This window comes from Cyclopterus lumpus, chromosome 25 (genome assembly GCF_009769545.1).
Source record: "Cyclopterus lumpus isolate fCycLum1 chromosome 25, fCycLum1.pri, whole genome shotgun sequence".
NCBI classification, from domain to species: domain Eukaryota; kingdom Metazoa; phylum Chordata; class Actinopteri; order Perciformes; family Cyclopteridae; genus Cyclopterus; species Cyclopterus lumpus.
In genome coordinates, this window is record NC_046990.1 from 1,381,887 (window position 1) to 1,453,975 (window position 72,089).

At 43.2% G+C, this 72,089-nt stretch overlaps 1 protein-coding gene across 1 annotated transcript; it reads right to left on the reverse strand.

Moving 5' to 3' along the window:
• Positions 1–476: 476 nt before the first annotated feature.
• pipox (pipecolic acid oxidase) lies at positions 477–22,411 on the reverse strand. The gene is made up of 8 exons (XM_034528947.1): positions 22,063–22,411; positions 19,459–19,607; positions 17,058–17,271; positions 11,016–11,198; positions 8,498–8,650; positions 5,204–5,353; positions 4,315–4,390; positions 477–1,553 (listed from the first exon to the last, which is right to left on the reverse strand). Exons 1-8 carry the CDS (start codon positions 22,171–22,173, stop codon positions 1,423–1,425), a joined length of 1,167 nt encoding a protein of 388 aa, XP_034384838.1. The 5' UTR covers positions 22,174–22,411; the 3' UTR covers positions 477–1,422.
• Between the last annotated feature and the right edge of the window lie 49,678 nt (positions 22,412–72,089).

Here is a 72,089-nt window from a genome sequence, read left to right on the forward strand (position 1 = left end):
AAGGGGAAATGGATCCAGGCAATAGGCCACCTCTGAAGCCGAAGCACGTAGCTGGCTTCAGAGACAAATTGCTCGACGGCTGATGTCTTTTTAACCATGTACTTAGTTGGCAAAATGGGGAATGCTGGGAAGGCAGCTAGAGGGAAATTTACTGATGCATGAAATCATAAAAGCCAATAAGATTGAAGATAGATGGCTTTTTTTTTTTAAACTACCATTCATCATAGATTGGTGCATTTACAATTGTACAAAGTTGCTAGACTCTAGTTGTCGATGTTGGTTCTTTAGTCAAATAAGGCAGTATTAGTTTGTTCCTGGTTCACTGCACATGGTTCTTGTTGCTGTGGAGCTCCGTATGCAGCTCAGGTACACGGTTCTTCACACCCATGTTCATATGTTCATATGTTTCACCACTATTAAGGAAAGGTGTCCGCCCAGTAATTCAGGGGGTGTAAATGAACACAAGAAACCAGGTTACTCTGAGAACTCATTTAAGCAGGATATCATCGTTCATAACATTTTCATGCACTAAGAGAGAAGATGTCGAAATAGCACAGCTTTTTCTTGTGAACATATTTATATATTGTGTGAAATTTGCTGTACCACTTACAGAAACCAGGTTTCATTTTGGCAGATGCACTTATTTGTTGTCTTGCCCAGAGATGTGAAGATGTATACCACTCTCTTGTATGGTAAATACTGTATGAAGATACAGAGTGAAACAAAGGACCTGAACAAGTTGGGTTAGTGGTCCCAGTGCGAGCCGAGCACCTCACGGATATGCAAAAAAGCACCAGGACTCATAACAAATTAATATTGGGGGAAAGCGTATGGGCAGGTCGGCTGCGCTAGGCCCAGTTACATTACTGAGTCCATAGAGGACTTTGTTACCTGGCGATGTCGTCAGTGGTGGAGGAGCCCGGCTGTCAACAGATGATTCTTAACTGAGCCGATGTGAGAGAAACAGCTTGGTGCTCACTTGCTTTGTTCATGTTGCTTTTAAAGTGAGCCGCCGTAATAAGAAACAATTAAAAAATGCTCGTAGGCAGATACAAAATAAAAATAAACTTTGCACAGAGACAAGCTATTGTCTTCCAAGCTTAAGCTAAGCTAATCGCCTCCTGGCTGTAGCTTTACATTCACAATATAGACATCAACCTAGTTCCCAAAATGTTGAACTATTCCTTTAAGAAATCAGACAACTGCATAGAGTGATGCTAAGCTGGTGATGTATCTGCAGGTACACTGACTTAAACAGCTGCCGTACAACGACTACATCAAATAAAGCAGCAGACAAAACCTTGGTTACATGATTGTGTGATTATGATGAACATCATAGGGTTAAATTACCAAATCATACTACAGCCACAATTAGAAAAGACTTCTGGTGACGGTTGATGCCCTTAGCCTCCAGCCACAGCCCTATAAAGCTGATTTGGTCTTATCCAGGAAGCGTCTGATTCGAAAAGGTGAAAGGTCATAGGAGGGCACTTCTCCCAGGGTGAGTTCACACAGGAGCTTTCCAATGATTGGTCCAAACTTGAAGCCATGACCTGGAGGAGAGAAGTCATTACATGGAGCACACAGGTGGATCATCAAACCAGATGAATCAACATCCTAATGCAAATCCAAGCCCCGTACCTTGTATACCCTATAAATAGTCTGCATCTCTGGGCCTTTGTCTGAGTCAGGCAATGGGTTTGAGCCCCACATGAGTTCATACATAAAAGAAGAGTAAAGCTGTTGCGATGCCTGTCACTGAGCATCTATTCACTTTAGTGAACCGGGACCAAATGCTAAATTAAGGGGGATTTGTTCTTCCTCTGCGTAATGGCTTCGTGTGCTCAAGCCCAGGAGTGAGAGGAGAGTGTGTGTGTTTCCAACATGCAGCAGTCTGATTGTCCTTGTTGCTCAGGTCTGGAAGGCAAATTGTGAATGTCAACAGGGCTCGAGGAATGCAGCACATTGCCATCTGACAAAGGTCTCGGAGCTCCCGTGGATCCCGCCTGTCTTTGAAGTCATAAAAGCTTGGCTCCGACAGTTTGGCCACGTGAATTTTCATCTCGCCAGAGAAGGAAAATGGAAAACCTCAATCGATGGCCAAGCCCACAGGGTGACTTTGTAGCTATGGCAACCCCCCAGTACTTGCTTTAAAGCACTTGTGTCTGGCTTTGATGACAAATGCACGTAGTGAAGGAGGCCGAGGAAGGCAACGCAGTTCCAGTAGAAGAAGCCCTTTGAACCTCTCAGGCTCTGAGCATCTTTACTGGAGAATGAGTACAAAGAGTAAAGTAATAATTAACTGTGACTAATAAACATAATGAGCAAAAAAGATCAGAAAGTCCCCGGAGACAACACTTTAGTCATGTGAGAGTTATCCTAATTACCAGATTCAGAACTCAAAGCCTTTTAATGTCATCATCCAAGTCATAATTAAGACTGGAAAACTTGGAGCGTCATAATATGGTGGTATCTTTGAAAGAAAAAGACAACATGGATGTTGAGTGGACTGGTTATAGTGGGACAGAAGATGAGTGGACTGGTTATAGTGGGACAGAAGATGAGTGGACTGGTTATAGTGGGACAGAAGATGAGTGGACTGGTTATAGTGGGACAGAAGACTGGTTATAGTGGGACAGTAGATGAGTAGACTGGTTATAGTGGGACAGAAGATGAGTGGACTGGTTATAGTGGGACAGAAGATGAGTGGACTGGTTATAGTGGGACAGAAGATGAGTAGACTGGTTATAGTGGGACAGTAGACTGGTTATAGTGGGACAGTAGATGAGTGGACTGGTTATAGTGGGACAGAAGATGAGTGGACTGGTTATAGTGGGACAGAAGATGAGTGGACTGGTTATAGTGGGACAGAAGATGAGTAGACTGGTTATAGTGGGACAGTAGATGAGTAGACTGGTTATAGTGGGACAGTAGACTGGTTATAGTGGGACAGTAGATGAGTAGACTGGTTATAGTGGGACAGTAGATGAGTAGACTGGTTATAGTGGGACAGAAGATGAGTAGACTGGTTATAGTGGGACAGTAGACTGGTTATAGTGGGACAGTAGATGAGTAGACTGGTTATAGTGGGACAGAAGACTGGTTATAGTGGGACAGTAGATGAGTAGACTGGTTATAGTGGGACAGAAGATGAGTAGACTGGTTATAGTGGGACAGTAGACTGGTTATAGTGGGACAGAAGATGAGTAGACTGGTTATAGTGGGACAGTAGACTGGTTATAGTGGGACAGTAGACTGGTTATAGTGGGACAGTAGACTGGTTATAGTGGGACAGAAGATGAGTAGACTGGTTATAGTGGGACAGTAGACTGGTTATAGTGGGACAGTAGATGAGTAGACTGGTTATAGTGGGACAGTAGATGAGTAGACTGGTTATAGTGGGACAGTAGACTGGTTATAGTGGGACAGTAGATGAGTAGACTGGTTATAGTGGGACAGCGTCTCCAGCAAATTAAAAAGGGAGCGCTTTAGTTCATGGTGCCAGACATGGTACATCGTGGACTTACTACAATTAAAATATAATAATATAACGGGTAAAAGCTTCTAAATAAAGGTCTGGTTCTCTCTGGTCATTTGTGTTTTCTTTCTTCCTTGTTAGACCGTGACTTCTTTCTAACCTTTGACCTTTGAGCTGTTTGCATTGTTCATTTCAACAGCAATTATTTCTAGTTGACTCCATTTGCTCAAAAACAGAGATGTTTTTTGTTGTTGTTTTTAAGCATTTCAAATGCAATAAATGATTGTAGACAGAAGTGTGACGTGTCAATAATGTTTGGTGGACATGTTCAAATGTTCCAACCAGCCATTAGTCCAACTGCTGCTGCTTTTAAGACCAAGTGCCTGAACAAACGTGAACATTTCCATCAGCCGCCACAAACTCTGTTTTGTACTAATTTGCAGATGTTGGATGCTAATGCACTAAACTACAATAATGTACATGTAAACGTGACCTGTTAGACAGCAGCATGTATGTAGTGCACCACAATGGCCAAGTACAGCCTCCAGAGCTGTAGATTCTTATAGAACTGTACAGCTTCCTAATAGACTCAATACATCGTCACAGCTGGACGGCTGCAGGCTAAAGATGCCACTATTAGCTGGGGAAGTAAAGGAAGCTTAATTCCAATGCTGCAACTATAAGTTTGACATTTCTACTTCCGCCTTCTACAAACTATAGTTCTGTCACGTGGATATGTTAACAGTGGGATGATGCCTCCTAACACTTATCAATGATGATCCCTGACATACATCTTCTTTGATTTGGTTCACGATGTTTGGTGTATTGTGACGTACCGGAGAAGCCTGCTCCCAACACAATGTTGCTGTGGGCCGGGTGGCGGTCCAGCACAAAATGATGGTCAGGCGTTAGCTGCAAAGAACACAAGGAGCCAGATACAAATGAGAGGGTTTGGAACCACAGGCCAGAGTTGGGATCTCACAGCTTCCACTTCGATAAAAGCACCATAGTTCATGCATATTTAGTCTTAATTCTACCATGAATAGCAAACTGACAGAGCAATTGTAGATTGTCCACAGTACCATTAGAACACTCCTTCTCCATCAAAGTCATTGCAGAAAATGTATTTAACTGGATGAAAGAGTGAACTCTGACAAAGGGGAACATTTGACCACAACTGAAGAGACGCATGTCATTTAACTCTCTGGAGAGTCGCTGGTAATGGAACAAAACACAGTTAATAAGAAAAGAGCAGGACTGTCAGGACTGTCAGGGGCATTGGACAAGGTCACAGAAATGATGTTTTCCTACAGCTTCAGTATGTGGTCGTGGTAAAGGACGGAGCAGCTGTACAAGCCCCACACACACACACACACAGCCACACACACACACACACACAGCCACACACACACACACACACACACACACACAGCCACACAGCCACACAGCCACACACACACTCTCTCCGATTGATTGTACTGGAACTATTTCCTAGATAAATGGAAAGCAGTATTAGGCTCCGACCGGGCTGAAGTTCCACTTTAATTAACAAAATAGAAGCATTTGAAGTGTGAATATCTTTTTAGGCCTTTAAATGAGTATCATTCAATAAGCCTGGCCAGTTTGTTGAATCATGTGATGTTTTCTGATGACCCGTAGATGTCATCAAACTGAAGCTGAACCGTCAACTCTCTGATGTGCGTGGAGTGGAGTGTGTCTACTGACCGTGTACATGCAGCTCTCCACCACAGCAGGTTCAGGGACCAGGCCAGGAAAACAGCGGGCAATGCAGCGCTGGAGGATGTCAATATCAGACCTGTCTGTCTGCTTGTCTCGCTGGTCTGGGTCTGTCTCACTGCCCATATGGTGGCATATCTGCACACAGAATGACATCATCTATATTAGTTTGATATGAAACGCTAACAGCTTGGCAGCCCTGCGTACTACGTTGTTCATAATAGAACACCATCCAACCCTGACTGTGTTTGGTCAGGTGCATTGGCATTTATTGAATTTCTATAGTTTCATGTTTATAAATTCAGCATTTCTTAATTTAGTATTCAGTTCTCACGGGTCTTTGGGTCATTTATGCCAGCACCATTACCATTTGAATCCATCACGGCAAAGAGACTCTGTGGCGCTCCTGAAGCACCTTGAGCTCGAGAGCATTCAGCATCCCACGCCGAGGACGATCATATCATGCAGGGAAGAGACGTCTGTATCACTTTATTAAATGGTAAACATGGAACCAAATGAGCCTCTATTTTACGAGGATCCAAGACACACACACAATTTAGATTCAAATTTCAGAAGTCAACCTGTAGGAATACAGAATATATATCTGTAATTTGGTCAATAATAATTAGATTGTATAGTTGTGTGTGACAAAGTTGAATATCATATCTCCTTTTGGTCCATAACGTGATCAAATCGATGATGCATCCCCAATACGAGGTCTACTTGCAATATATCTTCACAACTTGTGCAGGAGAGTAGCAATACACACAACTAAATACACACCACTCAATACACACAACTCAATACACACAACACATGCCATCTTCAAGTCAAATAATATAATTACATACAAAATAAAAATAGAAAATAAAATTATGAAAGAAGAAAGTTGCTCTTTTAATGATCCCCGTGGGTAAATTCTTCTCTGCATTTGACCCATCCTTAGTTATTAAGGAACAACTGGGGGTTCAGTGCCTTGCTCAAGGACACAACTCTGGGGAGAGCGGGGATGGAACCGGGGACCTTGAGGTTACGGGACAACCACTCCCCCCATGAGCTACAGCCGACCCCCAAAGCATATTCCTAAAGCTATATAAACAATAATCACACAAATTATGAAGGATTTTATAATGAGTACAATAAAACAACTAATAGCATTAGAGTCATCAGGTAATGTAAAACTTAGTAATAAGGAAAGAAAGACATGTTTTATATCTATGTTACTTATTTCGGCTCCTGTACAACAGTGACTCATATACACACAGCAAACTTGCAAAGCTGCTTCAATGTTGTGCTCCTGTCAGCCAGGTCTGACACTTCCAGTCTCACCGGAGACCACAGGCACCGCGAGAAGGAATTAGGAGCTGCAGTAGACAAGTCGATGCTGGAAATTACAATATTCTTCTTGCATCATCGCTTGATTTTTGTCACTCTATGCTTAACGGTCCACATACTGGATCTCAGAATATGACATCAGCATCTGTCCACTCTCTTCTATGCGTCTGCTATTGGGCTGTGAGCTCCTGCAGAGATGTGCCACCAGATGACTTCAACACCACTAATCTGATGCTGAGCTGGGACCAATCACATTTCACACTTTGCAGCAGTATCTTCTTTGAAAGTTGACTGCAATAGTCAAGCCTTCCAGCTCTTCTACCTATCATTATTTTATAATGTTTAACATTATAGATTCTCCATACCATATACAGAGCGTTAATATAGCAGCAAACTACTATTATCAGCACCTTGGGGGGAGTTGTCAGGTGGGGTCAAAACACACGTCACATCTTGTGTGTACTGTATATATATACACATATATACACATATATATACACATATATATATGTATATGTATATATATATATATATATGTATATACGTATACATATATATATATATATGTATATATATACATATATATATATATATATATGTATATATATATATGTGTATATATAGATATATATATATATATATATATATATATGTGTATGTATATATATATATATACATATATATATATATATATATATATATGTGTATATACGTATACATATATATGTATATATATATATATATATATACATATATATATGTATATATATGTATATATATATATATGTGTATGTATATGTATATATATATATATATATATATATATATATATATATATATATATTTAGGTGTGTGAGATGACTGAGATATGAGATATGACTGTTTGTTCTAAACAACAATGGCTGTTTGTGTAGATGATGCAATAACTTCCATTTGAGAACTGGAAAGTATTTATTTATTTAAAAAGACTACAGCACAACACTGAAGACTTCTCTTGATGTAAAAAATGGATATAGCTCTTCTCCCAACTCGCTTTGCTTTGAGTTTGATTGGCAGTCAGATTTGTTTATTTATTCCTAATAATTCCGACTAGTCAGTGATTGGCTGGAATAGTGTTGTGTCGCTCAGTACGATTCATCGGTTTCATTGACTGAGTTTAAGTTTAGCTCAACACTTAACACACACACGTACAAACTCTAACTAACTCATGAATAACGTGCTCATAACTGGTTTCATATGACAACGTTTTATGAGCAACCTTTGTGAGCTGCATAAGATTGGACCGCTCCATCTTCCTCCTGCATGATGGGCAGTGTTTCTGATTGTTATCATTTCTTTATTCTTTTCTAAGTGTTTTTGATACTAACTGTCTTAGTTAATATTAGATAGTGATATGCACAAGTCTTTTTGTAGTTATTCTATAATCAGTTATGTATATGATCCCCGTGTCTCAGTTAAGGAGGTTTTGCTTCACTTCTGTTCTGTTCATTCATCCCTTTAGTTCTCTTGTGTTGACGTTCAGGGACAAAGCATTATGAGCAGCTCGGTCCAGCTAACACTATCTAACCTAACGAGGAAGTCAGACGCAGCAACCCCCTGAATCAAGTGAATGGAGCAGACGTGATAACTGGATACATTAAAGGTTTCATAGTGTTTTTCAGTCAAAGCTACATAAATTACATAAAGTCACGTTCCTGCATTTGAAAAAGTTTTCTGTATGCTGTTAGCAAAATGATTTAATGGGTGTAAGATGACAAATGCTTTGGTGTTCTATATGAAGTCACTTCATTGGTTCCCCAGTGTGTGTCTGTATCTATGTTTACTGGTTTAGAATAATAAAGAAGTCACATTCAAATATAAATGATCAGGAATATATGACATTGTTACCAGAGATTGAGGGTTCTGTACAGAATCAAGAGTGTTCTTCTTGGGGGTTCAGTACTGTACCTTCATCAGGCCCGGGTACTCATTGGACGGGAGGCCGTAGATGTGATCTTTGGATTCCTTGCTCTCAGTCACCAAGACGCAGGGAAAGCGCTGCTTCACGTCATATGATCCTGGAACCTTCTCTTTCCAGTAGCACACGTTGATCTTCACCACCTACAGTAGTGAAACCAGGAAACCATCAGTTCCAGGTCCCAGAGGTCTAGCTGTCACTGAAGACCTTGTGATGGGCCATATGGGTCGAGGGTTTCCCAAGAACTAGCTGCTGTTAAACAGCACACTACTCCAACATATCCTCCAAACAAAAAGAATAAGAAGTAGGCTCCTACACCAACTTACAACCATAGCTGGTTGTCACTATGTTAAAGATCCCTTCCTAATGGATACACTTTGGAATATATTTGAGCCCAGAATGAGGACTGTATTGTTTGTTCCACCTGCCCTGTGTGAGTAGAAAGGATATCCTAAGGCCACGATGACCGGGAGGATTGATCACAACAGGCTAAAGCAGTGTTGCCCGTTCTTTCAAGGTAAACCTTAAAAAATGTGAACTTATCACATTATCCCCGTCCTCCAGAACCTCCACTGGCTCCCCGTCCCACAACGCATTCACTTTAAATGTCATTGAATTATAAAATATTCAAATAACATGCAAAATCACATAACAAACTTCTACCCATATTGGAAGAAAACCAACCTGCTGAGCCACCAAGCAGATGTAAGAGCAGCACACATTTCTCTTTCACTATTTACTGGTTAATGGTTGTGCTACATTCTGGAAAACCGACCTATTTCTTTAGGTTTCTGGTCGAAATAACACCCAAACTAAAAAGGGTGTATCTCTGCAACCACAAAGGCTATTTGAATAATGTTGGTGTTATAATAAAGGCAAACCATGTGTGCTTTTGTTCAGATGTGTAAATATTAATATATTTGTTACTGGTTAAGAGTAAATAAATACTTTCAGGATGAATATTGTTGGCCATGGTATTTAAAAGGTTAATGGTTGTGTTACATTCTTTTACATGAAAGTGATGAGACCAATCAAATCATCACTTGATCTCCTAGTTGAGAACTGTAGATGTCCAATGTGCAAAGACCATAGATTATTTTCATGAATGATATAGTTATTGTACAACTCAATCCTACACTTCTCTGCATGAAGCCGTAACATTAATGAATGCACTGGCACAGAAAAAGCACCTCCAATAAATCCTCCTCATCACTTTTTTTCTGTCTACTCGAAGTGCAATTACCAAAGTAGCTCTGCGGTGGTGAAGGGAGAATTGGGATTTAATGAAATGTGTTACACATGGCTGTACAAATGACGTCCATCTGAGAGGCGATAATAAGGACACATTGTTCAGGAGCTTTCAATGCAATGCACTCATTCCCAGGGACCATAAGAAGTGTTCCGGCCAGTCAATGAGCTCAGAGCCTGTGCTTATGCTACCGGTTCACTCAGGCATGATGTTCTCCAGCCCCCAGCCTGCTGCTAGCCTGAATAATGCAATTCCAATATCAACTCCAATTCTCCACTTTAACAGCTGTCTGCTTGTTTCCCATCACCTTCTCTTTTCAGCCCGTGTGGCATATTGCGAGATGGAAAAGACGGCCTTGCTGACGAAGGCCTCTGCGCCCTTTAAATATGGAGGAGTAATGCTTTTGTTTCTGTGGCACGTTCAGGTGGGCATTTTAATCAGAAACAAGTAGGTTTACACCTACAAGGAACTTAGCGTGGTGGGTGGTGCAACATAGGACGTCAGACATAACAAACAACAACAAGCAACAACAGGAGACAACAAATAAACAATCAACAAAGTGCAGACGAGGCAATACAAAATAAAATGTAAAATGTACAGTGTAAAGAGAGGAAAGCAGGATTAGAGATGGACAACTCTGAGTTGAGTCTGATGTGAAATGTGTGGCTGATTGTGTATCTCGGGCCTTATGTATACACATAGACAGACACACACACACACACACACATACAGATGCACACACCCACACACACACGTAAATCATTTTTTATAAACACATGCCATACTCCATACTGTGGATCATGCTTACACATGTTGTTCTCTAGGGAGCCACATGTGATGAATGGAGTGATCCGTGAGTCATGAATCTAGTTGTAGAACCCGTTTTGGGTCGTTAAACAGCTGATTGAGAGAAGCCTTGATGCAGCCTTAACAACAGCAAATCTACATCAAAACATTCGTTTACAAACTCATGCCGTATAATGCATCATTGAACAAAAATGTGTCTACTCGAACAGCCGCAATTTGGTGCTCACGAACCACGTATTACCATGTTGATTACATTCAGCACATCCCATCCTATAGTTTTGATATGCAGTAAAACAACCACATGCCAACAAAACCAAGCTGTTGGTATCATAACATAAATGTTAACTTCTTGAATGTCTTGAATCCTCTGGAAATTCACGCCTGAGTACAATATTGATATTTACACAGCTATACAAACATGACTTTACGTGGGACACCACAACATTGATTACCTTGAGTGGCAACTGTAGGCCAGTGTGGGCCAGCAGTCTATTAGCCCAGGGGCCAGCGGTGATCACCAGGCTCTTGGCTCGATAAACAGCAGCAGAGGTTGCCACTGTCACCACAGGGCCAGGCTTGATGTCAGTTACCTTCTCGTTGTCTCTGATGACCCCGCCCAGCTTCTCAAACTGCCCCTGGGAAAACAGGACACAACACGGGTCACTGAAAGTGTTCCTGTCAATGTATTTGACCAAATTCACTCATCCGATCAAGAACATTGTGGTGGTCATCAAACTGTTTAGAGCCCCAAACAGACCTGAGGACAGACCTGCATACAGTCATGAGGGAAAAGGTTGTTTTGAAAGAGAGAAGCAAAAAAAGGCATTAAGAACCGGGCCACTCTGAGATACTGAAATAAGACGGATCCATTGTGATATAATACTAAAGACAAGAGTGTATTAAAGAGTCACGGCATGAGCATGCACAATCTATCTGTCACCACAAGCTTTGATTCATAATTGACTGCTGCTTCACAAACAAGTGCCTGAACAATTGAAAATGGCACCTCACTGAAATAACAGAGCAGTGTTTTGTGCCTGACCTGGTGGCCATGACCTGTTCCCTTCCATGACCTGTTCCCTTCCATGACCTGTTCCCTTCCATGACCTGTTCCCTTCCATGACCTGTTCCCTTCCATGACCTGTTCCCTTCCATGGCCTGTTCTCTTCCATGACCTGTTCCCTTCCATGACCTGTTCCCTTCCATGACCTGTTCCCTTCCATGGCCTGTTCTCTTCCATGGCCTGTTCCCTTCCATGACCTGTTCTCTTCCATGACCTGTTCCCTTCCATGACCTGTTCCCTTCCATGGCCTGTTCTCTTCCATGGCCTGTTCCCTTCCATGACCTGTTCTCTTCCATGACCTGTTCCCTTCCATGACCTGTTCTCTTCCATGACCTGTTCCCTTCCATGACCTGTTCTCTTCCATGACCTGTTCCCTTCCATGACCTGTTCTCTTTCATGGCCTGTTCCCTTCCATGACCTGTTCCCTTCCATGGCCTGTTCTCTTCCATGGCCTGTTCCCTTCCATGACCTGTTCCCTTCCATGACCTGTTCCCTTCCATGACCTGTTCTCTTCCATGACCTGTTCCCTTCCATGACCTGTTCCCTTCCATGACCTGTTCTCTTCCATGACCTGTTCTCTTCCATGACCTGTTCCCTTCCATGACCTGTTCCCTTCCATGACCTGTTCCCTTCCATGGCTTGTTCTCTTCCATGACCTGTTCTCTTCCATGACCTGTTCCCTTCCATGACCTGTTCCCTTCCATGACCTGTTCTCTTCCATGACCTGTTCCCTTCCATGACCTGTTCCCTTCCATGACCTGTTCTCTTCCATGACCTGTTCTCTTCCATGGCCTTTTCTCTTCCATGGCCTGTTCTCTTCTGTTCCCTTCCATGGCCTGTTCTCTTCTGTTCTCTTCCATGGCCTGTTCTCTTCCATGGCCTGTTCCCTTCTGTTCTCTTCCATGGCCTGTTCCCTTCCATGACCTGTTCTCTTCCATGGCCTTTTCTCTTCCATGACCTGTTCTCTTCCATGACCTGTTCTCTTCTGTTCCCTTCCATGGCCTGTTCTCTTCTGTTCTCTTCCATGGCCTGTTCTCTTCCATGGCCTGTTCCCTTCTGTTCTCTTCCATGGCCTGTTCCCTTCCATGACCTGTTCTCTTCCATGGCCTTTTCTCTTCCATGACCTGTTCTCTTCCATGACCTGTTCTCTTCTGTTCCCTTCCATGGCCTGTTCTCTTCTGTTCTCTTCCATGGCCTGTTCTCTTCCATGGCCTGTTCCCTTCTGTTCTCTTCCATGGCCTGTTCTCTTCCATGGCCTGTTCCCTTCTGTTCTCTTCCATGGCCTGTTCCCTTCCATGACCTGTTCTCTTCCATGGCCTTTTCTCTTCCATGACCTGTTCTCTTCCATGACCTGTTCTCTTCTGTTCCCTTCCATGGCCTGTTCTCTTCTGTTCTCTTCCATGGCCTGTTCTCTTCCATGGCCTGTTCCCTTCTGTTCTCTTCCATGGCCTGTTCCCTTCTGTTCTCTTCCATGGCCTGTTCTCTTCCATGACCTGTTCTCTTCCATGACCTGTTCTCTTCTGTTCTCTTCCATGGCCTGTTCCCTTCCATGGCCTGTTCTCTTCCATGGCCTGTTCCCTTCCATGACCTGTTCCCTTCCATGACCTGTTCCCTTCCATGACCCGTTCCCTTCCATGACCCGTTCCCTTCCATGACCTGTTCCCTTCCATGACCTGTTCTCTTCCATGACCTGTTCTCTTCCATGGCCTGTTCTCTTCCATGACCTGTTCTCTTCTGTTCTCTTCCATGACCTGTTCTCTTCTGTTCTCTTCCATGACCTGTTCTCTTCTGTTCTCTTCCATGGCCTGTTCTCTTCTGTTCTCTTCCATGGCCTGTTCTCTTCTGTTCTCTTCCATGACCTGTTCTCTTCTGTTCTCTTCCATGGCCTGTTCTCTTCTGTTCTCTTCCATGGCCTGTTCTCTTCTGTTCTCTTCCATGGCCTGTTCTCTTCCATGACCTGTTCTCTTCTGTTCTCTTCCATGGCCTGTTCTCTTCTGTTCTCTTCCATGGCCTGTTCTCTTCTGTTCTCTTCCATGGCCTGTTCTCTTCCATGACCTGTTCCCTTCCATGGCCTGTTCGCTTCCATGACCTGTTCCCTTCTGTTCTCTTCCATGACCTGTTCCCTTCCATGACCTGTTCCCTTCCATGACCTGTTCCCTTCCATGACCTGTTCCCTTCCATGGCCTGTTCCCTTCCATGACCTGTTCCCTTCCATGACCTGTTCTCTTCCATGACCTGTTCCCTTCCATGACCTGTTCCCTTCCATGGCCTGTTCCCTTCCATGACCTGTTCCCTTCCATGACCTGTTCCCTTCCATGACCTGTTCCCTTCCATGGCCTGTTCGCTTCCATGGCCTGTTCTCTTCTGTTCGCTTCCATGGCCTGTTCTCTTCTGTTCCCTTCCATGGCCTGTTCTCTTCTGTTCTCTTCCATGGCCTGTTCCCTTCTGTTCCCTTCCATGGCCTGTTCTCTTCTGTTCTCTTCCATGGCCTGTTCCCTTCCATGGCCTGTTCCCTTCCATGACCTGTTCTCTTCCATGGCCTTTTCTCTTCCATGGCCTGTTCTCTTCTGTTCTCTTCCATGGCCTGTTCTCTTCTGTTCCCTTCCATGACCTGTTCTCTTCCATGGCCTTTTCTCTTCCATGACCTGTTCTCTTCCATGGCCTGTTCTCTTCTGTTCGCTTCCATGGCCTGTTCTCTTCTGTTCCCTTCCATGGCCTGTTCTCTTCTGTTCTCTTCCATGGCCTGTTCCCTTCTGTTCCCTTCCATGGCCTGTTCTCTTCTGTTCTCTTCCATGGCCTGTTCCCTTCCATGGCCTGTTCCCTTCCATGACCTGTTCTCTTCCATGGCCTTTTCTCTTCCATGGCCTGTTCTCTTCTGTTCCCTTCCATGGCCTGTTCTCTTCTGTTCTCTTCCATGGCCTGTTCTCTTCCATGGCCTGTTCCCTTCTGTTCTCTTCCATGGCCTGTTCCCTTCCATGACCTGTTCTCTTCCATGGCCTTTTCTCTTCCATGACCTGTTCTCTTCCATGACCTGTTCTCTTCTGTTCCCTTCCATGGCCTGTTCTCTTCTGTTCTCTTCCATGGCCTGTTCTCTTCCATGGCCTGTTCCCTTCTGTTCTCTTCCATGGCCTGTTCTCTTCCATGACCTGTTCTCTTCCATGACCTGTTCTCTTCTGTTCTCTTCCATGGCCTGTTCCCTTCCATGGCCTGTTCTCTTCCATGGCCTGTTCCCTTCCATGACCTGTTCCCTTCCATGACCTGTTCCCTTCCATGACCCGTTCCCTTCCATGACCCGTTCTCTTCCATGACCTGTTCCCTTCCATGACCTGTTCCCTTCCATGACCTGTTCTCTTCCATGACCTGTTCTCTTCCATGGCCTGTTCTCTTCCATGACCTGTTCTCTTCTGTTCTCTTCCATGACCTGTTCTCTTCTGTTCTCTTCCATGACCTGTTCTCTTCTGTTCTCTTCCATGGCCTGTTCTCTTCTGTTCTCTTCCATGGCCTGTTCTCTTCTGTTCTCTTCCATGACCTGTTCTCTTCTGTTCTCTTCCATGGCCTGTTCTCTTCTGTTCTCTTCCATGGCCTGTTCTCTTCTGTTCTCTTCCATGGCCTGTTCTCTTCCATGACCTGTTCTCTTCTGTTCTCTTCCATGGCCTGTTCTCTTCTGTTCTCTTCCATGGCCTGTTCTCTTCTGTTCTCTTCCATGACCTGTTCTCTTCCATGACCTGTTCCCTTCCATGACCTGTTCCCTTCCATGGCCTGTTCTCTTCTGTTCTCTTCCATGGCCTGTTCTCTTCCATGACCTGTTCCCTTCCATGGCCTGTTCTCTTCTGTTCTCTTCCATGGCCTGTTCCCTTCCATGGCCTGTTCTCTTCCATGGCCTGTTCTCTTCTGTTCTCTTCCATGACCTGTTCTCTTCTGTTCTCTTCCATGACCTGTTCTCTTCTGTTCCCTTCCATGGCCTGTTCTCTTCTGTTCTCTTCCATGGCCTGTTCTCTTCTGTTCTCTTCCATGACCTGTTCTCTTCTGTTCTCTTCCATGACCTGTTCTCTTCTGTTCCCTTCCATGGCCTGTTCTCTTCTGTTCTCTTCCATGGCCTGTTCTCTTCTGTTCTCTTCCATGACCTGTTCTCTTCTGTTCCCTTCCATGGCCTGTTCTCTTCTGTTCTCTTCCATGGCCTGTTCCCTTCCATGGCCTGTTCCCTTCCATGACCTGTTCTCTTCTGTTCTCTTCCATGGCCTGTTCTCTTCTGTTCTCTTCCATGGCCTGTTCTCTTCTGTTCTCTTCCATGGCCTGTTCTCTTCTGTTCTCTTCCATGGCCTGTTCTCTTCTGTTCTCCTCCATGGCCTGTTCCCTTCCATGGCCTGTTCCCTTCCATGGCCTGTTCCCTTCCATGACCTGTTCTCTTCTGTTCTCTTCCATGGCCTGTTCTCTTCTGTTCTCTTCCATGGCCTGTTCTCTTCTGTTCTCTTCAATGACCTGTTCTCTTCCATGGCCTGTTCTCTTCTGTTCTCTTCCATGGCCTTTCTCCAGTAATGTGAATGTTTTGATGAAATATATGCCTGGTGTGAGCTATTATTGGATTCAAACAATAGGCATAAATATATGTTCAATTACCCACATCTTGGTATTTTTCAGTCCTTTTGTATGGTACATATTTATTTATCAAGACACAGCTTTCTGTCATGAACCCTGGAACAGAGATTAAGGAAAATTTATGTTTTATGCTAATTTGCACATTTTGCATTGATACTTTCTGGCAGTTGCCTACAAAATGTATTTCAAAAGGATAGGTATTTTAGCATGTGAAGGATGAGGACCGTGTGCACTTTCATATTAACCCAAAAAACGTAGAAATCGTTGACAAAGTAAGTATTGTTTGAGGTGAATTAACTTTAAAGACTTATAGACTTCAATTGCATGCAGTAATGCATGAAGTCATGAAGTCACTTTAAATTAAACTGCAGCTAATTAAAACATACATTTGTATTGTAGCACTGTTCAACAGTTCATTCAGTTATACATTGTACTCACCAAATAGTGGCTGAGACAACACTCAGAAAAGGTCAGACAGGACGAGAAACAACCATTTATCCAGATTATCGATCTAAATCGCACATGAAATGTTGGTGTTGATCTCGCATTTCTCTGGAAAATTGGGAGTACACAACTATGGTAGGCACAGTTAGTTGTACCAGGGAGTGGGACTCACTGTGGTGGATGTTTACAATAAAACAGTTTGTGTAATAGTTATACCATTTGCCTTTGTTTTCTACATAAATTTAACGCAATGACCCACCTTTGTCTCAAGTTGCACCGTCCTGGGACATCCACATCATGTTCTATGTGGACCACATGATTGGGTCCACTTATGACATGAGATACAGAAGCTAACATAGATAATGCTCTATCAGCAGGATCCGTGCCGTACCTGTACAGTCTTGAGTGCACGGTCAGCATACAGAACTCCAGCGGTTATGTCCACCACCGCGCCATCTCCCACAGCCAGGTTGACATTGGGGATGTGCTGGCAGAAGTTGTCACGGTTCAGGATTGCCATAGGAACCTTGTTTTTCTGCAGGGTGTCCTTAATCTGCTGGTAACTCTGACTGTCCTCTGGTCCCATCACCAGGAGCCCCGTTTGTCTGAGAGGGGAGATCAACAGAGATGAAGGTAGAACCGTAGTAAGAAATGGTCGTGACACATTGAAGCCTCCACAAATCACCAACTGTAAAACATTGCTAGTACTAATGTTAAAGGACATTTAAATCCAGGGGACATCATAGTAATATTAGAAGAATCTAACAGGGCACTGACTACAAGAGGCCAACTTCACACTGGTTGGATACTAGTGGAAGTAGAGCCAGGTAAATACTGGTAATATCCTTACTGCATAAACAAATGGTATGCGTGGAAGGTCAAAGTTGAAATAGGAAGTTCTGACAGATGTTTATAACTGACAAATTATTTTAATATTTACCTCTGTTTTATTTCCTAACTATATTAGGTCAATGTTGTGTGTCATTAGACTACTCACTATCCTGCCCTGAATCTCTGAAAAAGGTAAAAACCAAGAAATGATTCATACAGCAAGTAAGTAATTAAATAAAGTTTATTTATATTGCACTTATCACAGACAAAGGGTCACATGCTTGAAGTTTAGCGAGCTGGTTGGTCTCCTCTGGTTTGATCCATATATATAATTGAGTATCATCTGCATAACAATTAGAGTTTATGGAGTGTTTCCTGATAATATTGCCCAAAGGAAGCATATATAAGGTAAATAAAATTGGTCCAAGTACAGAACCTTGTGTAACTCCGTGATTAACGTTGGTGGTCATTGAGGCTTCATCGTTTACAAATACAAACTGAGATCTCCTGTTACTGTCTGTCACACTGTCAGAGGCTCAGAGATGGATCTTTGAGCAGCAACTTGGAAATATGACTTGTGTGTGATTTTTAACAATAGACAAGACAAGCAATGTGAAGTCTTAGTGGTGGACACCCCTACAGTACAGTTGGTCAACCTTTAAAGCAGGAAGTCAGTCTGTAAACGGTTATGGATCACACAAAATAATAGTATTTATTTTGCTATTAGCCTAATTGTTCTCTTCCAAATGTGTTTGGCTTGCTGGCATTCAGACCTGAAATTGCACTGCACTTAATACAAAAAAAAGAAAATATCTGTGTGTCTGTTGCAAGAAAGTATGCCATGGAAATAGAAATACAATCAAAAGAAGTCAGTTGGAAGGAATGATAATGAACCTTTAAAAGGATCTAAACATTGTCATTTGACAGTAATACAGCAGGACATCGCAGGTCCAGTGTTATTGAGTCCCAGAGTGTGAGGTTGAGAAAAATAGGGTCTGGTTCAGTCTGATAGATGGCTGACTCGCCCTTTGCCAGCAGTGTTTCTAAAGGCTGCTCCGACATCTGTCAGCAGTCATAAGGCACAGACATTCATCAGAACATTTTATGACTGCTTCCCTCTGTGTGGTTGTGTGTTTACGAATGTGTGACGGAGGAAGGAAGAGCCACGCTAGTGTAGGATCATAAATATGATACCTCATCTAGTCCAACATGTCAGACTTGGTGATTGGTGGCCCGAGTTCAGCTTCTAGATGTGCACACATGTTGCCATGTACGTGGAGAACATTTTCAGCTTTTTCTTCTTTTTTTTTAGCTTTGCCCCATTCCTTTTACGATTGGCTCCATCTGTCCCAGAGGCAGCAGCACTAGTGGGAGGCATTGCTCACACCAGCTCCTCCTGGATATTTCTCATGGTGATGAACACCTTTTTTTCAAGCCCGAGGGCACAGGTGGCTTTCAGTGGACTAATCAGTCATGAGCTGCAGACATGTGTATAGAAGGACGGGGAGGCGCACTGTGTTTTGAGGGAACATAATGTGGATGTGGCTTGGTACCTGGACACATGATTAATAAATGTGTTATTCAGTTCTCGGGTACTGAGAACAAACATATATAATATGGCCAGGAAAGTTAAAGTGCCAAAGGACGGTTGCTCACAGTTTGATGCCACTGTCATATTTATAAACACACAACTTCCTCCCCACTCTGCGTATGAAAAGCAGAGGTTTAGTGAGATGAAAAAAGCCCCTGTTCCACATTCAAAGGCATGGGAGCTGTCAGGGGGTGATTCAGTGATGCTGGAGGTAATGAGAAAGTCATGCATTCATGACTCCCGTAGATTGAGTTGCTGCTTTTGTGCGTACATAGCACCTTGAATGTGACAAATCCCTGTGTTCTGGCACAGCTTTTGTTGTGTTCTGTTTAATGGGTTTTCTCTCTGTGTGTTTCTGCTGACTGCTTACCTGTACAGCTTGACACCCGCCTCCCGCTCCAGCTGGGCCCACAGCTCGTAGCACTCCTCCATCATGTGGGTGTAGAAGTCCTGCTCGTAGGCCTTGCGGATGATGCGGGTCTGGCCATGGGAGCTGCCTCGGCTGTGGGGCAGGATGAACTGGAAGGATGAACATAGGAACATCAAATTAAATTACTTTGATTTGGGAATAACATCCAGGAAATGGCAAATGGTATGAGACAGTACCCTCAAAAAAATATTTTTTATGTGCTCTCTTTGTGTTCTCTTATAAATGTCCAGCAACAAGCCCCTTTAATGCATGTTTTTTAGGTTAAAATAAGTATGATTTGTTGTATAACATAACTATGTTTGTTACATAACTTAAGTAGGTAGCGGGGGTTATGTACATCACAAAAGACCTTTGGATTCACATGGGAGACATCCAGTGGTCTCTGGTGAGTCCTGTTTGTTCAACCCATCCACCACATGATTCCTTAGAAGTAGCTGTGCACATTCTGACTCAACATTACGTGGGTTGCATATGAATTCCAGTGCATTACTTTTTGTGGGTAAGTACAAACAGTGAATGAGAACCGTCTGGATAGTTGAACATGTGATTCCAAAACCATGTGCATTCATTTCCTGCTGCAACAGCCTCCACACGTCTGGAACGATTTACCACTAAAGATGTACCAATCAATTCAGTTTGATTGTATGTCTCTGATTACACGTCAAGTACCACATAATGAGTCAGCAGCACGCCGGTAGATTGGTAGGTGACGGTTCGGTCACGTTTCAATGGCACACACACACACATATTACAACACACACAACAAGGTCAAGAAAGTAAGCAAGTAGGCGCTTGATTGGTTCCTGCTGCCACTGTTACAGTGAAGAGTCCCAGTTTAATACTTCATTCTGTTCAACATTGTTCAATGTTTCACCAACAATGTATATGTCTTTGGATGGTGAAACGACCTGCAGTGCCCTTGCAGTCAACATAGCAACATGGCAGATGGTGGCCTACAAGGTGCCACCCAGGGGGGGGGGAGATAATTGGCTCATGGAAGAAACAAGATTATCTTCTAAGATTGTGAATCTTTTTTACAACTACGATTTTTTAAAACTTTTTTCTACAAAATGAAATAGATTGAATGAATGGATAGCATTTGAATATGAAAACATATATTGTGAGATTTACTGGAAATAAAAGGTTCAGCTCCACGCTCAGTGCTGCAGTCTTGAACGTCATGGGAGATTTCTTTCTTTTTTAAATCGCACTAAATACTAGTTTTAAAGTGCTATTCTTTGTCTAATTTTTTTAATTAGCAAGTTTTTGAAAAATAAAATCCTACTGATTTGATTATTTGTATAACTTCATCTTGTCATTCCTTGAATCACTGAGAATTTAGAAATACTAAATACTTTTGCTTGTATGTGTTTACATTAGTGCAAGCAGTTGATACACCTTTTAGATAGACATAAAAACTCCACCACCTTATGATTTGACACACGCCACTCGACTGGAGTAGATCCTGCAATTAGCACCTCTATGTACTGATTTGAATCGTGAATAGTTTGGAATCAAATCATAAACCCAAGAAACAAAACTGAAAAAATTGAATTGTGAAATACTAAAAGATTCACAGCCTAGTGGCCAGGTAATAATCTACATGCTCATTCATACACTAGTGGCACGGCCTTCTGGAGCCAAGACTGAGGACACACAACGAAGACCTTCTGATTGGTGGTTAGCTTTTGGAGTGACAACACACTCCAGAAATGGTGTGTAAACAAATAATAGGGCATATTTTGTGCAAAGTGTGTCTATTAATGACAAGTTGTTGAAGCAGTTTAACACATCCTTAAAACAGCCTCGACTCTGAGGGACCTGAAGCCTTCAGATTCACTGTTCGGCAATTGGTTCATAGTAATTTAATTTGTCAATATTATATGCACCACTAAAGAACATTATATTGAGAGGGGCCTTAAATCAGCATCTGCATTATTAGGTAATGTCGAAGGAACCTTCTTGTTCCTAAAAACCCATGCAGGTTTATATTGTGCACATGGTTTATTTTATTAAATAAAATTGAGCTAAATGAACTTACCACAAACTTGTAACGGATTAACAACTAAATAAACATTCATTTGCAGCTTTACATCCAGGCAGTTACAAAATGAATTTAAGTAAGATAACAAAAGAGCGCATGTTTGGTGGAGTATAGAGCTGCCTGGCAACCCATGAATGCCCAATAATGCCAGCTGCTGCCTGCAGCTGTGTGAGGAACAGCAGCTGATATGAAACACTAACGTTTGGACTCTGACCTCCATGTTACATCCAAGATTTCAGTAAAGAAAAAGCACTTCTGAGTAGGATGGGTCAAAGGTTTCCTCCCCCGAATTCATGTGCATAAACAATTGTTCATGGAAAAAAAATGGATGGTCTGTGCATGGAGTATCATTTCTACCAATGGTCCTGTTGTATAATGAACAATGTCAGTTTATGGGTATTACCTACTTTAATTGGTCTACTTGTGTTGATGCAAATGTATTCTGATCAATATGATATTATGAACTGTGTTGTATAAGTATGCTCCGCGTGGGGACCCACCTGCTCCAGCAGCAGAGTCTTCTGGTTCCTCGTTGCCAGCTGATAGGCCGTGAAGGAGCCCTGGACCCCGGCCCCGATCACGATGCAGTCGTACTCCCCGTGGGTCGACATCCCGTCCACGTTCAGCGCTGACGGCACAGCACGCGCGCATATAGGCTCCTTCTCAATATGCGGAAACGCCCCTTCACGCGCAGGGAGGTCGCACGCATGCGCAGGCTGTTCGTGCCACTGAGTTATTCCTGCAAGAGGCTCGGAGTGCCCCACAAACAAGCTCCATCAGAGAAGCCCTGGTTTAGGGCGAGCTGTACACGGTTAGGAGCCCTGCGGAGCTCCGGGTCTGCGCCACTGTGAGCGGACACGCGCACCTGACAGTCCTCCAATAGGGCGAAGAACGCCCAGGCCGCAGTCTAAAGTCCAACATGCATCTAAAAAAAGAGTTCATGGAGGACCAGATATGTTGTCTTTAGGCCTGTTATGGTTTTACTGGACTAAGTGCACTTAGTCTACTAAGTGGACTTCAGAGTCAGAGTTATTCAACAATCTTTTTCCCGATGAAAACAAGTGGTTTATCAACTTAATTTGTATTTTATTATAGTAATGTATTGCTAATAATGAAAGTCGTTTTTTAAAGTAAAAAGTAGTTTAAACGAAAATCATAGTATAACTATAATAAACTGTCCACGTTCAATAAAAGATCAAATTGAAATATTAAATAAGTATATCTAGTCATTGTGTTTTCATAATGTTTTAACAGCATTGAACATTACTCTTCTCAGTAGCTCCAGCGACACATGCAGTCATAAGTCATATTGTATGCAGGCCTGATGGTCCGGTGCTGGTTCCACTGAGTACATCTGGCCATTACAGCACTGCTGCGGTTCTGTTCTCCAACAGATCAAAGAGCACCTGTTACACTTATGTAACCATGAATAGCCGACTCAGTCCAGAGGTCACTCCTCTGCAGCCTCAGTAACAGACCTGCACAGGAATCGACGTGTTCGCAATCTAATATTGTGCCACAGTAAATGTAGATTAAGACTTGTCAAAGTGCTTTTATACAAATCTACTGACTGATGATAAACATGTAGCTAATAGAAAAGAAGCACCTATACCATGGCCCTTATCAGCACACACTGGAACAACAACAAGCAGAGATCTTTGATACAATAATGTTCCATGTTTTGTGAAGTGCTCTTTTGTGTTGGTTTGAGGAGGCGTGGTTTGGTGGTAACTCATAGAAAGAACCTCCAGGAACCTCTGAGGGTAAAAACACCTCCTATCCTGCATTCTGGGGAATTTATATACACACATTTTTTAGGAATTGTCAAAACAAACAATGCAGGTGCCAGGTGACAATTCAAAACATAAAAATGTAAAGCATATGATGCAGTAAGGCTCTCGGGCATTCTGTTTGGCTTTAACATATTGATGTTATGCCTGCTGAGTCAGCACACATGTAGGCATGGTTTACTTCTCCTGTGTTATGTCTTTTGTTTGGTGAAGTGACTTCTGTAAATGTGCACATGGCCCCACCTCAACGATACATTCATTATTTTGAATTATTTTTATTAACTGGAACCTGAACTAATAGCTCGTATGTGTTTCAGTTAGATTTCTGCTCATGTTCAAAACTTTCTGCACATTAAAAACACCACCCACTGTGCTCTCTGAGAAGTCAAGAATAAAGTTGTTATATTTTGAGAAAAAAATTGACCTTTGTGTAAAACCAAAACCAACAGAAAACTTTTCTGATCACGTATTATTCTCAATATGAACAACACGATCGACACATGGACAAATACTGTCGTAATGTTTTCCTCCTTACTGCATATAAAGCAACCACAACTTTGAACTTTTAAACCAAACGTATTCATCTCAGGCACAGATGTCTCTGATTGGCACGGAGAGATTCAAGCATTCATTCATTGATTTCTTTTCTCCTCTCGTTCTGTGGTCAACCTCAGTCTGAACACTTCTCCTTTGCAATCGATGAGTGCTGCGATGGCTCATCCCCATCGACCTCTGCAACTCGAGAACACAGAGGTAAGGCAGACTGCTCTAAAACGGGACCTAAACTGTTACCCATCACACCTGGAACCGTACATTTGTGTTTGAGATTAAACATTCATTTGTATAACAATAATACGTCTAGATGGAATACCCTTTATTTAGTGAGACATTGATCATCAGTCGTTTCATTGTGTGTTTTTGAATGAATGGATATGAACATAAACATTGCTGATCTGTTGAGCATATTTATGATGGAAGTCTTTGTGACTTCACGTCTCATAGGGTCCATTGGACCTGGAGGTGTCTGATGCTGGTGAGCCGACCTCCTGCCATTGGCCCTGCTGATGCCCCGCCCCCTCCTCTCTACCTCCTTCTGTTTCATGGATTGGAGTTCCATTCATACATTGTCATATTCATGTAATGTGTTTATGTAACTTTGTAAATTCCTGATTCGATGTGAGGTCAAAGGTCAGGGATGTCGTATGTGTACAGATTGTAAAGCCCTCTGAGGATAATTTGTAATTTGTGATATTGGGCTATACAAAACTGAATTGAATTGAATGAATGTCCTATTTCTACAATGTTAATTCACTGTATACACTTTAATTTTTATTTTATTTTTTACATTTTCATTTCCTCTATTATTTAAATTCCTAAATGGAATATGTCCTGCTATGTTATTGTATATACTGGTGATGAATAAAACATAATCTAATCTAATCTTAATGCATACCTAAACATTGTTACATTCATTTAATTTATTAATGTTATGATCACAGCAAGATAGATATCATATAACCGTAGGCAATTGCAAACCAAGTATGATGAGTCTGAGAAAGTTGTTTGTGGAGGACTGCTGACATTTCTGGCATACTTCCCCCACTATTATGACCATAATTATACCATGTGGAGGCAGAACAAAGGATACATGACAAAGCAGTTTGCAACATTATCTGTGACAATCAAGGGGTCCTGTACTAGAGCTGGGCTTTCAGAACACACTAGGCCTACGTCATGATCAGCAAATCAATACAGATACATACATATATCACGTAGTTAAATATCCACTACTGAAAGAAAAGAAAAAAGCGACACCATGAGAGAGGAACAGAAACTTGTGGGCCGAACAAGCTGAAATTCACTATAAAGCTCTGAAGATTCTCTGTCGGTTCATCCGGGCTGTTGAGAGGAGAAGATGATGAATGGAGGTGTCCAACAGACACAGGACGACTGGCAGATCGCTGTGATGTACGGTGTGAAACAAAGTCAACGTTGACTTGTTGCTCCGGACTTTATTAATGTCAGTTGCATAGCTTACTTATTTTAACCTAAACACCAATCTTTTCCCAAACCGAGTTTGTTTGCCTCTAGCAAACCTCCGAACTCAGTTCACCAGTGTTGGATGCACGAGAACTTCACCTTCCCTGAAACGTCACATCACACCTGGAACTGTAGGGCCACTGCCCACGTGTTGGTATTTGATGAGTTGGGAGTGAGATTGTGTTGGTTCATCACTAATCCCTTTCACATGATCACATTGTTATTACAATGTAATGTGACATATTAGAATTTTAAAATATTTATTGTAGCAGCTTTAAATATTGCATTTAAATGCTGTAGTTTATGACGTGTTTTCCATTATTTTAAGAACCCACTCAAATTAGATTTAGAGGTTTTCAGAAAGTCTAAGCTTGCAAGTGAAGGGTCTGAGACCCCTGAGACCCCCTGTATTTCACACAGTGGACTCCATTATGCGTACTTGAATGTGTAGCAAAAGGTATACAATAACTACTAACTTCCTTAATGGGGCACAAAGTCCAAGACGTGAGCAACTTGTAGCACATTGTTACTCAACAGCCTGACTGCACATTCCTGCTGCCTCTGCTGAAAGAGGTCATAACCACACCTGGAGGAGGATGTTCAGGTAAACAGTGGACTTGGTGGGAGACGGCCTCTGGTCCTCCCACAGGGGGTCTGTGGACAGCAGGCCGAGCAGATGGATGGTGGGGCAGACCTGCAGAGGGTCAGCTGGTCGAACACCCCGCTGTCCCACCATGTCACACACACATGAAGTGTGAACCTCCCCACGCCACCACCCATACAGCACGCCACAGAACATTAACCTTACACACGTAATTCACCCGCTGTGTGCACAGCGCTTCTTAAAGCACCGTATCAGTCATGTTGTATGTTCCAGCACATGTAGTTCAAATTGAATAATGCTTCTGTACAGCTAAACAGAAAGGATCCAGTAATGTTTGATATATTTCCATATTTTAATACCTTCCAGACAGCTATTGGTTTCCATTCATTCCACGACTGTGTGAAAGTCAAGATGTGTTCATTCTGCAAGAAATGCCCCTCTGTGCACATGGTCCTGTTGCTGAGGCCCAGCTGTGTGTAATATGATGAACCGTGTGCCTCTTGCTTCCTAAAACAGTCTGAGTGGATATTGTAGGACAACCAAGGAAACATGTTGTGAGTGAATGCTTCTGAAAAACATGTCCCGATGGTGTATCCAGGTTTAGTCCAGGTATGTGGCTGTGTAACTCTCAAAAGGTTCATGGACCAGAGATCTGTGACTGCACTCGACCGCGCTTCCTCGACAACCAGATGTGCGTCTCATTTAACTGTATTTAAATATAAGAATTTCAATTCAGTGTATTTTGGATAGCCCAATATCACAAATTACAAATTCTCCTCAGAGGGCTTTACAATCTGTACACATACGACATCCCTGACCTTTGACCTCATATCGGATCAGGAAATACTCCCCAAAGTAACCTTTAATAGGGAAAAAAGTGAAGAAACCTTCAGGAGAGCAACAGAGGAGGATCCCTCTCCCCGGATGGACAGATGCATAGATGTCATGTGTACAGAATGAACAGCATTTACAAAGTTACATAAACACATTATGGTGCTCAGTGTATCCTAAAACATCCCCCAGCAGCCTATAAGCCTATAGCAGCATATCAAGGGGCTGGACCAGGGCAAACCTGATTCAGCCCTAACTATAAGCACTATTAAAGAGGAAAGTCTTAAGTCTATTCTTGAATGAGGTGACTGTGTCTGCCTCCAGGACTGAAAGTGGAAGCTGTTCCATAAAAGAGGAGCTTGATAACTGAAGGCTCTGGCTCCCATCCTACTTTTTAGGACTCTAGGAACCACAAGTAGCCCCGCATTTAGTGAGCGCAGCTCTCTAGTGGGGCAATATGGTACTACAAGCTCCTTAAGATATGATGGTGCATCACCAATCAAGGCTTTGTAGGTGAGGAGAATAATTTTAAATGTGATTCTTGATTTTACAGGGAGCCAGTGCAGAGCAGCTAATACAGGAGGCATGTGATCTCTTTTCTTAGTTTTTGTTAGTACACGAGCTGCAGCATTCTGGATCAACTGGAGGGATTTAAGAGACTTATTAGAGCTGCCTGATAATAAGGAGTTGCAGTAATCTAGTCTGGAAGTAACAAACGCGTGAACCAGCTTTTCTGCATCTTTTTGAGACAAGATGTGCCTGATTTGAAATGTTACGTAGATGAAAAAATGCAATCCTTGAGATTTGCTTAACGTGGGAGTTAAAGGACAAGTCTCGGTCAAAGATAACTAGAGATTCTTTACAGTGGTGTTGGATGCCAGGGCAATGCCATCTACAGAAACCACATCACCAGATAATTGATCTCTGAGGTGTTCAGGGCCAGTAAAATAACTTCAGTTTTGTCTGAGTTTAACATCAGGAAGTTGCAGGTCATCCATGTTTTTATGTCTTTAAGACATTCTTGAATTTTAGCGAGCTGGTTGGTCTCCTCTGGTTTGATCGATAGATAGAATTGAGTATCATCTGCATAGCAATGAAAGTTTATGGATTGTTTCCTGATAATGTTGCCCAAAGGAAGCATATATAAGGTAAATAAAATTGGTCCAAGCACAGAACCTTGTGGAACTCCGTGATTAACGTTGGTGGTCATTGAGGCTTCATCGTTTACAAATACAAATTGAGATCAATCTGATAAATAGGATTTAAACCAACTTAGTGCGGTACCTGAAATGCCAATCGATTGATCCAGTCTCTGTAATAGGATGTCATGATCAATGGTGTCAAACGCAGCACTAAGGTCTAATAATACCAGTACGGAGATGAGTCCTTTATCAGCACTAAGGTGTATGAACTCAAAAGTTATGAGGTAATGTCTGACAGAAGAGGGTTCTGTGGGAAGACCTCCAAATGCTCAATGTCAATGCCATATGCAAGAACAAGGTCGAGGGTGCGGCCAAAGCAGTGAGTGGGTTTCTGTACTCTCTGACAGAAGCCAATCGAGTCCAACAATGAGATAAATGCAGCACTAAGGCAATCATTATCAACATCCACATGAATATTAAAATCTCCTACAATAATAACCTTATCAGTTTTAAGGACTAAACTTGATAAACACTCAGAAAATTCAGATATAAATTCTGAATATGGACCTGGTGGCCGGTACAGTATAACAAATATAATTGGCTGTAATGTTTTACAGGTTGGATGTGAAAGACTAAGAACAAGGCTTTCAAATGAGTTGTAGTTTAGTTTAGGTTTAGGATTCATTAATAGGCTTGAGTCAAAGATGGCTGCTACTCCACCTCCTCGGCCGGTGCCTCGAGGAATGTGAGTATTAATATGACTTGGAGGAGTTGATTCATTTAGGTTGACATATTCTTCATGGCTCAGCCAGGTTTCAGTAAGACACAATAAATCAATGTGATTGTCTGATATTAAATCATTTACTAATACAGCTTTAGATGACAGAGATCTAATATTTAGGAGTCCACATTTAATTATCTTCTTTTGTTGCACTGTTGCAGTAGTGATGTTAACCTTTATGAGTTTATTTTTGTATGACTCCTCTTCTGGTTACTTTTGATTTAATTAATTTAAGTGGCCGTGGGACAGACAGAACAACTGCATATGCAAGTACATTTCCGGTGAGGATCACTTACAGATAGAGTAAACTAAAAAAATCAATTTTAAAGTGTGTTATTTAGGTTCAGTTTTCCAACACAATGTTTCAAGTGGAGCAATTCAAATTCAAATATCAATGATTCAACAGACATTCCTGTCCACGACTAAGAAGTTTGACTTATGTTAATGCACACTGGCTGACAGCCAGCTTTCTCTGCCATTTGGCTGCCTGAATAGATTATTTGGCAGAAAATCCAAACCAGTGACATTAGCTTCATTTGAGAAAAGGTCACGTTAACCAGACAGCACGCCCTGAGACTCAGGTAGAACTCCACTGCTATTTACCTGGCATTTACTGCTGGCAATGTATTCTGAGTCATGTTTAAATATCAAGCAGCGCTTGTAAATATTCATGACAATTGCCCATACCAACAGGACAAGGGTATGCTCAGGAGCCTCATGAATAATGAACAGCTCTTCCCCCGCTGCTTCAGCCTCAGGTAGAGCCTCCATAGGCAGCGCCCGCCTCTTTGTTGTTGTGATAATGCCTCGTTGCCGTGGCCACGGCCGACGCTCACCTCTGACCTGAAGAAGACTCTCTCCACTTTGCCTCTGCTGGGTTAACGACTCTGTTTGACCGCTCTCTCCTGTACATGAATTGCCGGAGGATTAGCGGCTTCATTCTCTCTCTGTGGCCCCCATTGCTGCCAACTTTAATGGCTGCTCTTTACTCGTCAGATGGATGTGGGCTCACTGAGGGGGAACAGGATTACCTTGGCTTCAGGAGGGTGTTTATGGATAAAAGCTCAGACTGCTCACTCCACTCTCTTTATCTGTGTGTACAATAGATGCTGACATCAAGATACATTGATCAGGCTTAAAAGCCATAACTACCTGTTTACTCTGGTATGTGTAGGTTATCCATTCCATCTAGACACGCCACACCTTCTGGCGACATTTGGCGTTCATTTCTTTAATATTCTGAATGTGCACATATTGTGAACTCGTTCTAAACCATTCTGTTGAAAAAGAAAAATCTCAGCCATCCATTCTCACCGGATGCTGTAGCATATGTTAGACTATGGTGTCTGTTGGGGGATGGTGAGACAGCTGTCGATATCCCTCCCTCTGGAGCTGTAGACAGGCAAAGTCTCTAGTGAGAACTGCTATTAAACCAGCCTGCAAATGGCTGCGTTAGAACCCTCCTATGAACAGCATCCTTCCACACTTCATAACGATCACTTTATTTACTTTAATAAATATTGTAATATGTATAAAACCGTAAAACATTTTATTTCAACTGATCAAATTGATTAACGCACAATGCAATCAAAATATTTGTGTTTTTCCACCATTTCCTCAATAATATTTTAATCAACAAGTTAATTGCTGACAAATACAAATAAAGAATGACCAGACAGGCTTGTATGGTGTCGTGTTCAAGTCAGACAGGAAGGACGTCTTGGATAGATGGTTATAATAAAGCGTGTTTAATGAAGTAAACATAAGTTGTGATACAGAGTATGGTCTCAGCTGAGGTCCCGTCCACGATCCAGTCCACGTGCAGTTCTCTGCGTGTAGTTAACTGTCTATATATAGTATATATAGTTATATATATAGTTAATATACTGGGAAGAAGCCGGAGTTCTGTCACCCCATTGACACCCCGTTGAGAATACAGGCAACTCATTGGTGCATAGTTTGCTCGTCGGCTGAGTCGTCTTCCGGTTGGCTTAAAGTTGGTGCGCAGGCGTGTCCACGCCTCTTGGCACGTAATCCTCTCAGGTGAGTTCAGTGGAGTCAGTTATTTCTGCTACTTTCCACTAATCCACATGGTGGTACAATGAGGTATTGCACTGAATGCATTTCTTTAATGAGCAAGTCTAATGAGCTGAGTTCAAAATACTTAACAATACAAACACACAGGTTTTGTATGTAGAAGACTAGGTTGGATGAACAAAAAAAAGTTACTTAAAATGAATCCTTGTACTGTTTTGTCAGATTAAAGCTTCTCATGTCGTCGTGTCCTTGGGCGAGAACACTTCACCCCAATGTTCTCCTGAAGGCTGTTCCTGTGTTGTGTGAATGGGTGTGAACGTGAGCTAGTCCTGATGGGCAGGTGGCACCTTGCATGACAGCCCTGTGTGTGAATGGGTTAATGAGGACTGTAATTACAGTACAGTCCATTTACCATTTACAATCCTTTTAGTTATGGAATCCAAACCCCAAAAGTTTGGCAAAAGAATCTCAAAGTTCTCTGTCTATCTGTTTACAACAGTAAACATTGACATAGCTGACGCCTATTTTGTTCTAAATTGTTCTGTACATAGAACAATTTAGTGTACAAAATGTATTTTTTCCCCAAAAACTTAAATTGGGAAAGAGACAACTGTTTCTGTGTGTTTTTTTAGGTGAATGAACTTCTTCATTATTATTATTATTATTATTATTATTATTATTATTATTATTATTATTATTATTATTAACTCATGGGACATTAGGACCTTATGTAATCATTAGGTCCTAAATGCACTAATAGACAAATAGGCTCATGCCTCTGGGCAGCTTTCATTGGAATGAATGGCGTATCCAGTTCTCTTAATACATCCCTGATGCACACCTTCAGTTTTGGTGAACTGTGTGTTATTTCTTCATTCAAAAGTTACATATAGTTTCTCTTTAATCCTTGCAGGCCAACGAGAAAATGCCCACTTTTAATATGCATTATGTTGCTGGTCACACTGATCACAATCATCAGATCTGCATCACATGGGGGGAACAACAGTGAGTTAGCAGGCTTAGTGAGCTTCAGCTAACATCTGGTCACGGAGAGAGAGAGAGAGAGAGAGAGAGCGAGAGAGAGAGACAGACAGAGAGAGAGAGAGAGAGAGACAGACGAACATTAGCTGACCTCTCTCCACTGAGCAGTGTGTAGTTGATAAATAAGTCACAGAGGAAATAAAATGGTTTAAGTATATATATATATATATATATATATATATATATATATATATATATACATTATTGTGATTGTGTTCTGTCGCCACATACATGCATTGTGTTCTATATATAACAAGATATCCATGCCTACTGGGGCAGAACTAGAGTAAACTATGAATAAGCAATGTGCCTCCTATTTATATCCAAAGCATAGAGTGAAAAATAAAACATTGATTAGAAGTTTTCCCTAATTCCCTTGCCCTGGCAGACAGGTACGCACTGCCAGAATAACTTCAGGAGGAGCCGCTGGGCAATCTGTCCTTGTTTGTGCAGGGAAACGCATTCAGCCTGACCACATGTCTAATAGAAGCAGCCGCATCACCATTGCTTATTAACACAAAAAAGCCCAGTGCCAGAGCAAAGGTGCAGAGGAGCCTTAATGTGATGTTGTTATCAGGAGGCAATAGAACCTCGCCACTTGCTTTCCTGCACACCACATCCAATCAAGTTGCTCTTCTCTGAGCTGAAGGGAATGGAAATATCTGTCACTATGCTGTGGCTGTTTCTTCTAAATCCTGCTAATTACTGTCTCGCACACTTCTGGCTGCCACAAAAGGGAAAGAACAAAGAGGAGAACACAACAACCTTTGTGAAGCAGGTCTATTGTTAGTCTGAAGCCCTTCTAGAGCCTTCTGGAGGTTGACACATTTAGGACCGAACTAACATCTTGACACTTGTTTGTTCAGATTTAGTAAAAAATGTATATGCTACTGACTATTAATATGGAAATAAGTTCTGTCTTTTGTTTCTAAATGACCTCTTTCTTCCTTTCTGAACAGGAGCTATATTTGAATAGGAAATGAAGTGCTCTGATATTTGAAAAGATCAGACAGTGACTGACTCTGTGACTGGCAGACGCTACAGTTGGGAGGAAATGAAGCTTGAGGTAGCAGAGGTGGGTTTAAGCTGAGAGACAAAGAACTATTCTTTTAAGAAGTGATACCCGTTACTTTTCCACTATTTGATTAGGCCTTTAAAGATCTTATTATTGGTTGTTTGTTGCCTCGGATATTACAGTAATATCATTATTACGGCTGCATCATGGAGTCCTCGACCAGGTGTTTATAAGTCTGCTTTTTGTCACAGCAATATCATTGCAACTGTGCAACTTACACACTCACAACACTTGAGATCCAAAGGAAGGCCTCGCCTGAGGAGGGGTGTGGTCCGATTGAGGGTGCCAGAAGTAGGGGAGTAAGGCTGCTGTGAGCCCAACACAAGATGCTCTCTAATACATTTGAAAAGGATTCCTGCGCACAATTTGAAAAAAGGTTGTGTGAGAGGTCTTCGCCACCACGGACTGCTGATCAGGGGAAGAGGCTTCAAGGAAGTGCTGCGGTGCCCAAAGTGTGGAAGTGGGGAACGTTGCTGGGGACGACTTAGCCTGCTGCCACCACAACCCGCCCCAGATCAGTGGCAGGACACAGATGTATGCATGGATGAAATGATACCATTTGAATGACTTAAATGTAAAAATGACACAATAATTACCATGCATGCATAATGTGATTTCATAGGCACAATCCATGATCCCAGTGTAAACAAAAGGGTCCTCCAAACGCCTCATAATCAGGATAACAGGTCTTTAAATATACGAACGGTAGATAATAATGTGATATTACATGTCCCAATGTGTGTATATAGTATACTGTATATGTATGTATGTGTATGTGTGTGTGTAATCTAATATTAGGAGTAAAACATATAACATTAGTTAATGCATGAAGAGACCTCAGTGGTCAAAAAGACTGCAGACTGGGCTTTTAATGCCATGAGTAATGGTTTGCATGACTTGCCTTGTGTGCTTAATCTATGAATAGTTTATATGCCATGAGGCAAAGGTGCGTAAATCCCAGAAACAGTGTTGAGTAGATTCAACACTGTTTCTGTGTCAGAGACTTTCTCTTTGACATAGTGAGTCATCTCTCAGCGAGGTGAGCAGCCGCTGCAAGGCAGGACACACGCTGGAGGGATGTCGAGCACCTCGGCTGTTACAGCTTCACCACTCCGAGATCAGCTGCCCGAAGGTCTTCATTGGGTTTTAAGTAGCCAGAGGTTCAGCAGTAGGATGACGCAAAACCAAATGATTCAAAACACTGCGCTAACAGAGGGCTGATGCAGCACTGTCATATCCAATCAATGCTTATTGAGCAGGAAGAGAGACAGGACGTATGTCCATTTCAAAGCACAAGTTCACAGATGAGACACAAACTCATACGTCATCACTCTGTGAGAAATATTGTTGACACAGCAAAGCCATACATTCAACAGCTCACTCTGCGTACTAAGTGTTTCTTCTCTTCTATGTAGATCATTGTGTAAATGACTGCTTCAAGCACTCAGTATTTTCTTCCTTTGACAGAAATTCAAACCAACACTGTCAGGATCTGTAGTGTTGTTTCGTGTTTCCTGTCTTATTTTGAAGTCCTTGTCTCTCGTGTCCTCTGTTTCTCTTCACTTCCTGTCCCTGTGATTGTCTGCCCTGTTCCTGATTGTTTCCTCCTGTGTCCAATCACCTGCACCAGCCCTCTGTATTTAAGTCCTGTTCATGTCATTCCCCTTTTTCGGTTCGTCTTGTCTAGATCGTGGAAGATCTTGTGTGCATGTTTTGTATCCTGGTTTTTTGGAATCCTGTTTTGGAATCCTGTTTAGCAATAAAAGTTGCTTTTCCATCGTTGACGGCGTTTGGGTCCTGTGTTTCAAGCTGCACATAACAGAACGAACCGACCAAGAATGGACCCAGCCTACAACCCCTTCGAAGGGACCCGCTTGGCCTATGGGGGCCCTCGTAGCCTCCAGAAAGGGAACTACAACCCCCATAGGGTCTCGGCACCAAACCCCTTCGAAGGGACCCGCTTGGCCTATGGGGGCCCTCGTAGCCTCCAGAAGGGGAACTACAACCCCCATAGGGTCTCGGCACCAGACCCCTTCAACGGGACCCGTTTGGCTTATGGGGGGCCTCGTAGCCCCAGGGGCAGAGGTCACCCAGGCCCAGCCCCGGAGTGGGGGGCGCAAACCTCCGGACCGCGTCGGTGGAGGGTTCCGGCTGCCGCCTCTGTGCCGCAGACTACTCCGGTTCCCGCAGTCGCCTCCGTGCTGCAGCCCTCGCCTGTTCCTGTTGCCGCCTCCGTGTTCCGGCCAACCCCAACTTCCTGGGACCTATTGGACTTCCGGCCGGCCCTTGCTTCCTTTGCCTTGTCCCAGGACGCTTTCCGGGACATGATGGAGTCCCTCCAGGCGTTAGACAGGGTCCTGCTTCGGCCGCAGTCCCCGCCGGTTCCTGCCGATGCTGTCCCGTCGTCGCCCCGGCCGACCCCAGCTCCCTGTGTTCCGTCGGCGCCCCGGCCGACCCCAGCTCCTCGTGTCCCGTCGGCGCCTCGGCCGATCCCAGCTCCTCGTGTCCCGTCGGCGCCCCGGCCGACCCCGGCTCCTGCTGTCCCGTCGTCGCCCCGGCCGACTCCAGCTCCCCGTGTCCCGTCGGCGCCCCGGCCGACCCCGGCTCCTGCTGTCCCGTCGTCGCCCCGGCCGACTCCAGCTCCCCGTGTCCCGTCGGCGCCCCGGCCGACCCCAGCTCCTCGTGTCCCGTCGGCGCCTCGGCCGATCCCAGCTCCTCGTGTCCCGTCGGCGCCCCGGCCGACCCCGGCTCCTCGTGTCCCGTCGCCGCCCCGGCCGTCCCCGGCTCCCCTTGTCCTGTCGCCGCCCCGGCAGACCCCGATTCCCCGGGTCACGTCGCCGCCCCGGCAGACCCCAGTTCCCCGGGTCACGTCGCCGCCCCGGCCGACTCAGGCTCCCTGTGTTCGGTCGCCACCCTGGCCGCTTCCTTTGACACGACCTACGGCTCCAGAGCCCGGTTCCCCTGAGCCCGGTTTTCCGGAGTCCGTCTGTCCGTCTGGTGACCGTCCTTCTGCCCGTCCCCCGGAGCAGGTCTATGTGCCTGGTGGCCATCCTCCTGTCCGTCCCCCGGAGCCCTTCCGTCCGCCTGGTGGCCGTCCTTCAGCCCGTCCCCCAGAGCCCTTCCGTCCGCCTGGTGGTCGCCCTTCTGCCCGTCCCCCGGAGCAGGTCAGTCCTCCTGGTGGCCGTCCTCCTGCCCGTCCTCCGGAGCAGGTCAGTCCTCCTGGTGGTCGTCCTCCGGCCCGTCCCCCGGACTTCTTCTGCCAGGCTTTTGGTCCCGCCTCCGGCTCCCCTCCACCCACCCTGGGGGACTGTGTTGGGTCGTCTGGAATCCGCCCCTTGAGGGGGGGGGGGTTATGTCAGGATCTGTAGTGTTGTTTCGTGTTTCCTGTCTTATTTTGAAGTCCTTGTCTCTCGTGTCCTCTGTTTCTCTTCACTTCCTGTCCCTGTGATTGTCTGCCCTGTTCCTGATTGTTTCCTCCTGTGTCCAATCACCTGCACCAGCCCTCTGTATTTAAGTCCTGTTCATGTCATTCCCCTTTGTCGGTTCGTCTTGTCTAGATCGTGGAAGATCTTGTGTGCATGTTTTGTATCCTGGTTTTTTGGAATCCTGTTTTGGAATCCTGTTTAGCAATAAAAGTTGCTTTTCCATCGTTGACGGCGTTTGGGTCCTGTGTTTCAAGCTGCACATAACAGAACGAACCGACCAAGAATGGACCCAGCCTACAACCCCTTCGAAGGGACCCGCTTGGCCTATGGGGGCCCTCGTAGCCTCCAGAAAGGGAACTACAACCCCCATAGGGTCTCGGCACCAAACCCCTTCGAAGGGACCCGCTTGGCCTATGGGGGCCCTCGTAGCCTCCAGAAGGGGAACTACAACCCCCATAGGGTCTCGGCACCAGACCCCTTCAACGGGACCCGTTTGGCTTATGGGGGGCCTCGTAGCCCCAGGGGCAGAGGTCACCCAGGCCCAGCCCCGGAGTGGGGGGCGCAAACCTCCGGACCGCGTCGGTGGAGGGTTCCGGCTGCCGCCTCTGTGCCGCAGACTACTCCGGTTCCCGCAGTCGCCTCCGTGCTGCAGCCCTCGCCTGTTCCTGTTGCCGCCTCCGTGTTCCGGCCAACCCCAACTTCCTGGGACCTATTGGACTTCCGGCCGGCCCTTGCTTCCTTTGCCTTGTCCCAGGACGCTTTCCGGGACATGATGGAGTCCCTCCAGGCGTTAGACAGGGTCCTGCTTCGGCCGCAGTCCCCGCCGGTTCCTGCCGATGCTGTCCCGTCGTCGCCCCGGCCGACCCCAGCTCCCTGTGTTCCGTCGGCGCCCCGGCCGACCCCAGCTCCTCGTGTCCCGTCGGCGCCTCGGCCGATCCCAGCTCCTCGTGTCCCGTCGGCGCCCCGGCCGACCCCGGCTCCTGCTGTCCCGTCGTCGCCCCGGCCGACTCCAGCTCCCCGTGTCCCGTCGGCGCCCCGGCCGACCCCGGCTCCTGCTGTCCCGTCGTCGCCCCGGCCGACTCCAGCTCCCCGTGTCCCGTCGGCGCCCCGGCCGATCCCAGCTCCTCGTGTCCCGTCGGCGCCTCGGCCGATCCCAGCTCCTCGTGTCCCGTCGGCGCCCCGGCCGACCCCGGCTCCTCGTGTCCCGTCGCCGCCCCGGCCGTCCCCGGCTCCCCTTGTCCTGTCGCCGCCCCGGCAGACCCCGATTCCCCGGGTCACGTCGCCGCCCCGGCAGACCCCAGTTCCCCGGGTCACGTCGCCGCCCCGGCCGACTCAGGCTCCCTGTGTTCGGTCGCCACCCTGGCCGCTTCCTTTGACACGACCTACGGCTCCAGAGCCCGGTTCCCCTGAGCCCGGTTTTCCGGAGTCCGTCTGTCCGTCTGGTGACCGTCCTTCTGCCCGTCCCCCGGAGCAGGTCTATGTGCCTGGTGGCCATCCTCCTGTCCGTCCCCCGGAGCCCTTCCGTCCGCCTGGTGGCCGTCCTTCAGCCCGTCCCCCAGAGCCCTTCCGTCCGCCTGGTGGTCGCCCTTCTGCCCGTCCCCCGGAGCAGGTCAGTCCTCCTGGTGGCCGTCCTCCTGCCCGTCCTCCGGAGCAGGTCAGTCCTCCTGGTGGTCGTCCTCCGGCCCGTCCCCCGGACTTCTTCTGCCAGGCTTTTGGTCCCGCCTCCGGCTCCCCTCCACCCACCCTGGGGGACTGTGTTGGGTCGTCTGGAATCCGCCCCTTGAGGGGGGGGGGGGTTATGTCAGGATCTGTAGTGTTGTTTCGTGTTTCCTGTCTTATTTTGAAGTCCTTGTCTCTCGTGTCCTCTGTTTCTCTTCACTTCCTGTCCCTGTGATTGTCTGCCCTGTTCCTGATTGTTTCCTCCTGTGTCCAATCACCTGCACCAGCCCTCTGTATTTAAGTCCTGTTCATGTCATTCCCCTTTGTCGGTTCGTCTTGTCTAGATCGTGGAAGATCTTGTGTGCATGTTTTGTATCCTGGTTTTTTGGAATCCTGTTTAGCAATAAAAGTTGCTTTTCCATCGTTGACGGCGTTTGGGTCCTGTGTTTCAAGCTGCACATAACAAACACATAATACACATGCAATCAAATACAGTGTGGGCATCATATTCACACTGGCGTCTTAATAATAGACAGTTGGTAGGTTTTTTGTCATGGTCCCCTGTTTGTCATATGTGTGTGTGCGTGTATATGTGTGTGTCTGCCTGGGCGTGGCCTTCCTTTCCCCCTCCTGCTGCCAATCAACCCACACACATGGAACCCGTTCCCTCATCAAGCCCCACAGCACATCCACCTCAGTTCTCACTCAACTCCTCACCAGATCGTCAGTTCACATTCCCGGAACGACGACTAGGGCCTCATGGATTTTCTGTACATTCTTGTTGGTAAACTTGTGCTTTCCCAGCCACCGCCTCTCTGCTTCCCCAGAACTCTCCTGGAGAACGACCTAGACGCCCAACCAGCCACTTACCCAATCCAGATTCCCCCCACAGACCAAAACCATGCAGTTTAGGTTCATTAGTGATTCTTGTCAGGCATGGTTGATTGATTGGCAACCTGTCCAGGACTACTGGGGCAGAACTAGTAAACTATGAATAAGCAATGTGACTCCTATTTATATCCAAAGCATAGAGTGAAAAATAAAACCTTGATTAGAAGTTTTCCCAGCAAGTGTTCCCTAATTCCCAGCAAAAGAAAACATCAGGAGCAAGTATCCACCTCTGAAAATGCATAATTGTTTGTTCATTTGGGAAGTTGTTTGCCTTCTCCTGACTGATGACTCTTTAGTATTTTAACATTAAAGCGTCTCCTCCTCCAGCCAGGAGCATAGCTTCTCCTCGCTGCTCTGGACACCACTGGAGACCCAGGTGGTATTGATGGACCTACTGGAAGGAACTAAGGCACGGGAGAACCAGAGCCAGGCCTGTCAGACCCTGCTGCTGTAAAATGAGAGGTTTTCTAAAGGGACTCTGGCTTCAGAAACACTTGTGCTTTTGTCCTAGAAATCAACACACAATTTAAGTTCATTGAAACAACTCTAAATTGTATGTAAATATCCTTTTATATGTGTTTCATGTAAGGTAATTCTCATTCAGAGTAGAAAGAAGAAGAAAAAACGTATGTAGGCTTGAAATGTAGGCTTTTTTTGAGAATATTCAATGCATCAATATTAAAAACGCACATTTAGTACTTAACAGGACCAATTATTAGTTTTGTATTCAGTATTTCACAAACTTTGAGCTTCATTTGCTTCCCGAGTGTTCCATTGGCCAACGCTAGGAGCTGTCCCTGGTGCTGAATGCACGGCTCCCAGCACAGAGCGCAGAGCGGCAGCAGCAGCAGCAGCCCTCCGGTCTCCAGGCTTCAGTCGGCGGACTCCGTTCAGTCTCTGGTCCGTGGTCGTGGTCGTGGTCGTGGTCGTGGTCGTGGTCGTGCTCGTGCTCGTGGTCGTGCTCGTGGTCGTGGTCGTGGTGGCGGACCCAAACTAAAAGCCGCCAAGGAGTACATTTGGACGGCTGAGATTTCGGAGCGCTTCGTGCGTGTAGTCGGTGTTCCGCGGAGCTCTCAGTGAGCCAGTCCGTCAGAGGAAAGTGTCGGACCCGAGGACGGGCACTCCTCCACAGCTTGAGAAGCGCGACGTGGGGACAACGTGATGAACGCGGTCACAGGTTTTCTCCCTCTCCTGCTGGTGTTCGTGGCGGCGGGGGCGGACATGGTCGCTGAAGGTAAGAAGTGCCCAACAAGATGTACTGCCCGGTTTGTTTGTTTTTCTCGGAGTGTTGAGAAGAGGTGCCTTTTTACTCCTGGGTGATTGGAAGCTTTCGGTTTCGCCCGCTTTCTTTTGTCGGTCCCGCACGCGGCTCCCTGCTCCTCCTCTGAACACACACTCCTTCAATAATCCGACCAACACATGGACACCATGAGAACACCCCAGTCACATATAATATACACACACATATCCTCAAAGCCTGAAGTTATCAGTCAGAGCACATCTTCTATAATGACATCACTCTCTAGTAGTTCAACATTCATACATGATTATTACATCGTTTCATTATATTAGCTCAACTTTTCAATTTTTAAGAAGAAAAAAAGCAAACTCAAGGACACTGATAAACATGTCCTATTCCAGCCTTGAAATAAACCAACTCGAAGTCCTCCAAATGAAAGCATCCTATCTCTCGGTGCTCTTGTCACAATAGTAGAATGGCTGATAGTGTTTTTTGCAGCCCGTCCTGCATTATTCATATCCTCTGACAAAATAGAGAAGAAGGCTGCGAAACGTGAGTGATGTTAGAGAGTTGTCTCCCTGGATAGTTGTAGCAATTTGAACAACCACTTTATATGTTCTATACTTCCTTGCGCTTCAAATTAAGTCCCGGAGATTATTATTGAATCATTTCTCACACCGCACAGTCAATGCATCACATATTATGATCTCAGTTGCATACAAACTCCTCTTTCTGTTGGATAGATGACAAGAGACTCACGAAGGAAAGAAGTGATTTGAAGACAAACTCCTGCTGTCAGGCATCTTTTAATTGAGTGTGTTGTGTTGGACACAGCTGATGGATGCTCACACCTGTTTGTCTGCACAATCACCCCACGTGTGTTGACTACTTTTGTATGTTCACAACTAGAGTGGCTGCTGACACAATAGTGAGTGTGTGCATGAAGCTGCTGATTCGTGGTCACAGAGATTGATTGAGCCGCTCGCTGCATCCAAAACGTCAACGCTTGATGCTTTTAAAGTTAGGAGGTGAGATTCATAATGGAATACATCGTTTAGAAATCTAATCTTATGGTGAAAAGGTGAACCGTTCCTCAGCCACAACGAGTTCAAAGATAAGGTCACGCTGTTACCGATATGCCTTCACACACGCGCACGCACACACACACACACACACACACACGCACGCACACACACACACACACACGCGCACACACACACACACACGCACACACACGCACACACACACACACACGCACACACACACACACGCGCACACACACACACACACACACACACACACACACGCACACACACACACGCACACACACACACACACGCACACACACGCACACACACACACACACGCACACACACACACACACGCACACACACACACACGCGCACACACACACGCACACACACACGCGCACACACACACACACACACACGCGCACACACACGCACACACACACACACGCACACACACACACACGCGCACACACACACACACACACACACACACACGCACACACGCACACACACGCACGCACGCACACGCACGCACACACACACGCACACACACACACACACACACACACAACTTGACAAGCCTGAACTTGTTTTTATTAAAGGATAGGTGACCATGAACGTCCAACCCCTTTAGTTATTCCTGCTGTTTGACCTCTGACCTTCTAAAGGGGTCACTCAACATCCTTCTGTACAAACCTACCTCTAAAGTGTAGCTGACTTTATTGGACGCTTCCTGACTTAAATCACAAAGATATTTTCAGTTACTTAGTTATATATTTCTTAATATTATTCACATCCTTTGTGTTACTGTGCATCCACCACAGATCAATGTACTTTATTAATAACTCAGTTAAAAAGCATTAATACACAAGTTATTAACCATTATTGGACCATCAGTGCCGATATCTAAACCATTTCTACCCCTGTAAAAGGTTATACTTATTGGAGAGTTGGTCAACATATTGGTTATATTTCTGTAAAGTAAATGACAAAACAAAGATGATCTGGCAAAATTGTACACACATTAATATTACTCATGGCCAGGCCCATCACTGAACTTCGTGAGACTGCTTTCAACACTAATGCTATGAAGTCAAATAGCATTATTTTCCACAATGTATGATGAGTGAAGTTCATAACCCTCATTTGACCCAGTGTTTTTTGACTGCTTCACTGTTTCATCCACTTAAAATAAATATCTGCCTCATGTATCAGTTAAGTACTTTATTGTTGCACCTTCTCAGCCTGACCATGTTTGGTTTCTTAAATGTTGATGTAAAAATAGAGGTAAAGATATTTGCTTCCCATTTTATTTCAACATCAGACCCTTTGTTTTATGTACATGCAGCAGATTGTACAGCATCTGCTGCATCCCCCTGACCAGGTTGTGTGCATGTGGAGTCTTCTCACTCTTCTATGTCCATCCATCATCAGCACTGTTGAAATGAATCAACTTTATGAGACGCTATTCCTGCTGTAATAGACACGTATCGCCCGAGGCAAGCGATACTTCCCATTACCAATGGCCATCCGCCCCCGTGCCCTCTGATTAGCCTGTAATCAGCGGTGCCAGGACCCTGCAGCTTCTTCATCTGGCTGCTGCTTCTTGCTATGATCCTGATGCAAAGCTCCACACTGTCACTGATGCACAACAGTGTGTTCTTTCAGAGCTTCACTCCTAGCCTACAGTAGTAAATGGAGTATCTTTGGGGAAGCAGAATGGCAGAGGTCAGAGAGACTGTCCTTTTTTGGATCACTGCTGGCTTCAGGGGTGGTGGCCTGTAGCTGACCTTGACCTCTGACCTTGTTTGAAGGCTGCCATTTTCACCACAGGGATTTGTTGAAAACAAAGTATTTTAGTGTTTTTTATTACAATTATTACAAATTCACCATCTTCCAAAGCATGCCGTACAGTGTTTCCCAGGCAGCCAATTGTTTCCATTTATTACTATAAATCTTACTATCGAAAAATGTAGAATTAACAAGTTACAGTATCTGCTGCCAGGTTAGCTGTTTGTCAAGTCAGCTGCTTTGAATGTTATTAGATGATTGGATGGCCATTATCAGCAGTTATCAGCCTCATAGATTGCATTACATTTAGTTGACACTTTAATCCAAAGTGACTTACAAAGTGCATTCAACCATGAGAGTACAAACTCAGAACAACAAGAATCAATAAAGTAACATTTCCTAATGAAAGCCAAACTACAAAGTGCTATAAGTAAGTGCCATTTAAGTGCTAAAGTGCTACATTCTTTTTTATTTAATTTGTATTCAAGGTATAGTCAGAAAAGATGTGTTTCTAGTTTCTTTCTGCTGTCCTGATGTCAATGGGGAGCTCGTTCCACCACTCAATTCAATTCAGTTTATTTTATAAAGCCCAATATCACAAATTACAAATTTGCCTCAGAGGGCTTTACAATCTGTACACATACGACATCCCTGACCTTTGACCTTACATCGACATCGACCTTCCAGCACTACTAGAGCAGCAGCCAGGGGGCGCAGCGCCTCAACGCTGATTGGCTTTCACAACTCAGCGTCGGGTGAATTTTCCGCGAAAGTTGAAATATTTCAAACCTGGCGAATTTATCGCGCTGCGTCATTCACAACCATTGACGTCTGTGCATTGACTTTGCAACGCTTTTGGTGTGAACGCAGCATCAGCAATGATACAGGACTTGCATCAAGGTCCTTAATAATTCAGTTGTTTATGTGGTTTAAAAGTACATTTGGATCTTTTAAATTGTTTTAATTAATTAATCACTATTAAGTCACATTCATCCTGAAGCAATTGTTAATCCTGTCCAGTTGGTACTCCACACTGTGGCTAAATCATGTACAAATAATTGGTATGGTTTTGGAATTTATTACCAACTTGTGGTTAACACATTCTGATATTACTGAAGAACAGCACTAACACTAACACTATATACAAGTAACTATATAGCATGTGTAAGCATTGCCATTACAGTGATGAGTAGATGAATGGGCAGACAGTCAGGCTTTGGCCAGTTGGAGCTCAGATCCATGAGTGATCAGCTACTCTTCAACACTGGACTCTCACTCCTCACGGCTGCTCTGTGGCTCATCAGCTCAGCTCTCTCTCTGCTGAGTTACAGCCGTCTGTCTGAGAGCAGGCATGAGCAACACTGAGTTATGGTGGAACTGAAATAGGAGCTGTTTTGATGATGTCCCTGAGGTTTAGGGGTCAGGTACTCTGTCCTTCTTCCTTCAGATTACTGCCCAGATAAATACGTTGGCCCTGGCTGACTCCAGAGCAAGTGATGCCCCCGGAGTCCCTCCCTCGGGGCCTGCTTCCATTGTCACAGCCTGTCATCATTGTCAGTGCTCTGCTGGGAGAGCTGCCTCAAACTAATGACTGCTGCAAGGCTGACTGGGCTAAAGGGGCTAAAGGGGCTAAAGGGGCTAGATTTTAGGACAACGGCAGCAACAATTACAAACACATCACAGCCTTCAGATTATAGAGGAAGGGGCTGCTCAGTGCTGCTGGCCAAAGTAAGGATTATAATCATCAGCTGTGATGGGGGAGTAAAGTGTGTTGCAGGGTGGGGGCGCGGTGGGGTGGGGTCCGAGTTGCTGTCAGGGCTTGTGAGAGCACTTTGACGAGTGTTTGTGTGTCTGTCTGTCATCTGATGTTATTACCGTGATAGCATCACAAACCAAAACTTGTGACTGATAAGTCAATGCTTATTAGCCAATCTTTCTACTGTCCACCAGAGGGCGACTCCTCTGGTTGTATAGAAGTCTATACTTCTATACAACCAGAGGAGTTGTATAGAAGCTGTGTTAAACCTGCATTCTCTCTCCTGACCACCAGGGGCGACTTCTCTGGTTGTATAGAAGTCTATGCTTCATGTGTTAAAGCTGCATTCTCTCTCCTGACCACCAGGGGGCGACTCCTCTGGTTGTATAGAAGTCTATGCTTCATGTGTTAAAGCTGCATTCTCTCTCCTGACCACCAGGGGGCGACTCCTCTGGTTGTATAGAAGTCTATGCTTCATGTGTTAAAGCTGCATTCTCTCTCCTGACCACCAGGGGGTGAGTCCTCTGGTTGTATAGAAGTCTATGCTTCATGTTTTAAAGCTGCATTCTCTCTCCTGACCACCGGGGGGTGACTCCTCTGGTTGTATAGAAGTCTATGCTTCATGTGTTAAAGCTGCATTCTCTCTCCTGACCACCAGGGGGTGACTCCTCTGGTTGTATAGAAGTCTATGCTTCATGTGTTAAAGCTGCATTCTCTCTATTGACCACCAGGGGGTGACTTCTCTGGTTGTATAGAAGTCTATGCTTCATGTTTTAAAGCTGCATTCTCTCTCCTGACCACCAGGGGGCAACTCCTCTGGTTGTATAGAAGACTATGCTTCATGTGTTACAGCTACATTCTCTAGTGACCACCAGGGGGCGACTCCTCTGGTTGTATAGAAGACTATGCTTTATGTGTTACAGCTACATTCTCTAGTGACCACCAGGGGCGACTCCTCTGGTTGTATAGAAGTCTATATAAATGATTTATTCCCTCAGTAAACATTGTAAACATGAGTTTTTGGTCTCAATCTCTAGTTTCAAGTCTTCTTCAATACAGCGTGATGTTCATTTAGTAAATTATGATTTATTAAATTAGCATTTAGAGTCAAACCGACCATAAAGCCTACTATTAATTATTCATACATTTCTGTCGTATTCATTGAATGTGTTTATGTAACTCTGTAATGCTGTTCATCTGGTCACATGACATCTATTGCTTTCTGTTGCTCTCCTGAAGGTTTCTTCCCTTTTTTCCCCTGAAAGGGTTTTTTCTAATTCTTGGAAGTTTTTCCTGATCCAATGTGAGGTCAAAGGTCAGGGATGTCGTATGTGTACAGATTGTAAAGCCCTCTGAGGATAATTTGTAATTTGTGATATTGGGCTATACAAAATAAACTGAATTAAAATTCTTATATTTAAATACAGTTAAATGAGACGCACATCTGGTTGTCGAGGAAGCGCGGTCGAGTGCAGTCACAGATCTCTGGTCCATGAACCTTTTGAGAGTTACACAGCCACATACCTGGACTAAACCTGGATACACCATCGGGACATGTTTTTCAGAAGCATTCACTCACAACATGTTTCCTTGGTTGTCCTACAATATCCACTCAGACTGTTTTAGGAAGCAAGAGGCACACGGTTCATCATATTACACACAGCTGGGCCTCAGCAACAGGACCATGTGCACAGAGGGGAAACACGCTCACCTGTGATGTCAGCATCCCAGCCAGCCTCCCAGATCACAAACAGCACACTGATGTCTCATTGTGATCTTTTCTGGGGAGAGGCACTGTGCAGAGATTGTGATTTTGGGCTATACAAAATAAACTGAATTGAATTGAATTAAAGCATGGTATGCCTTAGGGCGGGGCTACAAGGTGATGGGCAGGATGCTGCCGCTACCAGATGTATACAGCATCTTCACGTCACTCCTCCGCAGTCCAAATATGGTCACTTTCATTCATTGGTTGTACGAATCCAAGAAAGTCAAGGCTTCCTATTGCTTAAAGTCATTGTGCTAACTTAGGATAACACATCCTTCATCTTTTTAGTTGTTTCGGTTCGTAGTTCATTCATTGTTCAAAGCAAATGGTTGACCATGCGCCGTGGAATGTTGTTATTCAGCTGTTTACTTTAACAGACATTTATGGGTAACTAATGCTACAGACTGTTATTTCCCTTGACACAGACTAATGCAACAAATACATTCGCTAGTGACGATCTAAACAGCAATCAATCCATGTCACCATTTTAAGGCGTTTGTGGTTGTCTTAGAGATTAAATTAATCTCTTCTGACCTGATATCTTGACAAACATTGTCTTTTATATTGTTCTTTTCTTTTAAAAGTAAACCAGAAATGATCTTTTTAATGGCTTGAAAAGATGATTTTTGCACGGGACAAACATTGTCTTTTATATTGTTCTTTTCTTTTATGCATTTTGAAGATTTTATAAAGTATTGAAATATTCACAAGACACATTTTGAAATTAATTGTGGTTAGAATAATTGTTACATTAATCTGGGATAAAAAAATATGATGTTTCTAATAATCAATTAAAGTTAGGTGCAGCCCTACAGAGGAGTGATATTTGCTGATAGCCAGTGTTCTCATACACATTATTTTAATCATTATCTTTGCAGCAAAGATATAGCATTTGTTGGAATTTGTATGATTTTCCCTTCTCAGAGTGTAAAATCATCATGTGACACATGCTTTTATAATCTAATATAATCGAAGCGAGAACTAAACCTTCGGCTCATATTAGTTGAAGTACATGCTCATTAAAATGATGGGCAGACAGAGAGCCCAAAGCAGTTTGAGCTCGTCACTCTGTGCTGGTATTGATCAGGTGTGGGATCTGAACGGACCTCATCAATTAGATGCTTCTCCTGGGGCCTGTCAGCTAGACCAATACAGTCATTATCTTTGCTGGCTTGGTTGGATCTTACTCAGGCCAGGTGTCGGTAGTAGCCACCTGAACACGACACTATTGGATAGACTTTCTGTACTGTTTAGAGCACTGTGAGAAAGAAAACTATTTAGCAGAGCTCCTGACATTATCATTTAATTATGATACACTAAACTGCTAAGCTAACACTACAACACAGACACGCAATTATGTGTATGCACACTGTGTTCAATTAAAAGACGCATCTTACGTTATAGATCAAGGGTGAACCCTGAGACATTGCAGTTTGCTGCATCAATTTATTTTATTTTTTCCCCAGGCGACCACAGAATGAGCGCTGACATCAACATAAGCCATGAACTACCTAATAGCTAATCGTAAAGTTTAAATAAATGAAGAAAAACACATCTCAAGTACTGCACTGCTTTCTGTTTAGATGGTTTACTTGAGTTGGTAAAGTCATGTTGGTCCTGGCATCCAGCCAACAGCATCACAAAGAGAAGAAACGTTAATGATGACAAGAGCTTTTCCACTCCGACTTGACTTTTTTTAACTTGATGCATTCTCCTGTAAAGGTGCTTAGCAATGGACCACGCTTCACTCTCAGTCAATTCAGTTTATTTTGTATAGCCCAATATTACAAATTATCCTCAGAGGGCTTTACAATCTGTAAAAAAGTGAAGAAACCTTCAGGAGAGCAACAGAGGAGGATCCCTCTCCCCGGATGGACAGATGAATAGATGTCATGTGACCAGATGAACAGAGTTACATAAACACATTACATGAATATGACAATGTATGAATGGAACTCCAATCCATGAAGATCATGAAAAACAGAAGGAGGTAGAGAGGAGGAGGAGGGGGGGGGGGAGATAGGTGCTCAGTGTATCCTAAAACATCCCCCAGCAGCCTATAAGCCTATAGCAGCATATCAAGGGGCTGGACCAGGGCAAACCTGATTCAGCCCTAACTATAAGCACTATCAAACAGGAAAGTCTTAAGTCTATTCTTAAATGACAACCCTTCAGTGCTTCATAGATTCATGTGCACTCTTAGATTGACCTGTAAGTGGTTCATAAAAGAACTAATAAAGAGTTTATTTGCATTCAAAGGCTTATTTGTGGATGTAATTTGATCACACTCCAAGTAGTGAGGATTTAATTGAGATAAGCTGTGGTGGTTGCTGGTCCTGGCAATAGCTTTTAATTAGACTCATCAGAACTATTACAGAAGAAATATTAATATATTCCTCTACTGTAAACGTTGAACCAATAGTGCTGGAATTGTTTCACTAAATATTTTTTTTATCCAGGATATAATGGTAAATTTAAAAACTGTTGTCCGTCCACATGAGAGAACATCTTAGAATCCGTTTTATTAGCTGAATCACTTTATACGTCGGCGTGATGCCTCGGTGTGAGCTGCTTTCCAGGTTCATGCAGATTCAAAATTAAACTTGAAATTATATTTTTAATTGCTTGAAAAGATGATTTTTGCACCTTATTTTTTGTATCATCTTCAGATTAAAGTCATCATTGTGCCCCCCCCCCCCCCACACACACACGTGTGTACACACTCTGTTCCCACCCCCTTCATCATCCCTGTCACGGCAGAAAAGCAATTTGTTCCTGGTGTCAGTGATCTGATGCAATCAGCGCTGCTTCACGCTTCTGAATAAGGAAAAGACAGCAGGAAAGGACACTGTGTTCAATTAAAAGACGCACCTTTGTGAATGTGACGATCATATCATTTGGGGTGGAGGACTGCGTGTTCAACACCTGCTTTCCGATTACGGTTGATTAACCTCTCCAAACTCGCCCGTTCGCTTTCATCAAGGGCTATTCAGGGTGCGGAGGCTGCGCTCTCGTTCTAATTGTCTCCGAGCCGTTCCCTCTTTCAAGCGTTCAATTGGAGATGAGTGTGATCAACATTCTGCGCTGCTCCCTCTCACAGGAAATGGGGGCGCTGGGTTCTTTACACACAGCTCCTGACACCTCCTGAGGGGGCGGAGGGGTGGAGGGGTGGAGGGTGGAGCACTCTCATTTTCCCTTTTCTTTGTCTATCCCCTCTTTGCATAACAGTCTCTGAAGCGCGAGGCGTGCTCGTGAAGTGTTTACGTCTGTCAGTCAAAGCTGGGTTCCTGAAGGCTGCATTCATCTGCTTTACACTATCGGTGTGTCTTCCTCTGTTTGAGTTAAATTAGAGAGGGTGCAAATGGGATCTGATGTGCTTTGAGCTACACCTGCTTTATGTGTCATCACATCCCACACCCGATCATCCTTGAACATTGCTTCAGCTCTGTGGTGTCTCAGTCTTTGACTAACACGCTGTGGCACCAATAGTCACAGAATGAGCCGATTGTCTCTCATTTGGTTCTAAATCTGACAATAATACATTCTTTAAATCCAATTCTGTTCACAGTAACACTTAATTCTACCTTAATTCTCTGAATAATTTTGAGCTGCTGTATTAATACTTAGCACAGTCTAATAGCTGTCATATTGCAGCTGTCACTCAACATCTCGCCTGGGGCACCTGAGGATATTTCTTGCAAATCAATGGCCAATTTGAGTTATGTTGGGCTTGATGCTTCGTCTCAGCCTAAACAGCTCTGCCAGCTCTCCCACTGCCTGCATGCTTCAAAATAATATTAATGAATCATGCAGCTCATAATGCATGTAACTGCCACTAATTGACACAAGCCAGTGAGGATTCAATGGATGGTGGTCAGCAGGAGGTGACCAACAAATCACTATATATATACTCCATTTAATATCACTTCACTAAAGTTTTAGTGAAGTAATATTACAATATTTAGTTAAACAGTTACTAGTCTGCACGGTTGGATTATCAAACCATAAGCAATAGCCCAGGGCCTTGTAGGCCCCAGGTAGTTTGGTAGTTTGCATTAATTGAGATCACTGATAGTGTACAAACATGGTACACAAGTTATTACAATTCCTCCTCAGTACCAAACATCAATGCAAATCCATCCAATAGGTGGAATAGTTGAAAATCTGAACAATTCCAACCTGTGCCGTGAGAGGAAAAGTCAGAGGATCAGCAAACTTAGGATTCATCATCTGGGATTGTGTATGTGTTCATTGGCATTAGCTATTTCATTGGATAACTGAACACTTTGACCTGCTGATGGCAAATGAACAGTAATAATTAGTCTCCAAAGTCAATTGAATTCATCTCTGAGGACCAAGAATGTCTGGAGGAAACATGTCAATCAACATAATTATTCCTCAGCTAATGAAATGAGCTGGGAGCTGCAGCACAGTGGGCGGATCTGTTGCCTGAGGACCAACGAGGAAGAGTCCATAACTCCATAATAAAACAAAGTCTGATTGAAAAGAAGAGAAAATGACCCTACTTCTGAGGTTGGTTACCACGGGTGGGATTTTACGGGAAATATTTCTAACCATTTATATATCGGTGTTATGTACACATGCATATCCTTAAGAAAAACAAACGTAATCAAATGATCAACAACTAACCTACAGACAGCCGCCTTGGGGCAGAATCGTATTCCAATGAAGGAATAACTGTTGGTTTCTGGGATGAAAAGGTTTCCCAGATTGAATCATGTTCATATTGGACATTAAACATTAAACATTGCTCAATGTCCAGTACTAATACAGGAGGTATCCTGTCCTTTATGTAGGAGGGTTGTGGATTGGCATGTAACAAAGGAGGTTTATTAATGAATGAAAACTACTAAGTGATGTACAACAAACCAATATGTACAATAACTTATGGCCTACCGTCAGAGTGTTGTTAGAGCAGCTGATCTTATGATGATGTTTGCTGTGGTGTTGTATTGTGTATTATATTCATACGTGCTTTGCTAAACCACACAAGCCTCTGTGAACAATATGCACGATATCACATTGTTTTACAAAATTAGCGTTTATTATAGCTCTGTTATATTCAAATAAGGCTGCACGGTGGTGTAGTGGCTAGCACTGTCGCCTCACAGCAAGAGGGCCGCGGGTTCGATTCCCGGTCGGAGCGGTCCTTCTGTGTGGAGTTTGCATGTTCTCCCCGTGGCAGCGTGGGTTCTCTCCGGGCTCTCCGGCTTCCTCCCACAGTCCAAAGACATGCTGCAGGTTAATTGATCTCTAAATGTCCCATAGGTGTGAATGTGAGAGTGAATGGTTGTATGTCCCTACATGTGCCCTCGATGGACTGGCGGCCTGTCCAGGGTGTCCCCTGCCTTCGCCCTATGTCAGCTGGGATAGGCTCCAGCGCCCCGCGACCCTAATGAGGATAAGCGGTATTGAAAATGGATGGATGGATGGATATTCAAATAACACGATGGAGGAGTTCTAGTGGCTGAAGTTGAAATAAAATGGGTCTTTATCAATGAAGTCTTTATTATTGTTTATGCACCATTTTAAATACTTATATGAAATAAATAAATCATAAATATGCTGGTTTTAAAATAGAAAACACACAAAAAAGCATACTGACTAACATATTGAGCAATCTTTGAACTGATATGAGACAACGTACCATGTGTGTACAACTCCAACCATTTCACAACGTACCATGTGTGTACAACTCCAACCATTTCACAATGTACCATGTGTGTACAACTCCAACCATTTCACAATGTACCATGTGTGTACAACTCCAACCATTTCACAATGTACCATGTATGTACAACTCCAACCATTTCACAACATACCATGTGTGTACAACTCCAACCATTTCACAACGTACCATGTGTGTACAACTCCAACCATTTCACAATGTACCATGTGTGTACAACTCCAACCATTTCACAATGTACCATGTGTGTACAACTCCAACCATTTCACAATGTACCATGTGTGTACAACTCCAACCATTTCACAATGTACCATGTGTGTACAACTCCAACCATTTCACAACGTACCATGTGTGTACAACTCCAACCATTTCACAATGTACCATGTGTGTACAACTCCAACCATTTCACAATGTACCATGTGTGTACAACTCCAACCATTTCACAATGTACCATGTATGTACAACTCCAACCATTTCACAACATACCATGTGTGTACAACTCCAACCATTTCACAACGTACCATGTGTGTACAACTCCAACCATTTCACAACGTACCATGTGTGTACAACTCCAACCATTTCACAATGTACCATGTGTGTACAACTCCAACCATTTCACAACGTACCATGTGTGTACAACTCCAACCATTTCACAATGTACCATGTGTGTACAACTCCAACCATTTCACAATGTACCATGTGTGTACAACTCCAACCATTTCACAATGTACCATGTGTGTAAAGCTCCAACCATTTCACAATGTACCATGTGTGTAAAGCTCCAACCATTTCACAACGTACCATGTGTGTACAACTCCAACCATTTCACAACATACCATGGCCCTCTCCAACGGTCATTGATGTTGTTTCGGAGACATTGGCAGACGACTTATTCTGTGGCTTCGGTATGAGGACGTGTTGGATTAAACATTGCATGTGGCAGCTCCCGAAGCTGCCCCAGCTCTTCTCGTGGTTCTATATTTACACGTCATTGGATCGTCTATTTACTGTCACAATGTTATTTGGGAAACAAGGACTCAGCTCGGCGGCTTTGACAAGTTTGGTTTGCATCAACGCTCCTCATTTCCCCGACAACGTCTCATATCCTCCTCTGTCAACATCTGTCCTTCTCAGGCTTATTTCCAGTCACTATGCCGCCTGCTGCACAGCCTTTAGGTCCAGCTCTCAGAGCCGCATCGATCCGCCGGCGATGGCACAGAACCAGTGTTTGTCCAGAGAATAGTGCCTGTCCGCTCCCCTCATGTACTGGCAGACTGTATACACCTGTGTAATTGAGGCTGCCGCCTGCTATGCATACAGAGCCAAGGGCCTCTCCACACTCATTAGGACTCTGACAGGCGTGGCACTCTTTTAGACTGCCGGTTGACATCCACAGAGCTGGAGAACGGAGGGAGGAGGTCATAGTTTGATGCTCAGCGGCATCTTTTTCCTCTGCAAGGGCGATGTGTCCTTGCTCAAGGGATTGAACCGGTCACCCTCTGATTGAAAGACGGACCTGACAGTGACCCTCAGTCACCCCTATGTAGATCACAGTTCTATCCACACACTATTATATCGTACATTGCACAATAAAGAACAAAATAAACAATGCTAGAAATCACCATCTTAGTCTTTTAAACTCTTAACACATGTTATTTATTAAAAAAAAGTTGAACCATATCAGAGATTTTAGCATGAACAGGCTTGCTTTTTAACTTGTCACTTGTAATGTTTCTGACATTTTGTTTTTTGTTTGAGATATTGAGTCTGATTGGGATTACGCAGCATGGAGATTTAACTTTGGAAAGAACATCTTTAGTGTGTCAGTTATCTCTTTGTAAGGAAAGAACATAAGCCAAAGTTATGAGTGCAAACTACAAGGTCATGAACGTTTGCTTCATCAATCTTTCTCATAGTAAAACATTTTCCTGGGGTTTACTCCATTCCATAACCATACATAGGATGAATCTTAAACTCTTACTCTAGCATCTGATTAATGAACTTGACACTTTGCGACTCTCATAAAGAGAAGGAAAACAACACTGCTGTATTTCTCCGCACAAGGAGCGAAGATGAACTAGAAATGAACACGCATACTAAATACACTCGGGAAGACGGGTGTGAACGAGGCGACCGGAGGAACCAATCAGAGCGGGGAAGACGATCACAAAAGCGTGAAAACACACAAAGACAGGAATAAAAAGCAAACATGACACGAGGAGTGAACTTATTAAATAAAACAGGAAACAGAACTAAAGGAGCTGTGATGTCTGCTCTCTAAAGATCTGTGTCTTATCAGGCCACATGACGGGCCGCGTTTCAGCTTATGGAAAGTGGTAAAAATGGAATATTAAATATTGCTATTACTAAATACTGAATATTAAAAAACCCAATACTACATGTGTTGTATTTATTAACAGACATCTACTGACGTAGTGTTCAGCACTTCTCTATTTTAGGGCTGGAACAGTTTCAGTTTCACTTTGTCCCGGTCTTCCTCAAATGACCATGTATTATTTCTATATTTCCTGTTCCACAAAGGGTCACTATAGTTTGCTGTAAAGGTGTAATGCACTAATAGTCTGTAGTATTTAATACACATGCATGTTCTTCTTTGTGAAGCAGTTGATCAGGTTAAGACTGGGAAGATATGCAGTATATGGTATGTGAAATGAAAAGGATTGAATAGCTGATAGAGCCACTGTACCAGCAGACAGACACAGAGACTAGCTGGTGAACATGGTGGAGCATTTAGCAGACCAAAGCACAGCTAGATATTGGACCTATAACTGCAGTTTTATATGTCCCACATCAGCTAACAGGCTTTTATTAAATCTATTATTATTATTGCCAAGATATGTTGTGGGATGCTCAGATATGTAGAGGTTACATTTCCCATAGATTTGATGAAGAGCGTTGAAGGCTGTTCCCTGTCATTAGGACGATCACAGCCACGCTGAGCCAAGCCATTCGCTTTAAACTGAGGACGATGTGAAAGCTGAGGCTCTCACAAGCTGCTGTAGCAACACGATTCCACATGAATGGAGAAACCAGGGAAAAGAGCTGTTTACTGCTACTATTTTGCCACTTCAGCAACCTTTTTTCTTTCACAGATATTAGAAAGATTATTCATTGAGGAGTTGAATGTGTTGTTGCAGACAGAGGAGCTGGATGTGTTTCTGCTGTCAGGGGACAGGGTTATACATAATATTGGGAACACTAATTCAGAGTCTTGGTGACATTACTGAAGTATTAGGTGTTTTTAATTTTAAAGTATAACTTTCATTAATTGAATTAAATATTTTATGACGAAGGAGTTTCAGTGGAGATGTGTATTAATCGAGAGGCGGGCCATGTAATGATGTCCATCCATCCATCCATTATCAGCTCTTATCCGGGGTCGGGTCGCGGTGGCAGCAGGTTCAGTAGGCCGACCCAGGCTTCCCTCTCACCCGCAACACTTTCCAGCTCATTCTGGGGGATCCCGAGGCGTTCCAAGGCCAGCCGGGAGATATAATCCCTCCAGCGTGTCCTCGGTCTTCCCCGGGGCCTCCTACCAGTTGGACGTGCCCGGAAAACCTCTAATGGGAGGCGTCCAGGAGGCATCCTGACTAGATGAACCACCTCAGCTGACTCCTTTGGACACGAAGGAGCAGCGACTCGACTCCAAGCTCCCCCCTGATGTCCGAGCTCCTTACCCTATCTCTAAGGCTGAGCCCGGCCACCCTACGGAGGAAGCTCATTTCGGCCGCTTGTATCCGAGTGTAATGTAATGATGTGACCAAGTAAAACACTGTGACAGTTCAGGCTCTCATTGTTGCAGCAATGAACATCAAACATGCCAATGCAGAGACACAGACTCCTGTCAGAAGAAATCAGCTGCAGCATTATTTACTTTAGGAGTTGTCATGTGAGCTCCTCGAGCCAAACAAATGTCCGAGGCTCGGCTTTGCAAATCTGTAAAAGTAAGACAAATGCCCGAGTGTGAGAAGAGTGCAGACTTTTGAGTTTTCTTGCATAACAGTAATAATACCAAGAGCATTCGGTTTACATTTATCTTCTACAGTAAGAAAGCATATTCACGACAGATTTGAGCACAAAACTCATTTGAGCACTAGTCTGCAAGTCAATCCTGGAAAGTGCACAGATGGACTTGTTAGATTTGTGCCTGAGGAAGTACAGGATCCTGAGTGCAACAGCCAAACTCAAAACCTCTTCTCACTCCCAACTCATGCACTACGACGCTGGCTCTAAAGCTATGACACTCTAGGTTCCCCTCTCCACATGTCTTCATGTCCATGTGTCCTCGGGCAAGACACTTCACCCCAAATGTCTCCCCTAGCTGTTCCTACGGGGTGTGAACGTTAGTTAGTCCTGATGGGCAGGTGGAACCTTAGCTCCTCCCATCAGTGTGTGGATGTGTGTGAATGAGTGAATGATGTAGAAGTAGTGTTAAAGAGCTTTGAGTGGTCGGAAGACTAGAAAAGATCTCTACAAGTACAGGTACATTAACCATAGTCTCTTTGTACTATTATTATAATAATAATGATGAACAAGTACTAATATCTTTACCCTCCTTTGACTGACTTAGTTTTACATGGGACAGGAACAGCTGTCTCCTGGGTGATGTTTGACCCATCATCCAGCACTGGCTCCGGCCCCGTGTGGACTGAGAGGGTTAGAGAGTTAAAGGGCGTGTCGGTGCGTTGGTATCGGATGCCCAAGAGCGTCGGTATTTGATGAGTTGGGAGCGAGAACAGATTTGAAATGATCATGTAGCTGAATTTGAGACAATCGGGGTTTCACCAAATCAATTTGACCTCAAGGGTAAGGGCCATCATGTCAGAGCCTTCCTTGGAACTCTCAAACATAAAAGCTTGGATAGTGGTGTTTTTAAATCAGTATATTGAGAAAAATAAGTAGTTTCTTTCATATTCTTTAGGTGCCCTTTGGTCTAAAATGGTTTGGAAGCGACTTCTTGTGATCTCAAATGCTCAGAAGCCAAAACATCTGGAGATGTAAGTGATTCTTACAAATCAAATGTTGACTCTCAGACTGATTAGAGCTCAGAATTTGTTTCTCATATTGCAGGTATAATCCACAGCTTGTAGTGTAGTGTTGCAGGACAATGAGACCGTTTTAAACAGCCCCATATAAATGTTTGAATAAGGCTTCGTTAGTTACCAAGGAGGCCGTGTCTGAAGGGCTGGCAGAAGTGAGGAGGACTTAGTTGCTCCAACAGTTTCTCTAAAGGCCGCTTTGTAAATAACCGTCTGGCACATTCCTCCCCGTAGGAAACAAAGGAGCACCAAATATGGAAGTACAACAAGTCTGTACGCACACACAATAAAGTGTGTCACAGGAAAAAATAACCTCATGATTTGCACATAAATGAGGAGTAAAATGTTAATTATTATTAGTAATATATACATACGATCCTCAGAATAAACTAAAACTATGAACCAGGTGGGAGCTATGTTATTTTGGTACCAGGAGAGAAATATCTGATCAAGAAACAGAACAAAATGGTCTGCTTGTAATATTGCAAATAATTGTAACACTTTAAAGTTGACTTTTTTGTACTAACTAAGTAATAATAAGTAAATTACTGCTATAGATTATTATTAGTGATCTTTCATTCACAACACTGCCTATGGGTAAAAAGGACTGATCACCGTTGTCCAAACCAAACTAGTTATTTTTCCTTTTGCTCATTTCTCTACAGTATGAATCTCAGACTGTTGCAAAACATAACAATCACAACTCAAAGTCTTCTCACTAGCTTTTTAAAAAGTTTTCTTAATTGTCACACAGATAGATGGGCGACTGTGGTTAGCACGCCCGCCTTTCAATCAGAGGATCGGTGGTTCGATCCCGGCTCACGGCCCTAGTGGACGTGTCCTTACCCTGAGTTGGTCCCCGTAGCTGATTGGATGTCATCTATAGCGCTCATAGGACTTCTGGTCAATGTTGCCTTTCATTCGCTATCAGAACTAATTATCAGCTAAATCATAAATCATTGAATGTATTGTTGTTACATTGGACTTGGTTGGCATATAAACAATATTTACATAAATAAAGCAGACACAAACCCAGAACAAAACAAAGACCAGTCACACCAGCTTCTCTCAGGAGCGTCATCCTTGTAAAAACGATGGCTTTGAAAAACCTCCTCACTCCCCTTATGAGTTATTCTGGCTCGTTCTTAGATACTAGCTTTCTTCACACATTGATTGAAAGCCTCCTTCTCACAGGAGCTGATGCTGAAAAGCTGACGACACTATAGCCAGTAATGGCTTCTGCTCCATCGTGCAGACGGAAGGTGCTTCAGTCTTCTTCTCCACCCTCACATTAACACTAAGGATCAGTGCCAGTGTCTGCTATTCATTTCCACATTTTCGAGGTCAAGCGTTGATGTATTTCTCCGTCGACTTCTTTTCAGCCGGTCAACTATTGAAGTCTTCGATCTCGAATGGAGTACAAGGCCAATCGTCACATTTCATGCAAATTCAATGAAAAGATTATATAAGTGACTTGTCTACTGAGTGATGGATGCTCTCTCAGTTCCGTGTTGCATTTCGGGACATTACCTTTCTTGGTGTGGTACAGTGCACAGAAGTAAACACACTCCCACAACCTCAGCGAGATTGAATGCATGACAGCCAGGTGTCACATTGCACTCTTTTTCTTTAGTTCAGTTACATGGAAAGGTGCAATGAAATATTTAACACCGTAGACCTGATTCTGTTAGTTTCAAAATGAATGCAGAGGCCAATGCAGGGAGAACTGCGCCAGCCCACAGAGGCAACATACACTGTGAAAGCTTTCACTCAGCTCTGACCCATTTTAATCGAACCTGTGTACGATTTGTATGGTTATATGTAACATATAGTAGGTTTCAATGCAGTAATCATAGCTGAAGTCATTAAACAGCAAATCTCTTTAGGGAGATGTGAGCAGGTACAGGAGTTGGCTATTTATTACCCTGTAAGATGAAGTTTACATTACCACATGAGCTTGTCATTTGCAATGGATGGAGAACAGGGATGGAATGTAAATACGATTTTGTCAATTACCTTAAGGAATAGTATGATTTATTATTAGCTATGATAAAGTAAAGGCCTGACCTTTGGTACCTACTCTTCTCTTTAATTTGGAGGGAATCTGATACAAGCAGCCATAGAAGATTCCAGAGGATAATAGTGCAGCCTGTAGGAATCAGTTCATTGTCACAATGGTTGTCAGCACAGTGGACGTGTTAACTGGTCTAGTATGTGCTTCTTTGAGGCTCCTATCCACTTCTTTCCCCCATTCCTCACAGCGTGACCTTCCCACCTTTCTCAGGTGTCTCGACGGGGGCACATCTCCAAGGAAAGGCAATTTAGTCCAGCATTAACCGCAGCCTGACCTCTGACCCCACGCTCAAGCTTAAAGCCTGGGACGGAAAAGCAACGCTAACTACTGTTGGCCGGCTAGAGTAAAGAAACGCATGCTGAAACCTCCGCAAACACACACACACACACACACACACACACACACACACACACACACACACACACACACACACACACACACACCACTCCTTCACCTGCTGACCCCTTCCAGAAAAGGGAACTATCACAGGCTGTGCTGTGAATGCTAGAGTTCCATGTTGACCTTGCATCAAAACTGCATTGTGCTTGAGAAACACTGATTTGGACAAATTACTATTCTATTGCTGGATCCAGTTTGACAGCTTTTCTGTATTATTATATTTAACATGACTGTAGCGTATAAGAATGTTGAATAATTGTATAATAAAGCTGGACTAGGCGGCACCCGTTCTGGAAAGTGAAGCCAATACTGATGTGTCTTAACGCTGCATTCTCTCTAATGTACATCAGGGGGCGACTCCTGTGGTTGTATAGAAAATGACTCTATTTCTTACTTGATTTATTCACTCGGTAAACATTGTAAACATGAGATTATGGTCTCGATCTCTAAATCTCTAAAGAAATGTCATCTGACAGGATGTTTAAAGACGGGTAATGCTTTTTTTTCTGTATAAAATCATATATTATTAACTTCATCATAATTTCAATCTCCCCCTTCAAAATATTTTAACGAGGTCTTCGTAAAGATTTTCATTGATTGTGAATATCATACTGAGACGTTTCTATAATCTGTCCTGTTAAGGCAGAAAACCTGCCAAGATAAACACAGAAGGTATTTAGAACTGCCTCGCCTTCCACAACCATTGAACACGTTTGTTTGTGTATTTGCGTATTGTCGTATCACATGTAGTCAACTTTCATCTACGCATCAGTGAGCACAGCCTGACACAAACAAGCATTAAACCTCAACAAAGCCACAAAGCACCTCCTGGACAGGGTCGTGCAGAACAATAACTGTTATTATACACAGCCTTTATGAAGCAGTAATTAGCTGGTTTCTCATGCCTCACCGACCTCACACTGAACCCACTGAAGTCTTTCTGCAGAAACCCCCATTAGTACCCCATTAAAATGTCATTAGAGCCGAGCCACTGATCGGTCTCACCTGGGTTACTATCGCTTCTCATTTGCAGGAGGAACAATGTGGAAAGCACTACATTGCTGGTGCTGTGGATGTCCTGAGGCTTTGTACCATGTGAACCATGGGGCTTGAAGAGACCTCCACGAGGATTAAAGAGTGCCTCAGACGACAACCAAACCATCGCCAGTGTTGAAATATCAATAGTGCCATTAAAAGTCACACAATAGATTAGCCGTTTGACTTACTGTATATAAAGAAAAGGCGTCAAGACATTGACAAGGTTAGCAATAATGATTTTTATTTGAAATATTAATTTTGTTCTTCAGACTTTGCTTTCATCAAAGAATGCTCCATTTGCATCAGTTTTATAACTTCTCTCACTAGCATAACTGTTTTCAGCTGTGTTTTCAACACAACAAGTGTTTTCAAGTGTTTTCAAGGGTTTTCAATGGTTTTCAAGGGTTTTCTAATCATCCATTAGTCTTCTAAGTACCATTAGAACACTGGAGTGATAATTGTGGAAATGGGCCTCTAAACACCTAAGTAGATATTTCATTAAAAACCAGACGTTTCCACCTAGAATAGTCATTTACCACATTATAATGTATAGAATGTATTTCTGATTAATTTAATGTTATCTTCATTGAAAAAAACAGTGCTTTTCTTTTGAAAAATAAGGACATTTCTAAGTGATTAAAGAGTGCCTCAGATGACAACCAAACCATCGCCATTGTAATATCAATAGTGCCATTAAAAGTCACACAATAGATTAGCCGTTGGACTTACTGTATATAAAGAAAAGACGATACAACTACAGAAACGTCTCTTTTCTGAGATTGTTCCACTAACCGGATCATTTGTGGTATCCAGTCTGGACTAACGCATGTGCAGCCCAGTTCATGAGGGAATCAAAATCATATCAGATTGAGGGCGACTGTGGGTCAGTGGTTAGCAGGTCCGTCTTTCAATCAGAGGTTCAATCCCCGGCTAGCCGAAGTGTCCTTTAGCAAGACATTTAAACCTGAATTAGCTGAGTCTACGGTTTATGATTAATCGTAAGTCGCTTTGGATAAAAGCATCAGCTAAATGAAATGTAATGAAAACTGCAAGGAAGCAGCTATTAATTCTTAAAACAGGGTTAATATGGTCAAGTATCATATATTACATTTAATTAAAGCCTTGTTGCTGCATTAATCAATAGCTGCAGATAAGAATGATTTAATACATCAAGGGCAGTCAGGCTGCAGCTATCAATTGTTTCAGTAAGCGACTGTTAGAGATTGTTAAATTGGTGAATAAAGTAATCGTGAAATAAATACTTTACACTTTAAATAAAGGAGCAATAGTAAATATACAAATTAGAATATTAGACCGTATTTAATTAACTGAGGGGAGGGACTTATTGTATAAAACAGCTGGGGACAACAGTTACTGAAAACATAACCAGAAACCATCTTTTCCACTTTTTAGGTGAAGCTACAATAACCGTGAATTGTGTTCTTTGTAATGCATTCAAACATGTATTAAAGATGTGTTGAGCTAGGTTAAGTATGTCCACACTCTCAGCAACACTCCTCTATGTTAAGAAGCAGCTTGTATAGAAGGCCCGGCCTCCTGCCACGGCCCTGCTGATGCCCCCCCCCCCCCAACCCTCTCTGCACCTGAAAGGGTTGACAGTGTGTGACTGCTGTATGTGTTTTAAGGTTTATTTTCCCTGCTATTGCTAGGAAACAGTGAGGTCAAACAAAGTGAAGTACAGAGCTTTCTGTATTTGAAGTCAAGCTATCTGTATTTAAAATGTATATTACAAACTAATTCTGGCATAGGGCTTATGTCCTTGGCGTTTGTACACCTGCTTCCTGATCTAGGTTACATTTACTTGAATTGAAATTAAGTTGACTTGAACAAGTGAGGTCAAAGGTCATTCCTTTTTCACAGTGAACAGTGCATTATTTGGTTATTTTGTAATGCTGTCAGCTTCACTATTTTACATAAATTAAAGTTAAAGTAAAATGATTCATACAATTGAAGAATCAAAAGGGCCAAAGAGAAAACCCATTCGGGGTTTGTATTTGAAAAACTACAATATATTTAGTTTTCTGAAAATATCACAAAGAACAGCAGCTGAATAAATCCTGGTGAGTATAATTGTTATATCCTTTGTGTTGTTAGACAACACCGGGCTCTGTTTATGCAGGCGTGTTAATCAGCAGCGTCTTGATTATGATTGGGTAACGCCGCCACAATCACCATTAGCCATTTCTTTAATCATTACCGAGAGGCTTCAAATAGCTTAACTACTAGATGTTTGGGAACACATGATCAATGCTGGGAGACTAGATGTACCTCACCCCAGAGAAAGAGCTGTGTCGAGATCTACAACATTATAGCTGCAAAAACAGTCATTTTATTGACATATTGAAAATATTTTACAGTCAGCACCATCCAGACTTTTATTTCCCTCTAGATTTGAGATGGAGTCCATAATGGCTGTAAGCAGAAGATATTAATGAAACAGACTCTTCCTTAAGATGTCTGCTTTGCTCATATTAATAGTGGGGAGACTTGTCTTTGCTCTAGGCAGTTAAACTCTCGTCTGCTTTGCATTCATTTAAGAGATTCTCTTCTTAGCTCACATATGCTGTACAGCTCTATTGATTGGGTGAGTCAAACATGTTAGCGCTGATGGATTGCTGTCATAGTGCTCCACCTGTCACTGGAAGGGGCTCGGTGTCAGCTAGAGAGAGAGGGAGGTATCATCCACTTGTGTGGCTCCGTCACCTCTGGAACCTTGAATCCAAGGACATTGGAAGAAAAACATCCACATCTCTATATTGAGTTCACAGAATTATTGTGAGAGGTATAAAATGAGGTATGGTTTTGACGATGTTGCCCTTGAGAGATGTTAATTCACTGTGTGAGCTTAAGCATGACGTTGGTACTTCTCAGGTTGATGTAATATATTGAAATAATGATATGCAGTTCCGTGTTTTCCATGAAAACTCAGACTTGTATTTATCAAATGAGTTGCAAAATGAATAGAAAATATAGTCACGACATTGACAAGGTTAGCAATAATGATTTTTATTTGAAATATTAATTTTGTTCTTCAAACTTTGCTTTCATCAAAGAATGCTCCATTTGCATCAGTTGTATAGCTTCTCTCACTAGCATAACTGTTTTCAGCTGTGCTAACATCATTGCACACTGGTTTTCAAGGGTTTTCAAGGGTTTTCTAATCATCATTAGTCTTCTCAGAACACAATGTACCATTAGAACACTGGAGTGATAGTTGTGGAAATGGGCCTCTATGCACCTCTGTAGATATTTCATTAAAAACCAGACATTTCCACATAGATTAGTTATTTAGCACATTATTGTATAGAGTGTATTTCTGATTAATTTAATGTTATCTTTCTTTGAAAAATAAGGACATTTCTAAGTGACCCCAAACTTTTGAACGGTAGTGTAATTTGAAGTCGTACTTTTTTCTGGAAAGTCATCTTTTGTGAAATGTTCATTTCTAAAAGTTGGTTGGATTGAAGTTGTACCGTGTATAGTTCCTGCACTGAAGCTGGACCCAGGGAAGTCCTGTCTGCATTTGGACACATTTCACATTTAACTTCCTTCCACTGAAAGATGTATTCACTGTTTTGTACCACTAGACCTAACTTTGAAGGTTATTCAACAATTTAATTAGGGAGGATGTGGGGGAATTGTACAATGCTTTTATTTATGGATATTTCTTAAGGATATTTCCAAACAATTCGCTCTGCACACATTCAAAAATCATCTATCCATTTTTGCAGTAATAGGTACAGGAGCAACACAATTGATTCATTCCTTAGTAAAAGAATGCTGAAGAATGAGTCCTAAGACCATGAAATGAATCAGCAGTTTGTTTGACTTCCGGTTCCCTTTTCTCAAAGTCAATGTCTTCTGTGGTTAACACAAGTTTAAGAAAAAATATGTCAGTTAATACCTCTCTGGTGAATTTTGAAGCTTTTACTTAAAAAAAGAAGACTTCTATCAAGAGTCTAAATGAGGTGACAGATAGTCCTCCTTTAGCTTAGGGGTGGAGACGTGAAGTCATGTGACCGTGGTGGAGCGCTATTATAGCCCAACGTTAGCTTTTTGCTCTTGCTTATTGTATTTATGCTTCAATAATCAGAAAGATTTTGTCATTTCAAGGACTGACACTCTTAATTATTACTTTTTATTTAAGTAACAATAGAATAATGGCAAATTTAACCCCAATACCCAAAACTGACTCCCTTTTCTAAATCCTGTTGAATGTTGACAGCACTGACTCTTATTCACAATGTGACCTTGATGCCACGTGCAAGAAACATATAGCCAATAAAATCTGTCTTTCCAGCCAGGATTCTATTGATCATGTGTTCATTGTGTGGTGTAGAAACATCGAGTGAGGTAGTGAATGTTGATCTGCTTACCGCTGTGCAGGAGAGGCTATCAACCTCATTCCAAACATCTCAGACTTTTATTAATCTAAATAAATAAATAAATACATTTATTTATATAGCACCTTTAAAACCAGAGTTTACATAGAAGCAAGGTAAAAACATAACATCAATACAAGTAAACATTTCAGAAAACACATGAGGCAAAGGAGACAATGCCATATAGGCAATGAACACAATAGAGAAATAGAAAATTACAAATACAAAATAAAGCAGAACAGACAAACTAAAATAGGGGAACCAAAGAACTGCATAAAAGGACGACATCTTGGAGGTAATAAAAGGTGTACCAGTCTGTTTTTGGGGAGTGGAGTCAGCAGGAAGAGCAGAGGGTGCTGGGGGAGCTGTAACAGTTCCTAATTTCGTGCCACCATCTCGCTCTTGGGGACTGTTGTTGTGATGACGAGCTGCAGCGATGCGCTCGGACGACCAGAGGGAGGGGATGGAAAGCGTGGAGCGATCAGGTCAGGAGCAAACAAACCCTCTGCGGGAGGCTCTGTGGATGCAACGGGGCCGACGAAGGAGTCCTAGCGCCCCGATGGCCGAGATGAACGGAGGGGCAGAGAAGCTGTTGAGCCCGAGGAGCTGCGAGGTGGAACACTGCAGAACCATGCCAGACGGGGAGGACGCAATCGCCAACCACAGACCGGACCACCGGAGCACCAGCACCACCGGAGCACCAGGACCGCTGAGAGGCGACTAGCCTCAGAGCAACAGCACGGAGCAGGGAGTCGGCCGGCTCGCCCGCAGCCGCCGGCCAGCAAGAGACTGTCGGCCAGCAAGCAAGAGACCGTCGGCTAGCCAGCAAGAGACCGTCGGCTAGCCAGCAAGAGACCGTCGGCTAGCCAGCAAGAGACCGTCGGCTAGCCAGCAAACGCCAATTGACCAGATCGCAGTGGTGGAGAGCAGGAGCCAACGGCAATCACAAAATAAAAAATAATCCAAGATTTGCAGAATAATTAAGTCAGAAGAATGGCTACGCTGTTAAATAAAATTAAAAATAATTAAAATTAATGTTACATTGTAAAAAATGTAGAAAAAAAACAAATAAAAACAGTCCTAGACGGAGCGGCGTTTAGTTTCGCCAGCGTCCTCGTTGCCAGGACTACACTAAATAGGTGGCAAGTTACGCTGAGCCATCACTCGGCCGGCTCCCAGGAAGCTTTCCATTAGGAAGGTGAAATCCCCACTTGGCCTTCAGCTGACATTTCAGTTCAAGGTCACACCATTTCAATTGGCAGACAGCTGCCGTCTCTCTGGAGGCCACACACACGGACTGAGTGACGCCCGGGCTGGGATGAAGAAGACGTTAGTATCTGGTGTTAATCCATCAGCCCAGGGTTGAATAGTTGTATTCTGACTCAACCTGCCCTTTAAGTCCTATCTCGTAGCCTCCTGTTCTGTCTCACAGAGTCAACATGTGATGACAGCAGAGCCACAGTGCAGATACCTTTGAACATCAGACTGGGCCACTGGCAGATGTTGACCTCTGCACCTCTCTGAACAGATCTTTTCTGAGATGGCATTGTCTTCATGCTACTGCCAGATGAGGGGTAACGACACACAATGTTAATTTATTCTGAACTAAATTATACTATGTGACTTCGTACTTTGATGATTTCAAACAACTCAGTCTCCTAGAAATGCTATTTATATACTATTATTATGCAACAGAATATATGTTTTATAAGAAAGGAAAAGACATAATATGGAAACATTATTAGAACTTAGTCATTATCTTGCAATATAATATGCATAGCATTGTAGTATCGTAGCAACTCAACATATTTTTTAACGTTATTCACATTTAATAATGGCGAGTTCGTGCAGGATGTTCCATGCTCCGTGGCTCCATCCACCATGGTCGAAATATTCGCAATGCGTTTGGTGTGAACGCCCCTTAAGGGCCCCACCTGATCTGTAGCCCTAAGGGCCCCAGCTGGTCTGAAACCCGATGGCCCCTGCCAGGTTTCAGGGATACATATGTACTTGTTTTTTTTATTTGTAAGTTGGGTAAACCGACCCTTAAGCATTTTTAATAGTAAGACCTATTAAAAGTATCACTACATCTCCAACAATTTGGGAATTAACAAATAACAGTAGAGTGTTATTTTTACAATTACTATTCACTATTAATATTTGTTTTTACTCAAACCTTGGTTGGTTGGTAATATAGAAAACAGAAACAGGACTCAATTGCAGGCAGTAGAGGAGTCAGCAGAATGATTTCAGTGATTTATTACAGAAAAGACTTACAGCGACTGATTGAAGCAGGAAAACACAAGAGATACGAAACGAAACATTGGGATAAAGGCAGGTATGCTATACACAGATGTACTAAGAACAATGAAGAACTGGTTATGAAGAGGTAAACACACAGACCAAGAACATAAGAAGAGCAGGCTGATTAGGCCAACCCATTATCACTACCAACTCAACAAACACTGCTGCTTTGTCATTGCAAGAAGACGCCCTTGAGTCTGCATTAGACACATTAGAATCGTTCAACTAACTCCAATTTACACTGGTCATTATTAGACCTCATGAGAAACTGACATAGTATAAAAAGCAAGATAGTCCATGCAGGGTGAGCGTGAGAGGAACAAACAAAGAACTCTGACCCAGGACACCACTCTCTGTGCCCCATGTAGGACTAAAAGTCAGTGTTGTTTTTCAGCTAGTCATGTGAGTCAATCGGAAACGATTGTGGTTCACGTTAATTTGACTGACTAAGTAGTTTTGTTGCCTAAACGCAAACTTCCTTTGAAAAGACACTTTACATGTAACCAGTGGAAACTGACACGCCGTCCCTGACACCCCCTAGAGTGACACTAGTAGGAACCTTCTTTGGTCAGTGCTTCGAAGCACTGACCAAACGTTGGTATATGCCAAGTTTGGAATGGGAAAATTGAATTGGATAAAACACAGTTTTCACAAATCAGACCATCACAATCACATCGGCAGGAAAACACATTACAGCAGATAAAGTCAAGTTAAAGCAGACATGACACATGACCAAAGTAAAACAGGAAATAGACTAAGCAAAATTGCAGGATCATGACAAAATTAGACTTGAGAGGCTCAAAACATGTTACTGATTTCTGTATTTCAATCTACTCTCGTATCTCTTGTATCTCTCTTGAACATGGGTCCATGGGTCCAAGGGTTCTTAAGACAGCTTCACAGTCCAGTGAGACTACATCAAAATTAGAAATGTTCTTTAAATGTGTTGCAGCTTCTTTATCAAGCAAACTTGTATCACAGGTTCCCTTTAGTGCTTTTATACGAAGTTAAAGAGCTTTCCGTTTGAGCAAAATTCTTACCCCAAAGTTAAGTTTTCAAGGACGCAAAGGAGCATTTTTATGTCCGTGCCCAAGGGCCAATTTCCTCACAATTCATACTTTAGAGACATTAATAATATATTTTGGGATATTTTGAAAGATTGTCCTCAGTTTTAACTGGATTTCATTATTCCTTGAAGCTGGCCACAGAATTAAACTGGTTTCAATGTGTGCATTTTTTTCTCTTGCCGTGGAAGTTTTTGTCTTCTTTACCGTACAGAAAAAATCCGCAAAGATCAGTTTTAGTTATGGTTAGATTCATCCCAGTAAGTCATTCTTCAAACAACTTAACACCAACTATTCAGTATTCATCAGTCTACTGTACCCTGAAAGGCTAGATGCAGAGAGCACCGTGAGATTTAATGGTGCAAAAATTGGAGTCAAGAGGAACTCGACCTCTCCCTGAAGAATTCAGGTTCAATATTGCTTTAGGGGATACTGGTCAGCTTAAATCCCTGCAGGTCCCCGGGGCACTCCTGGCAAATAGGTTGGGCTAGATTAATGAGCTTTAAAGCGGATCTTCGACTTGTGGCAGTGTTTGACTTTTTGAGCGGAGTGTGACCAGCTCACTCTCCCCTGAGACCTCCAGTCGGCTCAGTGCACTCTTTAATTAAAGGGAATCATTGCACAGTGGACGGATCCTGAGGGCTTTACTTAATACCTTAAACACAGCTCAATAACACTGGCTGGATTTCAAACAGCTCCTGATACGGCTCCATGGAAAGTCTCCAGGTTGGACAAACATGGATGGGGGAAGTCTTTTTGAAAATCTATGAAGCACATTTTCCTCTCCATATTCAAACACAAAAACAATTTAGTTTTAGTTGTGAGATGCGAGATGAGTGCGTCACTAACTGCCCTTTGAGCAACTCACACGTATATGTGCTTCCTGTTTACACCGGAAACAGGAAGCACATATACGTGTGAGTTGAACTGCTCCCACTTATTTAAGTCATTGTTGATCAGTATTGTTGCTCATTATCTTTGTCACTGGGATTGACAATCAAATCATTAATTTGAACGACAATGTAAAGAGAGCTATTTTATTATTTAGGTTGGATTATCATTTCATTATTCCCGATGGCTTTCAAAAACCCAGATTGTGCTCTGTCAACCAATTTGGTGTGAGAACTTCTGCCAATCCACATTTCCAAATGAAACTATAATTGCCACTGCAAAAGCCAATCCTTAATTTCCCCTGATTGTGCTGGAGATCCAGCAGTTGCCTCAAAGCCTTAGTGACGTGTAACGAGGAAGGAAAACTCAGCAGAGCAAAGTAGCTGAGCTGGGCAAGAGTCCATAACACAGCAGCCCCTCCTCCGCTAATCCCATGCAGTGCAACAAGGAAATGCCATCATACATAGAGAGCTTTGATCCAAACAGACTGCACCAAAGACATTCAAGATAAACTACCATTCTGACATTTCCCTAATCCTCATAACATTACCTTTAATAATCCTATATGAGCTGATGAACAGCTGGGTCAAATATGGCATCTCTGGAGATATAACACATCAGCTTTCATTCTGATTCTTATCGTAACCTCAAACGTCTCCCAATATTCATTTTTGTATGTTTTCTGATTATTTTTAATGTTAAGTTACATTTTCTAACTAATATTTTGGAAGATTGCTGACAAGGATGGAGCTGAACCCTTCACAGGTACCCTAACTGTAACCCTGTAACAAAAACCATGTTTATCTAATTTCAAAGAACTACACTTAATGTCTTTTTGAGAAAAATAAGCAAGGAACCGCCATTTTCCTCAAACCATAACCATTATTTCTGTGCCATAAATAACCAAACTATAGTTGCCATACATAGGTATTGTAGAAAGAAGGTTTCTGAAGCTGTTCGACCATCCCAAAAGCATTTTAGATGGAGAACCTTTGATCTATGTCGTATGTGTACAGATTGTAAAGCCCTCTAAGGCAAATTTGTAATGTGTGATATTGGGCTATATAATAAACTGAATTGAATTGAATCTACTGCTCTGCATTCAACACCGTTGGTTAGCAGCCAATGATAAAGAAGCATTTTCGACTTGACCCCAACTGTGGAGCCATTTACCTTCACTGTCAGTGAAATTTGAATAGTAAAAAAAGGACTTAAACAATACATATATTGTTTATGTGCACAGACTAATTATGTTCATAGTGTAAATAAAAGGATAATAATGAATTTAAGAAATTAGAGAAGCCCAGAGCAATGAGGTTAATATGCAGATTAATCTGACAGTTCAATTTGAGTCGATATTTCCGTCCTTCAAAGACCCTTCTGTTATGATATTCTTTTTGTGCTACATGATTCAAATGATTGTTTTCATTGCTGTAATTGAAGTACCTGCATGCTCTGCATATCCAATACATCACCGGTTTATCAGTGTGTCTCCTGTGCATGATGTTCAATCTTGGATATGCATTCATTCTAAGTTTGATTGGTTTCTGAATGGTGCTAAATTCTTGATCATAATACCCTTGGAATATAATCAATTACTCTACAATTATTACTTATTGAAAAAGTTAATGTGTTACTTTTTACTCAACGCCAGATGTCATTACTAAGATTACTGGTGACTTAAATTGTCCTTACTAATCTGTAATTAATACTTGTAGAAATAGGATGTGTGTGGATAAGCAGCCAGCCTATAGTTTGGAGATTTTAAGGCACGGCAAGTTTATTTATAGAGCACAATTCCTACACAAGGCAATGAAATTACAAAAAGACAAAATCATTCCAAAAAAACTTAAAAATAATCATTAACACAGACAATGATTTCAGTTTTGTCTGAGTTTAGCTGGAGAAAATAGTTTTGCATCCACACACTGATCTGTGACAAAGTAAATCTACAGGCCCATATTCACCTGCCGTCAGTGACACGTAGACCTGAGTGTCATCTGCATAGTTGTGGTAGGACACGTTATAGCTGCGTATTAGCTGGCCTAATGGAAGCATGTACATTTTACTGCTTCAAAGAAAGTGTTTGTGTGGTTCTGTGGTGTGACGGTGTAAACAGGAAGCAGATTTTCTACACACTGCAGTTGATTTAGTTGAAGGACCAGAGATGTCTTTGCTTGAACCGATGACGAGGTCAACCTGTAGCTCAGAGTCATGTGATCGGGACGTGACGAATCAGGGAAGGACACGTGCTGACTGCTGTGACCCAATCAGGTAGTGAACGCGGGTGTCTACATCATCATTTCCAAACATCTCCATTTACGCCTGTCCACACTAGATGTAACCGGCGTAGTGTGGATGCTCAGTGGAAACGTAGCAAAATGATTCAATGGAAATGTAGTAGTGTGGACATGGTCTCAGAAAACAGAGCTACTGACTCTTGTCCTGACCACTTCCCACACAACTGCGTAGTGAAGGTCACGGTCTAATGGAGACGATAGAACCACATCATCTGCAAAGAGCAGAGACGCAATGTTGAGGTCCCTAATTAGGACACTCTACTATCCCCGCCTGCGTCTTCAAAGCTTCATTAACCCCTCGTGACTTTGCAAACAGCTGATGTGACGGCAAAATGTCCGTACTGCTTATCTTTCTCTGGTCGATTGACTGAAAACAGAGCTGGCG

What these genes read in the sequence shown, in the direction of transcription:
- pipox (XM_034528947.1), bottom strand. Translation starts at nt 22,173, where the DNA reads ATGTCGACCCACGGGGAGTACGACTGCATCGTGATCGGGGCCGGGGTC. An exon ending in AGACTCTGCTGCTGGAGCAG is followed by an intron (nt 19,608 to 22,062) that starts GTGGGTCCCCAC and finishes TCATCCTTCCAG; the next exon opens with TTCATCCTGCCCCACAGCCG. An exon ending in GCGGGTGTCAAGCTGTACAG is followed by an intron (nt 17,272 to 19,458) that starts GTAAGCAGTCAG and finishes CTCCCCTCTCAG; the next exon opens with ACAAACGGGGCTCCTGGTGA.